Source organism: Tamandua tetradactyla, chromosome 9, assembly GCF_023851605.1.
Source record: "Tamandua tetradactyla isolate mTamTet1 chromosome 9, mTamTet1.pri, whole genome shotgun sequence".
NCBI lineage: Eukaryota > Metazoa > Chordata > Mammalia > Pilosa > Myrmecophagidae > Tamandua > Tamandua tetradactyla.
Window position 1 is genome coordinate 392,309 of NC_135335.1, and position 53,913 is coordinate 446,221.

Consider the following 53,913-nt stretch of genomic DNA (forward strand, 5'->3'; position numbering starts at 1 on the left):
CCTGAGGTCACACACTGTCCCTCTGGGGTCAGTAGCCCGGCCCCCAGCACCATGCCGGGAAGCCCCAGGGCTGTTCTCAGGGCCAGAGCAGGAGCCCCTGCCAGCGGCCCCCCCACACACACACTGGTCAGACCTCATTCCGGGTTCAGTCCCCTTTCCCTTAACCCTTTCCCTTCCGCAGAGCCCAAGAGCTCCTCAGGAAGCCATGACCCTAGCAGGCTGGCATTCAGCGTTTGAGAGGAACCCCAGAGAACGGGCTGCACCCCCACCCTGCCTGCATGCGGGGGGGGGGGGGGGGGGGGACCTGCTCAGGCACCAACTTCCCAAGACGGTGCAGTGCCCAGAGGCTTCACCGGAGCCCCTGCAGTTCCCAAAGACCAAGCAGGTGCCGGAAGCCACTGTGCCCACCACCCCCCCCACACACACACCTGGGGCTCCTGCAACCCCCTGCCACTTGCCCCAACCACCCCTGCCGGCTGGCACCGCCCTCACTGGGCACAGGACCCTGCGGGTGGAGGGGTACGATACAACACAAGGGACCCCCACAGGTCCACTCAGCACAGCGTGGCCCCTCCTTGGGCCCCAGGGAGCCTGAGAGCATCCAAGAGCTATCCTGTGCGAAGGATAGCCCAGACCCCTGGACACGGAGGGCGGACCCAACAGCCACAGGGGCCTGGGCGCTAAAGGGTGCTGGGGAGAGGGAGTGGGACCATGTCCCTGAGCCCGGACCTCTCGGCTGGAAACCCCAGGACACACCATGGAGGCTGAAGGGTTCCCTGAGGGCCCCTCCTGGGTGGGAAGGGTCTCAGCTTCCTCTGCTGGTTACAGGGCGACAAGCGCCCGTGACACCACCGCCCTTCTCACGACCCGAGGGCTCTACAGAAAGTGCCGGACATCCCGGGGTGTCCCAAGTCGCTGGACCCAGGCGCTGCCTGCCGGCCCGGCCTTCCCAGCTGCCCGCGGACCCAAGCAGGGCAGACACCAGGCAGCCCCCCAGAGCCAGACGCCAGGACCGAGACCTGCCAATAATTTACTGCAATTCAAGCTGCCCCCGCGGGGCCAGGAGGAGCCGGGGCGATGGGACAGTCCACGACAGTCCGTGCAAAGCGTCCATGAGGGCCTGGGTCACCTCTGTCCGCCATCCTTTGGCTGGCCAGGCTCCAGGGGCACGTCCTTCTTTCCGTCCATGTGCCCCGCGTCCTGCACCTCGAGGCCTGCGCGGGCGGAGGGGAGGCAGTGGGCAACCGCCCCCCCCAAGTCCCCTCCAGCCCCCTCCTCTGGGGCCGGCCGGGCCCGCAAGTGCCCGCCTCACCTGGCCGCGGGCCGTCAGGAGAGCGCGCACTTGCAGTCCAGGCAGCCGGGGCCGCTCTCGTCGGGGGGGTTCAGCTTGCGCAGCTTATGCCGTCGGATCTCCCGCACCAGCGTGTAGAACGCATCCTCCACGCCCTGCGGAGGTAGCGGCTCAGGGCAGCCCGCGCCCACCCCCAGGCGCCCACCCCTGGGAACCCTGGGCCGCGCGGGGCTCGGGGCAGGAGGAACATGGCTCTGGGGGCAGGAGGGGCGGGGCTCTGGGGCAGGAGGGGCGGGGCTCTCGGGGCAGGAGGGGCGGGGCTCTCGGGGCAGGAGGGGCGGGGCCCGGGCTCACCGCTCCGGCCTGGCTCAGGCTCTCCAGGGACCCCCGCCTCCCCCGCTGCCCCGTCGGCCCAGCCCGCGGCCCTCGCCCCCCTCTCTGCCCTGCCATCTGGGGGACTTACAGCGCGAGGGGCCGCTGGGGTCGCTGGGTCACACGGGTCCCGGGGGCCCCCGGGGGGTCCCGGAGCTGGAACCCGAGCCAGAGCGGCGGCCCTGCGTGGAGGGAACGGGTGTCAGCGCGGCCCGGGGCGGGGGCTCCCTGCGCGCCCGGCGGCGCCGCTCACCTGCCGGGTCTTGGCCGACGTCTCCACGCAGGGGATGCCGTAGCTGCGGGCCAGCTCCTGGGCTTGCCGCGCGTCCACCGAGCGGGCGGGCAGGTCGCACTTGTTCCCCACCAGCACCATGGGCACGTCGTCCGAGTCCTTCACCCGCTTGATCTGCTCCCTGCGGGGACGAGGGCATGAGTCGCAGGGGCAGCAGGCGCGGCTGGACGGGGGCGCGGGGCGGGGGGCACCTGTACTGGTGGATGTCCTCGAAGGACTTGGCGTTGTTGATGGCAAACACACACAAGAAGCCCTCCCCGGTGCGCATGTACTGGTCGCGCATGGCGCTGTACTCCTCCTGGCCTGCCGTGTCCAGGATGTCCAGCAAGCACGTCTCCCCGTCGATGACCACCTGCTTCCGGTACGAGTCCTGCAGGGGACACGGATCAGGGACCCGCACGCCGCCTCAGCCCCTCCCAGGCCCGGATGCTGGGACTTTCCCCCCCCCCCTCCCCGGGTGCTGGTGGCCGGGGCCCCTCACGTGGAGCTGCTGGAAGGCTGGAAGCGCAGGGCGCAGCTCACCTCGATGGTGGGGTCGTACTCGTCCACGAAGTGGTTCTGGATGAGCTGGATGGTCAGCGCGCTCTTCCCCACGCCCCCCGCGCCCACCACAACCAGCTTGTACTCCGTCATGGCGCCGCCGCCGGGCCCTGCCACAGGGCGGACCGCCTGGTCGCTCCTGCCAACGAGGACCGCGTCAGCTCAGAGCGCTCCGGACAGGGTGGTCCCGAGGGGAGACCCCGAGCTGCCAAGCAGGCCCCTGGTGGGGGCGAGGGGACATGGCCTGGCCTGGGCGGGGTGCTCTCAGTGGCACCCCTGCCCCAGGGGGCGGCCGAGGGACCCCTCTAACTGTACTCGTGACGCCGCGAGGCAGGGCTGCTAGCTGAGGCACCTCCCAACCACGCACCCAAATTAGAAGTTGCTGGGTAGGCAGAAAGCCGAACGTGGAGGCGCCCGAGTGCTGAGGTCACCCATCCCAGCAAGAACAGGTCTTGCCACGGCCATGGTTCTCGGCATGCCCAGGCAGGCCGGCGCCAGCGGGCGGCCACTCGGGTGCCTGCAGCTGGGCAAGCTCGTGCCCCGGACACGCATTCACAGAGCTACGGCGTGCGGGCACCATCCTGGCCACAGAAGTGAGAGATCCTTCCCTTGTGGGCTGTACTGCTACCGCAGCGTTAGAACGCAGGATCCCTGACTGTGCAGTACAATCTCTGGAGGAAAACAGATCTGAGGAGAGGACCAGGAGGGACACAGAACCGGGAAAGCCCCAAAAGAGGCAACGCAGGAGCAGAGAGAAGAAAAGCATCCTCGACAAAGAGGCCCCAACAAAAGCTTCAATAAGGAACATCCCATGAAGAAAATGGACAGCGACTTCCATCTTACACTCCAGGGCTGTGGGGTGGGGTCTGCAAGCTCCAGCAAGGAAAGTGACCTCATCTGGCACCACGTGCACAGGCCAGGAGCTCAGCTCAAGGAATACCCCCCATCCCAGGAGAGTACTTAAGAAACCCCTCAAGAGTAAGGGAACAGTCAGAACTGAGGCACTGCCTTGAACCCCACATATACCCCCAATGGCACACACGTGTCAGCCTGTACCATCACTTGAACCCTGAGGCTCCTTAGCACCCCCACTCAAACCCTGAGCCTCCTCTCCACCCCCACCCAAACCCCAAGGCTCCCCTGCACCCCTACCCGAACCCCGAGGCTCCCCTGCACCCCCACCCGAAACCCGAAGCTCACCTGTACCCCCACCAGAACGGAGAGGCTCACCTAATCCCCCCACCAAGACCCTGAGGCTCACCTGAACCCCTACCCGAACTTTGAGGCTCCCCTGCACCCCCACTCAACCCCCAACGCTCACCTGCACGTCCACCCGATGGCCAAGTCTCCCATGGACCCCCACCTGAACCCCGAGGCTCCCTTGCACCCCTATCTGACCCTGAGGTTCCCTTGTACCCCCACCTGAACTCTGAGGCTCCCCTGTACCCCACCCAAACCCGGAGGTTCACATGCACCCCCACCCAAACCCTGAGGCTCCTCTGCACCCCTACTTGAACGTGGAGGCTCCCTTGCACCCCAACCCAACGATCCCTTTCACCCCCAAGCGAACTCTGAGGCTGCCCTGCACCACCACCTGAAGCCTGAGCTTCAGTCACCTGAACACCCACCAGAACCCGGAGGCTCACCTAAACCCCCACCCGAATCCCAAGGCTCAACTGAACCCCTACCCGAACCCTGAGGCTCTGTTGCACCCCCACCCAAACCCTGAAGCTCCCCTGCACCCCACCCGAACCTCGAGGCTCACCTGTATCCCATCCAAACCCGGAGGCTCACCTGAACCCCATCCGAACCCCGAGGCTCCCCTGTACCTCCACCCAAACCCCGAGGTTCCCTTGTACCCCCACCTGAACCCCGAGACTCACCTGAACCCCACCCGAACTCCGACGCTCCCCTGTACCCCCATATGAACCCCGAGACTCACCTGAACCCCACCCAAACCCCGAGGCTCCCCTGTACCCCCACCCAAACCCCGAGGCTCCCTTCCACAGCCAAGCGAACCCCGAGGCTACCCTGCATCGCCACGTGAAGCCCGAGGCTCACCTGTACACCTAGTAGAACCCGGAGGCTCACCTAAACCCCCACCAGAATCCCGAGGATCACCTGAACCCCACCCGAACCCCAAGGCTCCCTTGCACCCCCACCCAAACCCCGACACTCACCTGCACCCCCACCCGAACTCGAGGCTCACTTGTATCCCTAACCGAACTCCGATTTCCCCTGCAACCCCCCAAATCCCGAGGCTCCCCTGCATCCCCTCTCGAACTACGAGGCTCCCCTGCAGCCCCCACTCGAACCCCAAGGCTCCCCCGCAGCCTTCACCCTAACCCCGAGGCACCCATCTACTCCCACTCGAATCCCGAGGTTCCCCTGCACCCCTTCCTGAACCCCGAGGCTCACCTGTACCCCCACCCACCGCCGCAGCCTCCCAGACCGAGAACTAGCAAGTTGGCCTCCCGCCCTCGGCGAGGTGGGGCGCGGCTCCCGCCGCACTCCCCGCCGCCCCCGCCCGCTGCTCGGGGGAAGCGCCTGCGCCTCGGAGGGGGAGGGGCGCCAGGCCCACGCCACCGCGCGCCGCGGCCCCCTGGCCCTCGCCTGCCACTCACCGCCCACTGACGCGTCTGCCCCCGGGGCCGGGGCGGAGGCTGGGGCCGGGGCGGGAACGCGACGCGCCCCGCGCATGGGATCCCTCCGCGGCGGGTGCGGCTCCGGCTGCGGGAGGCGCGGACGGCGTCGGCGTCGACTCGGCCGGGCACACGAACGCCCCGCCCTGCGTCCGTCCGTCATCCCGCAGCGGCCCACTACTGGCTCGCCCGGCAAGATCCCGCCCCGCGTCGGTCCGTCCACTAGACGCGGCCTACCATTGGTCCGCACGTCCCTGCCCCGCCCCAAGGCCGCCTCCGCCCTGACCGCGCTTCGGTTGGCTGAACGGCCCGTCGGTCAAACCGCGGCTGGGCGGGACTTCCTGGAGCGGCGCGGAGGGCGGGGCCGAGCTCCAGTGGTGTTCGTGGGCGTGGGCGTGGGCGTGGGCGTGGGTCGCACTCGTAGCGGGGTCTCGGGGTCGTGGAGGGTTAGGGAGCCGGACTCCGCGGGCGCGGGAGAGCGAGGGCGGCGGAAGGACGAGTCTCTGCGGTCCAGGCGGCCCCGCCCCGCAGCCGTGCCCGGGGTCGGGGGACGAGTCTCGGCGCGCGCTCTTGCCTACGCTGGCCCTTGCTTCGCACTTTCCTGTCTCCCGCTGCCCCCAGCCCCAGCCCGGCCCTGCCGACGCCTCCGCCCACGCAGCTCCCCGCACCCCCGGCTGCGCCTCTGCGGCCCGCGGGGCTCACGGCACACCCGATTCCGGCGCCTGGGCACGTCCAACCCGAACAGCTGCCCCGGGGGGCGAACGGACAAGATTCCCGCAAGCGCAAGCGCGCGTTCTTTTTTACGATTCAAATAGAAACTTTAAACGTATTCTAAAACGTTGGGGTCCTGCACGAATACACCCTACTTCTTTCAGCAAAAAAGGGGAAGGACTGCGGAGGGGCTTCCCGTCCCGCCGCCCTCCCAGCGCACAGGAGCCGCTGACGTCTCGGCCGAGGCCCCAGGGCGCACACCGCGGGCCACTCTCTCCACCCCGGCCTGGCCCCTCCCGCGCACGGCCGCGTCCCCCGCGTCGCGACCTTGGCCCTACCCACCCGCGCTGCGGGGCGTGGAGCCAGTTTCGGGGGAGCGCCGGTGTACGCGGGGGCGCATGGGCGCTCCGGGGTGCGGTCTGGGTTTCTCTCGGATAGGAGGGTCCTTTCCCCGCCGCGCCCCCTCTCGTCGCGTTGCTCGCACTGCGCGGCGGAAGGTAAATCCCGGGGGATCTCGGGCGACCTGCCCACCTGGGAGAGAGGGGCGCGCGAGCCTCCCGGTTCCCCTCCAACCGATGGCGACTCCCTTCCCACCCCGCTCCCCCGCGGGCGCGCGGGGCACAGAGCCTGGGGGAGGGCTCCCACGCGTGTACCGGGCCGCGCAGGGTCGCGACCACTGCCCCGGCCCGGCGGGCCCTAGCAACCGCTCCTGGGGGCGTGGCTCAGCCGCGGGCTCCGCGGCGGGGGATCCCCGCGGCTTAGGCTTGGTGGCGTGTGGCCCCGCCCCCGTTGCCATGGAGCCCGGGCCCGCAACCCCCGGGCGGAAGAACAGCCCGACTCCCCGAAAGCCCCGCGGTGGGGGCATCCCCAGGTGAGAGCCGAGGGCGCCCTCGGACCGGACCTCAGGCCTCGCCCCTGCGCGACGCCGAGGGGCGCGAGTAGGACGCAGTGTCCTGGTGGGGCCGGCATTAGTCCCTAGGGTCACGGTGGGGGGGGGCGGTCAGGTCTTCCCTGAGAGGGAGAGACAAAGGCTGGGGCCCAGATTCTGTTCTGGGGGTCTCCATGGGGGGCGCACATGAGAGAGACCAGGGCGGGACGGGGGCACATTGGGCGGCGCTCGGCCTCTTCCGGCCAGAGGCGCCCGCGGAAGCATAGCACCCTGGCCCGTGCCCTTCCCATCACCCTGGGCTGGCGTCGGGGTGGGGGGGCGGGTTAGGTGGGCAGCACCATCCCAAGGGGATGCCAGGGAGGGGGTCACACTGGGAGCCCGGGAGTAGTGAGAGATCTGGTCACTCTGCTTGCGGATCACCAGAATTGCCTCCAACCAAGGCGGCCAGCCGGGACTGCGCCGCGCCTCCGCCCTCCCGCCCTCCCAGCTGCGTGCTGGGCCAAGCCCGCCACGGAGGGTCCGCTGAGCGTGTGGGGTCTGGTCCCATTCTGCCGCCCTGCTGTTGGTCCCTCGCTGTGTGCACCTCCTGCCCGCTGCCCCCTGCTCCCGGACCCGGCCACCCACAGGAACTTCGGTGGCAGCGGCAGCTATGCACTGGCCCGCAGAGCAGAGCCAGGTTGCTGTTCTACCAGACCTCCCTGTTGCACCCCAAGTCCCAGCTCGTACACCTCACTCACGCTCTTTGTGCCGCCATGGCCCGGGCATCCGCGCTGACGAGAGGGGAGGAGGCCCAGGGCCTTGGGAGGCGGGGTCCTCAGCCGGTGGCTGGGTAAGGCCGTGGGAGCTCAGCGCTGGGGGAAGCACCACGCAGGAGGGGCCAGGCCGGGTGGGGACAGCGGCCCCGGGTCATCAGGAGAGGGCGGGAGGCGGGACGGGCGGTGAAGGGGCCCAGAGCGAATGGATAATGCAGGGGCTAAACCACGTGGATGCCCCCACCCACTCGCGGAGCCTGCACCCCCAAAACTGGCCCTGGCCACATGGTCTCTTGGACAGGGGCCTCGTGTGGGGACTGAGGGGCAATGAGGAGGTGCTGGAAGGGGGTCTGGGGTTGGCGCCCCGGGTGGGGTGGGAGGGTCGGGCGGGGTCTGCAGGGCCTTTGCGGGGGCGGGAAGCCCCCTGCTTTCCAGGGCGCAGTCACCGGCACCCAGACGTCGCCCTTTCAGCACACAGTTCAGCTCTTTGTACCTGACTTTCAGGAAATTTTTGAAGAAATCTCAGTTGCAAAGATGTAGTTATAAGATTTGTCTTTTGAGCGTTCGACGATGGCGAAATAGATGTATTTTGCAACACCCATCAAAAAGGGCAATTCGTTCCTTTATTTAGCAGATGTTTGTTGAGCACCTGCTGGGCGGGGGGGGGGGGGGGGGGGCGCTACAGAAACTTCCAGGCCGCCGGCGCCCCCTGCGCCCCGCCCCCCGACGCAGGGCCGCGGCCGGGGGTCTTGGCTGCTCAGCCCGCGTCCGGGGAGGGGCTGCCGGTGAGGACCACCCGGACCCCAGGCCCGAGGGCGCGGCCCCTTGCGTTCTCCCATTCACCGGCTGTTCACGCGCCCCCTCAGGCGCGCCTGCTTGATGCGGGGCCGCGCGTGGGTGCGGGGAGCAGGCCACACCCCACAGGCTGAGACCCGGGCGCAGGCCCCGAAGGGTGGGGAGGGCTCGGAGCGGGCAGACCCCAGGCCAGCGGGTCCCAGCAGGGTGTGGAGGAAAGGGGCTTGGGAGAGGGGTGGGGATTCACCTGGGGGCCCAGAGAGCCCGTGCAGCAGTGACTTGCTCCATGGGCCTGCCTGGCTCCTTCTCCTCTTAGCCCCAGCGGGGTGAGGAGGGCCACGGGTCGGCAGCGACCCTCACACCCGCGGGCAGGAGGCGGGGGCACCCCTTGGGCCTGGGTCGCAGCTTCTCTCTCCTGCAGGTGCTGCCTGAGGCCCCCCGGCTGGATGTCTGACTCATGCAGGAGAAGGCAGCTGCCCGCAGGTACAGATCTCCACTGCACAGGGCAGCGCTGGGGTGCCAAGGGGGATGGTGGCAGTGCCTGGGGCTCTGCTCCTGGGCCTAGGGTTCAGGACCATCGGGTGGAGCCTGTTTAGGTGCTCAATTGCTAGTCGTGGGCAGCCGTGGAACCCGCCCCCACAGGCTCACAGACCCCCAGAAGCAGCCCCCAGTCTCACAGCACCCCAAGGTCACAGCTCCCCAGAGTCACAGTCCCCCAGCCTCCCCCGCCCCCAAGATCACAGTTCTCTAGCCTCGCAGTACCCCAAGGTCACAGCCTCACAGCCCCCATCCTTGCAGCTCCCCAGGCTTAGATGGGGGAGAGAGCTGTGGAGCGAAGCCCCTTGCTTGGGCCGTGTGTGTGTGTGTGTGTGTGTGTGTGTGTGTGTGTGTGTGTGTGTGTGTGTGTGTGTGTGTGTGTGTGTGTGTGTGTGTGTGTGTGTGTGTGAGACCCCAGAGCCAGAGAGGCTGGAGCGTTCCGGGAGGCCGATCGCCTGGGGCAGCCTTGGCGGGGACAGGGTATGAGCTGGGTTGGCTGAGGCTGCAGTTGTTGCATCAGTCGGGTCCCCAGGGTGGGAGGGGACCCTGATGCTGCGTGTGCTGGGCGGCCGGTCCCACCATCGGGCACAGGGCTGGGGAACAGCCCAGGGGCCGGTGGGAGGTGGGCTGCGGACCCCGGCGTGCCCAGCTTGCGCTCTGCTCCTCCCGCCAGGTGGGATGTGAATGGAGCCCGCCTGGGACACAGCCGGGGGGCCTCGGCCCCGCACGCCCAGCATCCGCGTGTGGGAGCTGAGCTGGCCGGGCCCGCAGAACCCCTGCCCACCCAGCGAGGGCGCAGACGGCCGCAATGGGCCGTTGCTGGAGGAAGGCCTGTCCCCCACCCGGCTGGTGAGTGCCGGGGCCTGGGGCCGCAGGAGGGTGGAGCCTGGGGACCCTCTGCACAGCGCAGGGCACGGACGGCTGAAGCGGCCGCGGGCGGGGTGTCCAGCAGGGCTAGGGGTGGCTGAGCGCAGAGTGGGTGTCTCGGGAAGGAGCCCCTCCACTGCCTCACAGGCCCTGTGACGTGGGACAGGCAGGTGGGGCTCTGCTGGATGTGGGGTAGGGTGCTAGGGGCCCCAAGCGGCCTGGTGGGCAGGTGGAAACCTCAGACCCTGCAGCCCCCGGAGGCAGGGCGGACAGGGCCCCACCTGACCGATATGGGGCAGGGCCACAGGCCTTTCTCAGTGCCACCCCGCACTGCCCAGGACCGCCGAATGTGCACCCCCAGGCTGCCTTTCCCCTCACCTGCCAATCCCTGTCCCCCACAAGCCCGGCTGCCCCCCCATAGCTCCCAGGCCACCCCCTCACCCGCCCGCACCCCCAGCCACCCAGTGTCCCCACTGGGCCCTGTGGAGGTCCCGAGCTGGCAGGCAGTCCCCTCCCACCCAGCACCTGCCCCCGAGGGTCCTGCATGCAGGGGTGGTGGGGGCTCCAGGCCCTGGGGACCCTGTGCCTGCCCCAGGGACGTGCGAGCCTGATGGGGAGGTCCCAGCCCCAGGGAAGGGGTGCCTGGGGATAGGCCCAGCAGTGGGGGCGCTGTGAGTGGAGGGACCGGAATGGAGCTGGGGGGAGAGGAGCTAGGGAGGGGTCCATGCGGTGGGGCTGGTGGGTGGAGGTGACCCTGACCAGGATGGGCTACAGGTCTGAGTGGGGCCGGCGTGGGGCCTCATCCTCAGGGCTGTGTCGGGGCGCGTCCCCTTGGGCCCCGTCGGCCACCTGCTCCCAGCCGTCTCCAGGCGACTTGGAGCTGGTCAGCCGTGAGGCATCCTCCTGCCTGTCCTTGGCCTGTGGGTCTCTGACAGTTAGCCACAGACACAGACGGACGGACAGACAGACATTGCCAAGGCTCAGGGGTTCCGCATCCAGCGGGGTCACGTGACCCGGGCCAGGGGACCGTGGCTGCTACCACCGCCCGTGGGCCGGCTCCGCCACAGGATCTTGGCAGAGGGGCCGGGCACAGCTGGCGCTGCCCCAGGAGAGGAGGACACACAGGGGACGCGCTGCCCTGGCCACGCCGGCTTCCCTCTGCCCTGCTGCTGTACAGCGCTGTAGGAAATGATAGGTGCCCCAGAGCCCCACGTCCCCACCCCCCAGTTTGAGCACTTCGCCGCAGCACTCTCTCCATCTGCTTGTCTGTCTGTCCGTCAGCTCGGGTCCCGTACGTGCCCGTTGCAGCCATGCCACCCCGCCCCTGAGATTTGCTTATCTAACCGTGCGAATGTGTCACGAGGCAGGTCTTCCTGCCCCAGCCCGATGCGGCGGTCTCCACCGCCATCTTCACTGAAGCCCCCTCCCCACGAAGCCCCCCTCCCCACATCCATTCTGCACCAATTCCGCATACCCCCGCCCCCGTAATCTGGTCATCCATTTCTGCCTCTGTGAACCTAAACATTCTGCAGTACTCTCTCCATCATTACCGTGGGTTTACATCTACCACCGCAACCTACAGACCTTCTCTGCTTTGACACTAACTTTGTTTTGATACCAAACTAAGTTCCTGGACGGCTCCCCTCGCCTGCGTGTGACCCACCACCCTCTGGGGTGCCAGCAGCCATGCGTGCACCGCTTGGCTCCACTTGGAACTTGTACTTGGGTACCACACCCTACCGGGGACTGTCTGCGAGGGCCACACGCACACCGGACCTGCCTGGGACTCAAACTCCGAGTTCCTCTCCACTTCCGGGAGAGCCGAGGAATCATCTTGACTCTGGAGCCTGCACGTCCTGGGTCCTGGGCCCGCTCTGTCCCCAGCACTCACTCTGCCAATGTCTTGCCCTGTGTCCCAAGTTCCTCACGGGGTGTCCTGGCGTCCCAGACTGTGGCAGGAGACTGTTTTGCCACATTACACCACCACATTCCATGGTCATCCGTCACATCAGGTCCCACCAGGCTTCGGTTTCCTACTGTGCTGGCACCTGGAGCCACACCCAAGTCCCCACCTCTCTGTGTGCCTGCTTGTCTGTGTGCTCCCCGGGCCCTGCACCTGCGGGGCTGTGTGCTGTGCCCTGTGGGGACCAGCCACAGGTCCCCCAGCCTCTGCCCACGCACCCCACACCCCACCGAGGCCACGCGCAGCAGGGCGAGACAGCCCACCCCGCTGAGCCCACCCCATTGGGCCCACCCCGCTGAGCCCACCCTGCTGAGCCCACCCCGCTGAGCCCTGTTGTCCCCGTAGCAGGCACTGACACAGGCGGACGACCTGAGTGCGGTGAGCATGCTGGAGCTGTGCGTGGACACCCGCGAGTGCAGCCTAGGCAGCTTCGGTGAGCCACACCCACCCCCTGCCCACACTCCCAGCAGCCCCTGGTTCCCACCCCCACCTGCTCGGCAGAGCCCACCGCCTCTTTCGGTGCTGTTGAAACCACTGTGAAATGATTTCAAACCTCCAGAAAAGGTGGAAAAACCACAAAGAACCCTCCTTTGCCCTTTGCTGGCTCCCAGAATGGTGAAGTCCACACTTGCATTATCACTCCCTCTGCCTCTCATGTGTGTGCGCACATACAGATGCACACAAACGTGCAAACATGCCAGTCCGTGCACACGAGCACACATTTACATGCACACACACGCACACACTCGTTCACGCACAAGCCCATACATGCGCACACATGTACACGTGTGCACATGGATTGTTGCACTCACGCATTCACAGAGGTGCCTATACACTCACACGTGCACACTCACATTCTCTTGTGCATGCTCACACATGTGCTCACGTGCACACAGATATACACACAAGCACATGCATGCACCCATATGCACGTGCCCATTCACAGGGTGTGGTACCCAAGTACAAGGCTCAAAGTCAGGAAACTACCCATGCACCCCTACACAGTCTGCACATCGGGCTCCCATTTCACCAGCTGTCCAGTGAGGCCCTCGAGGGTGGGAGCCTCGCCCTGTGCTGCGACCGCTTGCTCAGGCAGGGCTGCGGGAGCAGGGAGGGTGCCCCGTGGCGGGGCCCTGGGCTTGGGTGGCTGGTGGGCAGGGCCGCCCCCTGCGGGGGAGAGGGATGGCTGTGGGCCGTGGCAGGGTGGGGACGGCCTCTGGAGGAGGCCCAGGCCCTGCACAGCCTGCCCCCATCCCACAGGGCTGCACCTGCCCGGCCTGAGCCAGCTGAAGCTGAATGGGAGCCGCCTGGCCTCCATAAGGTGAGGGGTCCGGCAGGGGTAGGGTATGGGAGGGGAGGTGCGCTGGGGGGAGGTCTTGTGACCCCGGGAACGCCTGGGCACAGAGGGGAGTCTGGGATGCGCACTGGGATGGGGTCTCTCCGGCTGGGTTCCCACTGAGGGTCCTGGTGCCCCCAGCTCGTGCCGGGATGTCCCAGGGGGCTCTGGTGCCCTGATCAACCCTGCCCCCGACCCCGTCACTTTTGGTGGATTTTCCGAGTTTGATCCAGGCACCTGCACCATTGTAGGCAATACGCATTGATCCCAAGGCCAGAGGTCAGGGTTGGGGCTGGTTTGCAAACTTTCACAGATGCAGGTGAATGAAAACGTGTCAGAGGAAGCTGATTAAATGTGACAGCCCAATAAATGGTTTTCCACCTTAGCTGATCACGGATATTAAATGCATTAACTTCCCAGCGTCATGAGGGCCTGAAGCCAGCTTCAGTGTGCACAGCAGCGGCCGGGAGGTGGGGCGCTGACGTGAGCGCAGGAGTTCTCCGTCCACGGGAGAGCGGGAGGCATGCGGGACCCTGTCTCTGGGCGTGCCGGCGTTTACTTGGCACTAATGTGAAAATGTTGCACTAATGATTTCCGACTCTAACTGGAAATGATGGGAGTAGTTTGCTGCACAAAATTCAGTTCAACTTCATCACCTGAACGTCTGTCGCCACCAGGGACGTCAGCCTCTCGTCGCGGAACTGCTGGCTGGCTGTACGGCGCCTCTGCCCTCTTCTTGCTGATCTCTGCGAGCCCCTTGGGCATCCTGGGGCAGTGCAGACTTTGCGGGCTCCTCACCCACCCTCTTCTTTGCCTCGTCTGTTGTGTCCTCCACCAAATAGCAAGCCTTCATTTTGACTGGGTCAAATCCATCAATTCGTGTTTACGCGTTTGGGTTTTATTTAAGAAGTTCGCCCACACCCCCAAGGTCACAGAGATCTACTTTTCCTTCTTTTTCATTTGTGATCTCACTTTCCACGCTCGGGTCTTTAACCCAGCCATCTTCAGTATCGCCTCTGATTGTGTCCTGAGGTTGGGACCCGGCTTTATTTCTCAACATCTGGCGGGGCCGTCTTCCCACCACATGGGCGGCAGCTGTCTCCCGTGTGTCAGGTCGCAGGCGGAGCTGCCACCTTGGCGAGCACCGGTGCAGCTGCAGCCCTGTGTCGGCTCTGTGATCGCACTACTCTCCAAAAATACAGTAGCCCCACATTTGCTTTTCTTAGGATTGACCTACTGATACATGAGCATTTGCATCTGAACTTCACAGTTTGTTGAGTTTCACTCACAAACCTATTTGGAATTTTTATTGGAATTTCAAAAGACTGACATGCTGCTTTCTGGGTTTGTTAGGTGACACTTGTCCGTGGACAGGGTGTGTCCCTCCACCCTCCTTTCATGTATCCCTTTATATCTTCTCGTTAAGTTTTAAAATCCCCTCTGTAAAGTTTGTATCTGTTAGAATGCTTTCAGCTGCAAGTAACAGAAACCCAACTGAACGACAGGAAATTATTTATTCCTTCATTATCCACTAAACCAAACCGATTGCAAGACCGAGGCCGTAGCAGAGAGGTGATGGGACAGGAATTCTTCCAGGAAGGGCTGTCAGCAGCACAGCCTCACAGCGAGGGCCCCTCTGTCCCTGTGGTGGGTGCCTCACGGGGCCCGAGGGCTTCCGCAGCCTTAGACACCCCAGCAAGGCACGGTGGGATGGGGTGCACCCTGCCCCTGCCCTCAGGAGGAGGCAGCACCCCCGCTTCTTCCCACTTCCTGCACCGACGCAGCCGGGGCCTTCCCCGCACACCACACTGCCATGGGGGCCGCGTCGTACACCTGGGAGAGAGTCGCACACCTGGGGGAGAGTCGCACACCTGGGACACGCTCACACACTTGGGACAGGCTCGCACACCTGGGGGAGAGTTGCACACCTGGGACATGCTCACACACTTGGGACAGGCTCACACACCTGGGGGAGAGTCGCACACCTGGGACATGCTCACACACTTGGGACAGGCTCGCACACCTGGGAGAGAGTCGCACACCTGGGACACGCTCACACACTTGGAACAGGCTCGCACACCTGGGGGAGAGTCGCACACCTGGGACACGCTCACACACTTGGGACAGGCTCGCACACCTAGGAGAGAGTCGCACACCTGGGGGAGAGTCGCACACCTGGGACACGCTCACACACTTGGGACAGGCTCGCACACCTAGGAGAGAGTCGCACACCTGGGGGAGAGTCGCACACCTGGGACATGCTCACACACTTGGGACAGGCTCGCACACCTGGGGGAGAGTCGCACACCTGGAAAAGGGCTGCACACCTGGGACACAGTCTACACCTGGCACAGACCCTGTATAGTATTCTTGCAATCGTGGCTGAGGTCTTGTTTCCGTGGTGTTATTTGGTCAATTATTGCTAATATGGAGAAGCACTATTGATTTTAAGCAATTGGTCCGTTGTATCTGGCAATAGTGCATCTGTGTGTTATATTTAGTAATGCTGCAACACTCTCATGTTGTTTACCTTTGGGTTTCTGTATGGATCCCGTCATCAGAGTCCGGTGTGGCCTATGTCTTTTCCTTGTCTCAGGTGCTATGCTAAACAGAGCAGCGGCAGCAGCAGGCATCCTGGTTGGTTAGTCCTAACGGGGAGGTGGGGTGGCTGAGCCGTGCACCCTGAAACCCTGATCACCCTGACCCTCCTGTGCGTGGGAGTGCTCCTGCCCCGGACCTCTGGGTGTGGCTCCTCGGTGGAGGCAGGGCTGACCCTGGACGGTCCTCGGTCCTGTCACCAAAGGCCCTGCAGGGAGGGCCGGAGGGGGGTGGGGAGCTGCCAGGGCTGGACATCAGCAGGAGAGAAGGGGGAGGCAGGGGGAGGGGGGAGAGGTGGGGGAGGGAAGGGGGAGGGGAGGGGGAGGCCAGGAGAAAGGGGAAGAGGTGGGGGGAGGCGGGGGGACGCCGGGGGAGATGGGGGGAGAGGTGGGTGGAGGGGAGGGGGAGGGGGAGAGGGAGGGAGGCTGGGGGAGGCCAGGAGAGTCGGGGGGAGGAGGGGAGAGGTAGGGGGGGCCGGGGGAGATGGGGGGAGGTCCCGCATGCAAGAAAGGCCAGGACCGAGGGTCCCGGCACTGGCGCAGAGCCCCTGTCTTCAGGGAGAGCAGCGCCCAGGCAGTGCCCGCTGCCGGACTTCTCCTGGCCTAAAGACGGTGGCCCAGACCTTCCCCTGTGAGGAAGCCCACCCACTGCCTGGACGCGACTCGGCAGCCAGGAGACAGAAGCTGCGTGTCCAGGATTCTGCCCCCCGGGATGTCTGCTGCAGACCTGCCCCACTTGAACTCATCACAATGTGAAATTCCCCTTTTAGTCTGCTATTGTAGTGAACTCTATTGGTGGATTTTATTATGGCTATTCATCCTTGTAGTCCTGCAGTATTTTCTACTTGGTCATGACGCATCCTGCTGAAATCACTGCGATATTAAAACAGCATTTACTCAGCAGTGTTCACACCTGTTCCCATCGCTTCCTACTACTGTCCTTATCTGGTTTTGGAGTCAAACACTGACTCGTTAGATGTCTCTGCTTTTTTTATTTTCAATTTCTCTATTTTTTTAAACTTCTTGTACATTCGGAACAATATTGTAGAAGATAGAAATGATCTATTCCAGGATAATTAGAAGTCGCTCGTAAAACTGGCCCAGATGTGAGCTTCTTAAAATTCCTCTAATGGCAATTAGTCTCACCTCATTTTTATTTCTTTTGGTGCCAACTTTGTCTAAGTTTTCAAAGGTGCTGGTGTTCAGTGCGTACCTAATGGTCTTATTATTTTTAATTGCTACTGGATTGCTTTCTCTTGTTAAATTCTGTATATGTATTTGCACTGCTCCCTTTACCTGTATTCACTTTTGCCAGACGATGATCTGCCAGTGTGTAAAGAACTCACCCCAGGCTCTCCAACCCTTTGGTTTTCCCAGTTGCCCCATCTTATTATGTCCTTCCCTCTGTTCCCTTTACTTGTCATTGCTATACTTCTAGCTTCTTGAACTGAAGGCTTAGCCCACTTGTTCTAATACTGCTAGGTTTTTTACAACTATATTTAAATACCTAAATTTCATTTTGTGTACCCCTTTATGCGGGTTTCAGGACCTCATCTAACTACTGCATGACGTTCCGTCGTATGTATATACCACATTTTGTTGATCCACTCACCTGTGGATGGGCACCTGGGTTGTTCCCATCTCTTGGCGATTGTGAATAGTGCCGCCATGAACATCGGTGTGCAAATGTCTGTTTGCATCGCTGCCCTCAACTCTTCTGGGTTTGTACCGAGTATTGGTATTGCCAGGTTGTAGGGCAACTCGATATTTGGTTTTCTGAGGAATCGCCAAACTGATTTTCGCAGCAGCTTCGCCACTATGCCTTCCCACCAGTGGTGAGTGAGTGTCCCAGGGTCTCCAGGTCTTCTCTAATATTTGCAGTTTCCTGTGTGTTTAATAGCAGCCATTCTTATAGGTGTGAGGTGGTATCTCACGGTCGTCTTGATCTGCATTTCCCTTATAGCCGATGACGATGAGCAGCTCGTCACGTGCTTTTTAGCCATCTGTGTTTGTGCTTCAGAAAAGTGCCTATTCATTTCCTCTGCCCATTTTATAATTGGGTTGTTTGTTCCTTTATTGGTGAGCTGTATAATTTCTTTGTGTACACAGGATATCGAGCCTTTATCCAATATATGGTTTCCAAATATTCTCTCCCGTTGAGCTGCTGCCTCTTCGCCTTTTTGACAAAGTCCTTTGAGGCACAGAAGCTTTTGATTTTAATGAGCTCTCATTTATCTGTTTTTTCTTTCATTGCTTGTGCTTTGGGTGTAAATTTTAAGACACTACCTGCTATTACTAGATCTTAAGGATGTTTTCCTACGTTTTTTTCTAGAAGTTTAATGGTGCTGCTGGCTCTTACATTTAGGCCTTTAAATCCATTTTGAATTAATTTTTGTGTAGTGTGTAAGGCAGGGGTCCTTGTTCATTCCTTTGGCTGTTGATATCCAATTCTCTCGTGCCCATTTATTGAAAAGGCTATTTTGTCCCAATTCAGTGGATCTGGGGGCCTTATCAAAGATCGGTTGTCCGTGGATTTGGTGGTCTACCTCTGCACTCTCAATTTGATGCCATTGGTCAGTCCATCTGTCTTTGTGCCAGTCCCATGCTGTCTGACCACTGTGGCTTTATAGTAAACTTTAAAGTCAGAAAGTGTTAGTCTTCCTACTTTGCTCTTCTTTTTTGGGGATATCTCTAGCTATTTGAGGTTTCTCTCCCTTCCAAATAAATTTGGTAACCAGCTTTTCCAAGTCTTCAAAGTAGGTGCTAGAATTTTTATTGGTACTGCATTGAATCTGTAGACCAGTCTGGGTAGGATTGACATCTTAGCAATATTGAAACTTCCTGTCCATGAGCATGGAATGTCTTTCCATCTACTTAGGTCACTTTTTATTTCTTTTAGCAATCTTCTGTAGTTTCCTAGGTACAAGTCCTTGACACCCCTGGTGTTCTAGTTTGCTAGCTGCCAGAATGAACTATACCAGAAACAAAATGGCTTTTAAAAAGGGGAATTTAATGAGCTGCTAGTTTAGAGTTCTAAGGCCGAGAAAATGTCCCAATTAAAACAAGTCTATAGAAGTGTCCAATTTTAGGCATCCAGGGAAAGATACCTTGGTTCAAGAAGGCCAACGATGTTCAACATTTCTCTCTCACCTGGAAGGGCACATGGCGAACATGGTGGCATCTGCTGGCTTTCACGTGGCTCTACCAAAAAAAGAGACTCTCTCCAAAATGTTTCCTCTTTTAAAGGATTCCAGCAAGCAACTCCACCTTCAGTGGGTGGAGACACACCTCCATGGAAATCATCTAATCAAAAGTTACCACCCATAACTGGGTGGGTCACATCTTTATGGAAACAATCAAAATGCTCCCACCCGGCAATATTGAATGAGGATCAAAGGGCATAGCTTTTCTGGGGTCCACCACAGGTTTAGACCAGCACACCTGGTTAAGCTTATTCCTAGATATTTGATTCTTTTGGCTGCTATTTTGAATGGAAAATTTTTCTTTACTCATTTCCTCAACTAGGTCATTACCTGTGCCTAGAAACATTACCGATTTTTGTGCATTAATCGTGTATCCCACAACTTTGCTGAATTTGTTTATTAGCTCAAGTAGCTTTGTCGTAGGTTCTTCAGGGTTTTCCAGATATAGGATCATTTCTGCAAATGAAGGTTTTACTTCTTCCTTTCCTATTTGGATGCCTTTTATTTCTTTCTCCTGTCTCACTGCTCCAGCCAGGACTTCTAGTGCAATGCTGAACAAGAGTGGGGACAGTGGAAAGACTTGTGTGGTTCCTGATCATAGGAGGGATGTTTCAGTCTCTCACCATTGCGTCTGATGCTGGCTATGGGTTTTTCATTTATGCCCTTTATGATATTGAGGAAGTTTCCTTCGATTCCTAACTTCTGAAGTGTTTTTATCGGGAAAGAATGTTGAATTTTGTCAAATGCTTTTTCAGCATCAGTTGATATAATCATGCAATTTTTCCCTTTTGATTTGTTCATGTGCTGTATTATGTTGATTGATTTTCTTGTGCTGAACCACCCTTGCATTCTTGATATAAACCCCAGTTGGTTGTGGTGTATAATTCTTTTAATATGTTGTTAGATTCAATTTGCTAGGATTTTGTTGAGAATTTTTGCATCTATGTTCATTAGGGAGATTGGCCTGTTGTTTTCCTTTCTGTAGCGTCTTTATCCGGTTTTGGTATTAAAGTGATGTTAGCTTCATAAAATGAGTTAGGTAGAGTTCCTTCTTCCTCAAATTTCTGGAAGAGTTTTGGCAGGATTGGTGTTTGTTCTTTTTGGAATGTTTGATAAAATTCCCCTGTGAAGCCATCTGAACCTGAGCTTTTCTTTGTAGGAAGATTTTCGATGCCTAGTTGAATCTCTTTACTTGTGATTGGTTTGTTGAGATCTTCTATTTCTTCTGAGTCGGAGTAGCTTGTATGTTTCTGAGAAATTGCCCATTTCATCTAAGTTGTCTAGTTTATTGGCATATAGTTGCTCATAGAATCCTCTTATGATTTTTAAAATTCCTTCAGGATCCAGGGTAATGACCCCTCTCTCATTTCTGATTGTATTTGCATCCTGTCTCGGTTTTTCTTTGTCAGCCTATCTAGGGGTCCATCGATTTTATTGATTTTCTCAAAGTACCACTTTTGGTTTTGTTGATTCTATTTTTTTTTATTGTCCAGTTTCTTTATTTCCGTTTTAATCTTTGTTCTTTCTCTTGTCTTTGCTTTGGGGTTAGATTGCTTGTCTTTCTTTAATTTCTCCAGGTGAGCAGCTGAGTCTTAGAGTTTTGCTGCTGCTTCCCCCCTCCCCCTCCCCCTCCTCCTCACCCCTCCCCCTCCTCCTCCCTTCTTTTTGTGTGTGTGGGGAGGCACAGGGTCCGGGATTGAAGGCAGGTATTCTAACCACTCTTCTTTTTTAATTTAGGCACTTAGGGCAATATATTTTCCTCTCAGCACTGCCTTTGCCACATCCCAAGAGTTCTGATAGGTTTTATTCTCATTTTCATTTCGTCTCCAGATATTTACTGATTTCTTTAGCAGTTTTGTTTTTGACCCACTGGTTATTTAAGAGTTGTTTTAATCTCCATATATTGGTGAAAGTTATGATTCTTTGGTGATTATTAATTTCCACCTTCATTCTATTATGGTCAGAGAAAGTGCTTTGGATAATTTCAATCTTATTAAATTTATAAACACCTATTTTGTGTCCCAGCATACGCTCTATCTATCCTGGAGAACATTCCATGAGCACCAGAGATTGTATATCCTGGTGTTTGGGGGTATAATGATCTCTCTCTGCATATATCTATTAGGTCTGATTCATTTATCCCGTTGTTGAGGTTCTCTGTTTCCTTGTTGACCTTCTGTCTGGTGGTTCTGGTATAGAGGAGAGTGGTGTATTGAAGTCTCCACTGTTACTTCTGATATGTCTACAGCTCCCTTCAGTTTCGCTAATGTTTGCCTCATGTATTTTGGATCTTCTTGATTGGGAAAATAAACATTTATGATTATTTCCTCTTGGTAAATTGTCCCTTTTATTAATATGTAGTATCCTTCTTTGTCTCTTATGATGTCTTTACATTTAAAGTCTGTTTTGTCTGATATTAGTATAGCTACCTCTTCTTTCTTTTGATTACAGCTTGCATAGAACAATTGTTTCCATCCTTTCACTTTCAGTCTACTTGTGTCCTTGGGTCTACGACACGTATCTAGTAAACAGCATATAGGCGGATCCATATTTTATAATCCATTCTGCCAACCTGCATCTTTTCATTGGTGAGTTTAGTCCATTAATGTTCAAAGTTATTACTGTAAAAGCAATCCTTGAATATACCCTCTTATCCTTTGGTTTTTATTTATCAGATCTATATATTATTTACCCTTTCTCTCTCTGTATCCTCTAAGTTACCGTTACTGGTACTCTTCACTCTGTGCTCTCTGCCCTCTCCTTTCTCTTTTTTCTTTCCAGCGGACAGGGCTCCCTTTAGTATTTCTTATAGGGCGGGGCTCTTTTCTTTGTTTGTCCTTGAAGATTTTAATCTCCTCAATTTTGAAGGATACCTTGGCTGGGTAAAGAATTATTGGCTGAGGGTGGGCCACGGTGGCTCAGCAGGCAAGAATGCTTGCCTGCCACACCAGAGGACCCAGGTTCAATTCCCGGTCCCTACCCATGTAAAAAAAAAAATTATTGACTGAAAGCCCTTCTCCATCTGGGTCTTAAATATGTCATTCCACTGCCTTCCTGCCTCAGTTGGCCTCACCGAAACTAAATGTGACATCTTTAGGGCGGGCCACGGTGGTGCAGTGGCAGAGTTCTCGCCTGCCACGCCGGAGACCTGGGTTCCATTCCCGGTGCCTGTCCATGGGGAAAAGAAAAAGACATCTTTAAAAGGTCCTATTTAGAATGCGTTCACACCGACAGGAAGGGTTAAAGCCAAGAGCGGGTTTTCTGGGTGCACATCCAGCCTCCCACAGAGGTGGCCGGAGATGCCCACCTGCAGCCCGAGAGGGCCTGTGGCCTGGGGAGACGGACTTACTGACCCTGAAGCATGTACTAAGAAAACCAGCAGACTTCAAGATAAGGATAAAATTTTGAAACAGGCAGGAAATGAGGTCATCACCTTTTTTTTTACAAAAGGAAAATTTTGCATACATTTCCCCGCATTTTAATCATTTTAAGTAGACAATTTGCTAGCGTTAAGTATATTGTCAATTCTGTGTAGCTTTCAGTACTACTTCCAAACTATTTCAACGCCCTAAACCAGAACTCACTCTCACCTAGCAGTCACTCCTCTCCCCACCTGCCACTGCTGGCAGCACTGCTCTGCTTTCTGCCTCTAGGAATTTGCTTCTTCTAAGTGTCTCCTACAGGAGGAATCACACAATATTTGTCTGTTCTAGTTTGCTAGCTGACAGAATGCAACACACCAGAGATGGATTGGCTTTTTTTTGGGGGGTGCATTCCAAATTTTACTCATTCATATGACTTTTTTTTTATTAATTAAAAAAAATTAACTAACACAACATTTAGAAGTCATTCCATTCTACATATGCAATCAGTAATTCTTAATATCATCACATAGATGTATGATCATCATTTCTTAGTACATTCGCATCGATTTAGAAAAAGAAATAGCAAGACAACAGAAAAAGAAATAAAATGATAATATAGAGAAAAAATAAAAATAAAAAATACAAAAAATATATATAAAAACAAACAAAAAAAAACTATAGCTCAGATGCAGCTTCATTCAGTGTTTTAACATGATTACTTTACAATTAGGTAGTATTGTGCTGTCCATTTCTGAGTTTTTGTATCTAGTCCTGTTGCACAGTCTGTGTCCCTTCAGCTCCAATTACCCATTATCTTACCCTGTTTCTAACTCCTGCTGGTCTCTGTTACCAATGACATATTCCAAGTTTATTCTCGAATGTCGGTTCACATCAGTGGGACCATACAGTATTTGTCCTTTAGTTTTTGGCTAGACTCACTCAGCATAATGTTCTCTAGGTCCATCCATGTTATTACATGCTTCATAAGTTTATTCTGTCTTAAAGCTGCATAGTATTCCATCGTATGTATATACCACAGTTTGTTTAGCCACTCGTCTGTTGATGGACATTTTGGCTGTTTCCATCTCTTTGCAATTGTAGATAACGCTGCTATAAACATTGGTGTGCAAATGTCCGTTTGTGTCTTTGCCCTTAAGTCCTTTGAATAGATACCTAGCAATGGTATTGCTGGGTCATATGGCAATTCTATATTCAGTTTTTTGAGGAACCGCCAAACTGCCTTCCACAGTGGTTGCACCATTTGACATTCCCACCAACAGTGGATAAGTGTGCCTCTTTCTCCACATCCTCTCCAGCACTTGTCATTTTCTGTTTTGTTGATAATGGTCATTCTGGGGGGTGTGAGATGATATCTCATTGTGGTTTTGATTTGCATTTCTCTAATGGCCAGGGACATTGAGCATCTCTTCATGTGCCTTTTGGCCATTTGTATTTCCTCTTCTGAGAGGTGTCTATTCAAGTCTTTTTCCCATTTTGTAATTGGGTTGGCTGTCTTTTTGTTGTTGAGTTGAACAATCTCTTTATAAATTCTGGATACTAGACCTTTATCTGGTATGTCGTTTCCAAATATTGTCTCCCATTGTGTAGGCTGTCTTTCTACTTTCTTGATGAAGTTCTTTGATGCACAAAAGTGTTTAATTTTGAGGAGCTCCCATTTATTTATTTCTTTCTTCAGTGCTCTTGCTTTAGATTTAAGGTCCATAAAACCGCCTCCAATTGTAAGTTTCATAAGATATCTCCCTACATTTTCCTCTAACTGTTTTATGGTCTTAGACCTAATGTTTAGATCTTTGATCCATTTTGAGTTAACTTTTGTATAGGGTGTGAGATACAGGTCCTCTTTCATTCTTTTGCATATGGATATCCAGTTCTCTCAGCACCATTTATTGAAGAGACTGTTCTGTCCCAGGTGAGTTGGCTTGACTGCCTTATCAAAGATCAAATGTCCATAGATGAGAGGGTCTATATCTGAGCACTCTGTTCGATTCCATCGGTCAATATATCTGTCTTTATGCCAATACCATGCTGTTTTGACCACTGTGGCTTCATAATATGCCTTAAAGTCCGGCAGCGTGAGACCTCCAGCTTCGTTTTTTTTCCTCAAGATACTTTTAGCAATTCGGGGCACCCTGCCCTTCCAGATAAATTTGCTTATTGGTTTTTCTATTTCCGAAAAATAAGTTGTTTGGATTTTGATTGGTATTGCATTGAATCTGTAAATCAATTTAGGTAGGATTGACATCTTAACTATATTTAGTCTTCCAATCCATGAACACGGTATGCCCTTCCATCTATTTAGGTCTTCTGTGATTTCTTTTAACAGTTTTTTGTAGTTTTCTTTATATAGGTTTTTTGTCTCTTTAGTTAAATTTATTCCTAGGTATTTTATTCTTTTAGTTGCAATTGTAAATGGGATTCGTTTCTTGATTTCCCCCTCAGCTTGTTCATTACTAGTGTATAGAAATGCTATAGATTTTTGAATGTTGATCTTGTAACCTGCTACTTTGCTGTACTCACTTATTAGCTCTAAGTAGTTTTGTTGTGGATTTTTCCGGGTTTTCGACGTATAGTATCATATCGTCTGCAAACAGTGATAGTTTTACTTCTTCCTTTCCAATTTTGATGCCTTGTATTTCTTTTTCTTGTCTAATTGCTCTGGCTAGAACTTCCAACACAATGTTGAATAATAGTGGTGATGGTGGACATCCTTGTCTTGTTCCTGATCTTAGGGGGAAAGTTTTCAATTTTTCCCCATTGAGGATGATATTAGCTGTGGGTTTTTCATATATTCCCTCTATCATTTTAAGGAAGTTCCCTTGTATTCCTATCCTTTGAAGTGTTTTCAACAGGAAAGGATGTTGAATCTTGTCAAATACCTTCTCTGCAGATGGATTGGCTTTTAATAAAAGGGGATTTATTTTGTTGGTTCTTCAGAGGAAAGGCTAACTTTCCACTGAGGTTCTTTCTTACATGGAAGGCACAGAATGGTCTCTGCTGGTCTTCTCTCCAGGCCCCTGGGTTCCAACAACTTTCCCCGGGGTGACTTCTTTCTGCAACTCCAAAGGCCTGGGCTGAGCTGCAAGTGCTGAGATGAGGAATGCTGAGCTGCTAGGCTGTGCTACATTGCGTTCTCTCATTTAAGCACCAGCCAGTTAAGTCAAACGTCACTCATTGCAGCAGACAGGCCAGCGCTTGCCCAATCAGATAAACAGGTACCACAACCTGGCCAAGTTGACATGTGTCCCTAACCATGATAGTCCACCCCTTGTCAACTTGGCACCTATATATATATATATATATATTGCCTTAAACCATACTTAATTTCCAAATGAAAACAAATAAGCACACATTTTTTCTTTTACCTGACAATACTCAACTGTCCTGCATATAACTGGAAATACATTACATCTCTCCAGAATAGGGTGCAAATCCTTGGGCAACATTCATTCTTAAACTTGATATCTTACAACTTAAATAGTGTAACATGAACAAAACAGCATTACAGTCCTCGTTTCTGTAACTGATCACGTGGTCGAAGTTCATATTTATCACTACCTTCTTCCACTACCCATTCCATGTTTCCTTTACCCTCAGCAAGCACTTCAGTTGGCCATGGTTCTTTGCCTGGTGGGGTGACCCAAACCTTTATTCCTGAAGTCTCAGAGTCATTAGTACTCCTGCCTGGATTGTGTTGTTGCAGTTTTCCATTGATTTTCATCACAGGACATGGTAGAACTAGTAAACGCCCTAGGGGATCTCCTATATTCCAAGAAAACTCTTCTTTACCTCCATTGTGTAGTTGCAGTCCTACTTCCTTCTGATAGTCAGGGTCAATTACCCCAGACAATAATGTAATCCCCTTCTTGGTGTGTTGATCCAGAGGCATAAGTAGCCCAAAGTGGCCAGGTGGCAATCGTAACTTCCAGTTCAGTGGTATCACTGTTGTTTCTCCTGGAGGAAGCCCACCCCGTTTTGGAACTAAAACCTGTAGACCAGCAGAACTCAGGGTAGCAGGGACAGGGGGCAAAAATTTTCCTAGTGGATCACTAGGGGTAATAGTGAGCGGCACCACACCCATTTCCACCCCTTGGTTCCTGGACCCATGGATCCTGCTATGGGAGAAAGAGCACCATACAGCGGATGCTGATTCAGAGCATACACAGCTTCCTGGAGAACATTACCCCAGCCTTTCAAGTTTTTGCCACCTAGTTGGCACCGTAATTGAGTTTTCAAAAGGCCAGTCCACCGTTCTATCAATCCAGCTGCTTCTGGATGATGGGGAACATGGTAAGACCGGAGAATTCCATGAGCATGTGCCCATTCCCGTACTTCATTTGCTGTGAAGTGTGTTCCTTGATCCGAAGCAATGCTATGTGGAATACCATGACGATGGATAAGGCATTCTGTAAGCCCACAGACGGCAGTTTGGGCAGAAGCATTGCGTGCAGGGAAAGGAAACCCATATCCAGAGTATGTGTCTATTCCAGTTAGAACAAATCGCTGCCCCTTCCATGAAGGGAGTGGTCCAGTGTAATCAACCTGCCACCATGTAGCTGGCTGGTCACCTCGGGGAATGGTGCCATATCGGAGGCTGAGTGTGGGTCTCTGTTGCTGGCAGATTGGACACTCAGCAGTGGCTGTAGCCAGGTCAGCCTTGGTGAGTGGAAGTCCATGCTGCTGAGCTCATGCATAACCTCCATCCCTACCACCATGACCACTTTGTTCATGAGCCCATTGGGCAATAACAGGAGTTGCTGGGGAAAGAGGCTGACTTGTATCCACAGAATGGGTCATCTTATCCACTTGATTATTAAAACCTTCCTCTGCTGAAGTCACCCTCTGGTGTGCATTCACATGGGACACAAATATCTTCATGTTTTTAGCCCACTCAGAAAGGTCTATCCACATACTTCTTCCCCAGACCTCTAGGAATTTGCTTCTTCTAAGTGTCTCCTACAGGAGGAATCACACAATATTTGTCCTTCTGCATCTGGCTTCTTTCCCTTGACATGCTATCCTCAAGGCCCTGTGAGCCCTGCTCATAGCTGGCAACACTTCATTGAATGGAGAGAGCATGTTTCGTTCTACAGGTGGGCCTCGAAGGGCTTCCCTCTTTTGGCCACCGGGAATAAGGCTGCAGGGCACATTGGCTTGCAGAGAGCCATCCAAATCCCTGCTTCCAGGTCTCTGCGACAGGCACCTCGGGCTGGAATTCCCAGGTCATATAGTGACTGTGTTAGTTCTCAGAAGAATAGCCAAACTGTTCTCCACTGCAGCTGTACTATTTTACATTCCGCCGACAACGAACATGGGTTCCCATTTCTCTGAACCCTCACCAACACCTCATATGGTCCGTTTAAACAAATAATAGCCATTTTAGTGGCTGAGAAGTGATATCTCATTGTAGTTTCAATTTGCATTTCTCTAGTGGTTGAGGTGTTGAGCCCCTTTTCATATACTTATTGGGCATTTGAATATGTTCTTTGGAGAATTGTCTATCCAAATCCATGGCCCATTTTTTAATTGGGTTGTTTGGCTTTTGTTGTTGAGTTGTAGGAGTTCTTAATATATTCGAGATATCAAACTTTTATCAGCTATATTCCGAATATTTTCTTTTATTTTGCAGGTTTTCTTTTCATTTTCTTGTTAATGTCCTTTGATGCACAAAAGCTTTTCATTTTAAAGAAGTCCTATTTATCTATTTTTTCTCTTTTTTTGCTTCTGCTTTTAGTTGTGAAATAAAAAATTCCATTGCCTATTACAATGGTCTTGAAATATTTCCCTATGTTTTCTTGCAAGAGTTTTCGGTCATTGATCCATTTTTTATTAGTTTTTGCATGTGAGGAGGGGTAGGGGTTTGCAGCCACCTTTTGCATGTGGATTTCTGCTGGTCCCAGCACCTTTGTGTGAGCTGGTTTTTCCCCCACTGAATGGACCTGGGCACCCTTGTGAAATTAACTGGCCATAGATGTGTCTCTGGAGTCTCAATTCTGTTCTCTGTGTCTATGTATCTACCCTTATGCCAGCACCACACTGTTTTAATTATTATAGCTTTGTAGTAAGTTTTCAAATCAGGAAGCATGGCTCCTCAAACTTTGTTCTTATTTTTCAAGATTTTTTTTTGGCTATTTGGGGCCCCCTTGCAATTCCATATGAATTTGAGTACAAGCTTTTCATTTCTGCCCAAAAAGGGGCTGGTCGATTGGATAGGGATTATATTAAATTTATAGATCACTTTAGGCAGTGCTGTCATCTTAACAATTTAAGTCTTCCAGTTCATGAACGCGGAGTCTCTTTTCTGCCATTAGGTTAATTCCTTCCAGCAATGCTCTGTAGTTTTTAGGGTACAAATCTTTCATTTCCTTGGTTAAGTTCATTCCTAGGTATTTCATTCTTTTTGATGCTATCGTAAATTGAATTGGGTTTTTTTGGTTTCCTTTTCAGATTGGTCATTACTGGTGTTTGGGAATCCAACAGACTCTTTTTTATTGTAGAAATAACACATATATACAAAAAAAAGCACTACATTTCAAAGTACACCACAACAATTAGTTATAGCACAAATTTTCAGAGTTTGATATGGGTTACAGTTCCAAAATTTTAGTTTTTTTTTCTTTCTAGCTGCTCCAAGAAACTGGAGACTAAAAGAAATCTCAATATAATTATTCAGCCATCATACTCATTTGTTAAGTCCATTTTCTCTGCTATAACTCTTCCCTCTCTTTTTATCTTTCTCCCAGTCTTTAGGGGTGTTTGGGCTCTACCCATTCTAACTTTTTCTAACTTTTTTTTGGAAAGGGCTGTCGATAATATGGGATAGGGGGTGGAACTAGTTGATGTTCTGGAGAGGCTGGGCTAGCTTTCAGCACTTCTCTGGCCCAGGGACCCATCTGGAGGTTGTAGGTTTCTGGAAAGTTACTCTCGTGCCTGGAACCTTTGTATGGTCTCAGATAGAGCCCCGGGTGTTACTTAGGGTTGGCAGGAACGGTTTTGGTGGGATTTGGTAAACCATGTAAAAAGTAATTCTCAGTTGAAACTTCTGTAAGAGCAGCCTCCAGAGCAGCCTTGTGACCCCATTGGAACTCTCTCAGCCTGGATTGCTTTGAAGAAACTGTTGGTAGAAATATGGATGCTAAATGTTTTTCCAGTGAGGCTTTAGACAGAAATAACAAATGTGTCATTGTAAACTGGACAGAAGGTGACTCTTGTTTTAAAGTGGCAGAGAATTTGGCAAAATTGGCCAGTGCATTTGGGTGTAAGGGAGAACTTGCAGGTGATGATTTGGGTACTTAGCTGAGGAAACTTCCAAACTGAATGTGAAAATTGCAGAGCTGGCGGCTCCTTGAAGCTTATAGTAAAAATGTGAGAGGAAAGACATAGGTTGAGAATTGAACTCTTGCATTCAAAGAAAACAGATACTGATTGTCTGGAAAATTCTGGGCTTTCAGAAAGTGAGACTGCAGCGAACAGGGCCCCGGGTGAGGATTTAACTATACATGGAACCAGTCAGCTGTTTCAGGAAAAGCCAGGATTGGAGACGGAGGTATCCAGAAAGGATCTGTGGAAGGTCCTACTGTCTGATGGTTATGATCCCTACATACTCCCTAGAGAACCAACAAGAGTGTTGCAAGATCTTTATAAACAGAACCACTGCCGGTCTGGACTAAAAGGGACAGAAAAGGGACAAACTGGAGGAAAAATGACCTGAGAGCAGAACCATAGAAGCTAAGTTCTGGAGCCAAGAAACCATGGTCCAGGGGAGCAGACACACCCACACATGTGGTGGTGAGTTTGCCCCAGAAGCAGAGGGCAGGCCTTCCACTTCATTGCTCAGGGAGAGTTTTCCACCACAGGCCTTGGAGAGGGTGGAGCCCATAAAATAGGGATTAGGGGGAGCATGGTTGCCACCCCATTGTTCTACAGGGGTTGAGCTCATGCCCCAGAGATGGCAGAGAGCCCAAGCACTGCCCTGAAGCTTGGAGAGGGTCAAGTCGAGAGGACTGTGGTCTCCCCAATGCATCCCAATGTTGCAATGTTTCTTGGACAGACAGCAAGGCCACTGCATAGGCCCTTGGAAAGGGTGGGACTGCTGCTTTCTAAATTCCCAAGGGAAAACGAGTCTCACAATGGAGTGTGCACTGCAGATTTTCTAAACTGTTTGGGTTCAGTGACCCCTGTTTTCCTTTCGGTTTCTCCCTCAGGCAATGGAAACATGTATCCTATGATTGTTGCTCCTTTGTATATTAGAAAACAGATCATTTTTTCTGAGTTTCACAGGTCAACAGCCAGAGAATTTTTGCCTTAGGACAGACATGCCTGTAACTGACTTTGATGAGATTTTGTACTGTTTTTTACTCGGCATTGTATTTGTATTGTAACTGAAATATTTTGGGGATATTGCTAGGGAGTGAATGCATTTTGTAACTACTAAGAACATGTCTTTTGGGAGTCCAGAGGATGGTGGGATATGCTAGCCTGAAATTGTGATGCACCCCATAAGCCGTGCTCCTGGGGCAGTGTTGTTGGGTGGAACCTCTTGACTAGATTGTTTCCATGGAGATGTGACACGTCTAATTGTGGGGCTGACCTTTTGATTAGATAGACACATGACTCTGTCCATTCAAGGTGGGTTTTTTACTGGAGTCCCTTAAAAGGAGAAACATTTTGGAATAAGCTCAGAGTCAACATGGATGCAGACATCTGGAGATGCAGAGCCCAGCAGATGTTGCCACGAGCCTCCCCATGAGATGCTAAGCAAACCAGAACCCAGGGTTGTGTCCCAGAGGATCTCAGTGAAGGACCCCAGGTGCCTGGAGAGGAAAGCACTGGAATCAGAAGCTGGAAGCAATGAACCCGGAGCAAGACCCCACATGCCAGCCACATGCCTTCCCAGCTGACAGAGAAATCCAGGATTCATTCGGCCTTTCTTCACAGTCAAGGTATCGTTCTCTGTCTGGATGCCTTAGTTTGGACATTTTTATGGCCTTAGAACTGTCAACTTGTAATTTAATAAAACCCCTTTATAAAGGCTGCTCCTTTTCTGTTATATTGCATTCTGGCAGTTTTAGCAACCTAAAACATACCCCCAGTTTCATCCCTGGTTTTAATATTTATGTTCTCTCTTTTCTTTGTCAGTATGGCACATTGTTAGTGATTCAGGTTACATCTTTATACACTGTCTGCCCATTAATATAGATTTATAATTTTTTTTTACACATTTGCTGTTAAGTTATATAGGGGACAAAAGCAGGAACAAACCAAAAATACAACAGTACAGGATTTTTATTAACTATATAGATACCTTTTTGGCATTCTTTATTTCCTCACGGCTTTGAGTTGCTGTTTGGTCCTTTTATTTCAGCCTGAACGACTCCCTTTATCATTTCTTGTAGGGCAGGTCGTCTGGCAATGAATTCTTTCCACTTTTGTTTATCTGTAAATGTCTTAATTTCTCCTTCATTTTTGGAGGATAGTTTAGGCAGATATTCTTGCGTGACAGGTTTTTATCTAAGGACTTTAAATGTGTCTGTTCTAGTTTGCTAGCTGCCAGAATGCAACACACCAGAGACGGATTGGCTTTCGATAAAAGAGGATTTATTTAATTAACATATAGTTCTTCAGAGGAAAGGCAGCTAACTTTCAGCTGAGGTTCTTTCTCATGTGGGAAGACACAGGGTGATCTCTGCTGGCCTTCTCTCCAGGCCTCTGGGTTCCAACAACTTTCCCCGGGGTGATTCCTTTCTGCATCTCCAAAGGCCTGGACTGAGCTGCGAGTGCTGAGATGAGGTATGCTGAGCTGCTTGGGCTGTGCCACATTGAGTCTCTCATTTAAGCTTCCAGCCAATTAAATCAAACATCATTCATTGCAGCAGGCACGCCTCCTAGCCGACTGCAGATGTCATGAGCAACAGATGAGGTTCACATGCCTTTGGCTCATGTCCACAGCAACAAAGCTAGGCATCTTCACCTGGCCAAGTTGACACCTGAACCTGAATACCACAGTGTCATCGCACTGTGTTCTGCCTCCATAGTCGTGAGAAACCCACTGCTAATCTCATTGGGGTCCCCTGTGTGGGACAAGTCACGTCTCTCCCACTGCTTTCAAAATCCTCTCTTTGGAGCTTGTCAGTTTTGCTATACTGTGCCCTGGTGTAGATCTCTCTGAGTCTCTCCTGCTTGGAGTTCTCTGGGCTTCCTGGATGGGTATATTCCTGTTTTCCATCAGACTCGGGAGGTTTCTGGCTATATTCCTTCAAATCCCTTTTCTGCCCCTTTCTCTCTCGTGTCCTGCACTCCAGTGGTGCAGATGTTGTTGGCGCCCTTGGTGGGTCCCCAGGTGCCTCGGGCTCTGCTCGTTTCCTCTCTGCACCTCACGCTGGATAATCTCTGTGGTCGGGTCCTTTCTTCTGCCTCTTCACATCTGCTGGCTCCACCTGATGAGCTTTTCATTCCAGTTACTGAGCTTCCCAGTCCAAAATTGTTTCCTTTTTGTAATTTCCATCTCTTTATTTTGTTCTGGCATGTCTGTAATTTCCTTTAGTTCTTTGTAAATGATTCCTTTAGCGCTCTGAACTATTTAAGACAATTGATGTGAAGCTTTGACTGGCGGTTCCAGGATATGAGCTTCCTCGGGGAGGTTTCTGGCAAATACATTCTTTCCTGTGGACGGGCAATATTTTCCTGGTTCTTTTTGCATTTCACCATTTTTTGTTGGGAACTGGACATTCTGAATATTAAGCCGTGACTCTGGACGTCTGGTTTCCACTCCTCTGGGATCGGCAGGGTTTTGTTGTCATTGTTGAGGCTGAAGTTGTTCATCTGTGACTTCCAAACTGTTGTTGCTCCTAAATGGGGAAAGGAAGCAGAAAAGACAGAAGAAATGGTGCTGCCTCCTTAGGTATTCTCGGCCGCTCTTCCCTGAGGGTCTCTGGAATAGTGGCCGCCCTGAGACCCGGCCCCCCAGCGACCTGAAGAGGCTGATCGAAAGCAGTGACCAGCAGTCAGACCACACGCACCACAGGTTCTGGACGGAGGCCTGGGTCCTTCCAGCCACCCTGCCCCGAGAGCCGCCCCAGGAGCCAGGCTGCAGCCCCCAGGGCCGCCCGCCCCATGGCTGGGGACGGGGGTGGACGAGGTCCATGGTGTTGACTGCAGCTCACCAGCCCCTTCCTCCCATCCCTCCCTGACCACTGCTCCATGGTCCACTGGGCCCCAGAGTCCAGCAGTGGACACACAGTTCCTGCCAGCTCAGTGGTTTGGGTGGAGGGACGGATTCCTGGGGCTTCCTACTCTGCCATCTTCCCTCCGTCCTCCTCCCAGTCACCTTTTCAGGAGGGAAGAAGTGAGGCTCCCCTTAGACTTCTCCACAGAGCAAAGCCAGAAGGCTGAAGCGGAGCCTCAGAGCCCAGGGGAAAGGTGTGGGCCAAGGACTATACCCCAGCCAAATGCTGGTGCGGACCGGCACACATTTCAACGTGTCTAGAGATCAAGGAAAATGGTTTCCATTTAGTTGACTCAAATTTCCACATATGAAGATATGATTGGAAAAGCCACTGGAGACAGTGGACTGAAGGACAAAGATTAAAGCAAGCCTGGAGATTAAAATGGCAGAATAAAGCTTAGAACTCAATAGGCAGGTTATACAGTAGGCGAGATATAACCAAAGGAAGAATCTGTGAACTGGAAAATAGGGCCCAACGTGCAGAAATCTGAGTTAGTCGAGGAAAGTTGAAAAGGAAAGGGGATGGGTGCAGGAGTGGCTCGGTGGTGGAACGGTCACTGCTATGTGGAAGACCCGGGTTCAATTCTTGGCCCATGTACCACCCCAAAAAATAGATAAGGGGTGAAGTGAGAAAACAAGCCTTTCACCGTCAGAAGAAAGAACAGTCCGAGCAGGAGGAAGGTCCTGGGGCGTGAAATGCACGTGTCCTTCGGGAATGCAGGGAGGCCCGTATGGCTGGAGTGCTTTGTGCAGTGCAGGTGCAGTGGGACGGTGTGTCACACGGGGAAATGCCGGACCCTCACGGCCCCAGCGACCCATCCCCACCAAAGCAGCTGGTTCACCCCCCTGCTCACCTGGGACACCCTCCGTCTGGGCATCCAGGCAGCATTTTGGAGCCTCATTTCAAAATCTGAATGCCCCTGAAGCTACTGACAAGATGCATCTATGTGATGATATTAAGAATTACTGATTGTGTATGTAGAATGGAATGATTTCTAAATGTTGTGTTAGTTAAGTTTTTTAATTAATAAAAAAAATTAAAAAACAAGATGAAATATTACGAGACCCTTAGCATGCAGGGAAAAGGTGAAAACACACCAAAAGGATCCCAGAGGACAGAGGAGCTATGCAGGAAGGAGGGGACTTCCCCAAAGCGTCACTTACTATTCCCGGAGATATGGAAGAAGGCATGGTTTCTTTGCATCTACAAAAGAAAATAGGATGCTATGAAAAAGGATGAGGGAGCCATGAAGAATTCTTGCAAATTAAAAATAAGATCGCCAATATAGAAACATTAAGAACAGGTTGAGAAGATAAAGGAAGCAGAAGAAAGGTGGGGACATGGAAATGGGAGAGAAGGTGGGAGAATGAGGGCCTGTCAGAGCACCAATGCCTGGGCAGCGGGAGCTCCAGAACGTGAGAGCAGAAAGGGCATGGGGAGGAAAATGCGGGAGAAATGGCATACAAGAACATCCCTGAAGCAAAGACCACTGTTGGGCAGATCGACGTACATGGGGTGGGGGTGGGGGGGCCCTGCTCCTGTCAGCAGGCCTGGGACCACCCCCCCACTGAGAGGGTCCTGAGTCCCCAGAGCGGCAGGCCCAGAGGGGCTCAGGGCTCAGTTGTTCCAGGGTGGGGAGGGGTCCAGGGCGGAGGCAGGGATTGGCCGCTGCACAGGAGGAGGGGTCAGGCAGTGGCAGCTGGGCTGGTGCTTGCTGGCCGTGGTTTTCTCTGTGGAAGGGTGTCAGCCCCCCACAAGAGACCACAGGGTGGGGGGGGAGGGAGGGGAAGGGGGAGGGAAGGGAGAGGGAGGGGGAGGGGGAGGGAACACAGGCCCAGCGTCCTGAGCAAACCCCCCGGGATGGGCCTGCTCGCCCATCTCCACTGCTCTGGGGGCAGCAGCCGGGGCTGGATGGGGCAGCCCAGCGGGAGGGCAGTGTGTCGCGGCCAGGCCCTTGGGGTCCGCAAAGGGGGCAGGCGTGCTACTGCTTGGGTGTGAGGAGCTGCCCGTGCCTGGGGAAAGAAGGAGCCCCTCCCACCTGGAACCCCCGCGGCCCTTGTCCCTCTGCTCCTGGAGGGGTGGGGGCCGCAGGCACAGCCCGGAGCCCAGGGCCGCACTGACCCAGCCCTGCTGTTCGTAGGGACCTGGGCACCTCGCTGGGCTGCCTGCGGGTGCTGTGGCTGGCTCGCTGCGGCCTGGCTGACCTGGACGGCGTGGGATCCTTCCCGGCCCTGAAGGTGGGTCGGCGGGCCCCTGGGAGGTTGGGCACAAGGCCGGGCCCTGGCTGAAGCCCCCTGGCTGCCCCAGGAGCTCTATGTCTCCTACAACCACGTCTCGGACCTGAGCCCGCTGTGCCTGCTGGAGCAGCTGGAGGTGCTGGACCTGGAGGGCAACTGTGTGGGGGAGCTGGAGCAGGTGCGCTACCTGCAGCTGTGCCCACGGCTGGCCACGCTCACCCTGGAGGGCAACCTGGTGTGCCTGTGCCCCGGCCCCGGCGGCCCCCGCGAGGTGCGTGGGTGGGTGTCGCGCCCCGGGACCTGCCCTGGGCTCTTCCTGCCTCCCAGGCACAGCCCCTTCTTTGTCCTCAGAGCCCAGCAGCCCAGATGCCCATGGGCCCCTGTGCACACGACCTCTTGGCCGTCCGCCCCACGGGAACTGTGTGCACACACACACGCACATGCACACACATGCATGCACACACAAGCACACACACGCACGCACGCACACACGCACCCTCAGGGCTCCCACTTCCACCAGTTGCCTGCTGCTCGGTGGCCGCAGGCTGGGGCACTGTCCAGTGTCCAGCAGCACAGCCCCACAGGCCACAGGGCACCCCCGCCCCCCACCATCCTTGGCCCTGAGCCCCGAGAGGGAGCTCACACATCCTGTGTGGGTGAGGGACCAGCGCATCTGAGAGGGACCCAGCCAACGCCCCAAAGGGTGGGGGAGGAGCCACAGGTCAGCATCTGCCTGTGTGGCCCGCTGGACCCAGGCCCCCCAACCCCCACACCCCCGCAGGCGCCCCAGGCCTACGACTACCGGGCGGAGGTGCAGAAGCTCGTCCCACAGCTGCAGGTCCTGGACGACGTGCCCACCTCCTGCACGCACCCGCCGGCCGCCGGGAAGCTGACCCAGGACGGGCTCCTGGTGACGCGGGCCATCAGGGACAGCAGTGCACTGGGCGGCCTGGTCGCGGGGCCGGGTAATGGAGCACCCCTGGCCCGGAGCCTCTCTTGTGGGTCAAGCAACTCTTTCCTAGAAAAGCCCTCCAGGTCCCCCGGGAGAGGGCTCCAGGCCCCTGGGGAGAGGGCTCCAGGCCCCCCCGGAGAGGGCTCCAGGCCCCCCCGGAGAGGGCTCCAGGCCCCTGGGGAGAGGGCTCCAGGCCCCCCCGGGAGAGGGCTCCAGGCCCCTGGGGAGAGGGCTCCAGGCCCCCCCGGGAGAGGGCTCCAGTCCCCTGGGGAGAGGGCTCCAGGCCCCCCGGGGAGAGGGCTCCAGGCCCCCCGGGAGAGGGCTCCAGGCCCCTGGGGAGAGGGCTCCAGGCCCCCAGGGAGAAGGTTGCTCCTGCCCCGGTTGCGGTCTCTCAGCAGAGGGGACAAGTCTGAAGCGGGGGGCCTTTCTGGAAGCAGACGAGTCCAGATGCCACCAGGTGTCATGGCCTTGGACACAGCTGCAGGCCTGGATGACCAGCTCTGTCTTCAGCAGGTTGTCCCCACGGAGCACCCCAGCGGCAGCACCACGTGGTGCTGTCCCCACCCGAGGCCCAGCCACTCTCCCCGGGGGGGCTGCTCCCCAAGGACTGGGCGCCCAAGGACGACGGCAGCAGCCTCACCCATGGTGAGTGGCCCTCCTCGGCCGGCCGCGACCCTGCAGCCCCCAGCCCCACACTGCCAGCCGCTCCCTTCCACAGGCGTGGGCCGCGTTCTTTGCGGGAACCCCACCAGAGGCCTCCGGGAGCGCAGGGACCCAGGCCAGGTACAGCCGCCCATGACACCCGCGTCCAGCCGCAGGCCTGGTCCAGCCCTTGGGCCGTGGCCTGCAGCCCCAAGTCTCCCGCACTCGCTGCTGCTGAGTGAGCTCTTCCCTCCCAGGCCTTGGAGCCCCCGCGGCCGCTGCCCCTCCACGGGCCTGAAGACTGTGCCGCCCGTGCCCCCAGACCAGGGCCGGACCCTGCCGACAACTGCAGCCTCCGGGTCTTGTCCGAACCTTGGGCCTGGCGGGACCTGCGCCTGCAGTGGGTCCCGCTCCCCGGCCCGGCCCCGTGAGGCGGGGGAGGGCAGAGGTCTTGTAGCCAAGGGGACACTGGTCCCAGCGTGGCCTTCGAGGAGCCCGAGGGGACCCCCGGAGCCTCACATTTGCTTGGATGGTAGCGGGGGAGGGGGGTGGTGCAGGGCTCCTCCCTCCCACCCACTGCAGCCCCTCCCCTGCAGGCCGCTGGTGTCCTGGCCAGCGGGGGCTGCAGCCCTACAGAGCCCACAGAGGGGCCCTGGAAACCCAGAGGGCAAGAGCGAGCCTGAGACCCGCCTCCTCCGCCTGGCCCCAGGTAGAGCCCACCCCAGCCCCAGTGCCCTGAGTGCCCCCAACACCCCAACCTGGGGGGACCAGCACGCGTCAGCTCAGCCCCGTGGGGCAGGGAGGTCAGGTCTGGGGCTGGGGGCGTCGCCACTGAGGGAGGGTGCAGCGAGGCCCCAGCAATCACAAAGCCCCCTCCCCTGCCCGTCCTGTCCCCCTGGCGGGAGGAGAGTAAAGGTGGCCTGAGCGGGGTCGGGTCTGTGGCAAAGGGGGGGATGTTGGCAAGGGTGCCCGGAACCATCCATGGGGAGACCCGGGGCACCAGGTGGGCTGGGGGCTGGCGCCCAGGAGGCCACACCCCTCGCCCCTCACAGATGGCCTTGAGTGGGCTCAGGGTGCACACTCAAGCCTGGAGGGCCCTGTGGGTGGGGCCTTTGGAGGGACCCAGGCCAGCGGCTGCTGCCTGGGGACCTGGCTGACCATGAATTGGGGGGCGGGGGGCAGGGGGGTGGGTTGGAGCAGGGAGCTGGATGGGCTGAGCCCTGCGGCAAGGCCGCCTGCAACCCACTCGAGACCCAGCAGGTGCAGCAGGGTGGGGGTGGGACCCGTGGCCGGAGCAGGGCACCCTGACCCAGTCTCCTTGTTTTGCAGCACCCGCGGGGGGCTCAGGCTCTACCCTGGTCCCCTCACCCCCCAGAGGCCCCATGCCACCTGCTGCCCGCACCAGCTCCTGGGGGCCTGCAAACCTGCCGCTGGGGGGCCGGCGGCTAAGGGCCCTGCGCGGCCTGGGGCCTGGCTCCCCAGGCGCTTCCTGGGCTCAGGGGCCGGCTCCCCCATTGAGAACGCTAGCTGTGGCCGCAGGCCCGAGCCCACACACCCAAGGATATACCGCCCCAAATTCAACTCCAGAGCCCCCAGCGGGACCCCTGCGGGGCGCTCAGCACCTGAATCCCATCACCGCAGCCCACTCCCACCCTTAGTGGGGTGATCCCACATTGCTGAGCAAGGAGCGCCCCAGGGTTTTCAAGGTGGCCTGGTGGACTCCGTCCTGGAGGTGGGGGAGGTGGGCATGCCTCCTGCACTGTCCTGTCAGTGGGGCGCAGGGGAGTTGGGGGAAAAGGAGACAGGAAAGGTGACAGCCGAACTTGGGGTTGTCAAAGGCTGACTCATCCTGTAGGGACGACCCGGCGCCCGACAGCTGTCCAGGCACCTGCCTCTTCCCAGGGGCCTGGCCTTCCGCGGACGATGGTCAGCCGGACAGACCGGGCAGGGGCTGGGCCCACGAATGGTGAGTCCGGGCCGAGGTGGCCCTGACCAAGTTGCCCGTCCTGGGGCCTCGGGCTCTCCGGCGTCCGCGAGCGGCTTTCCCGCGCAGCACCGGGTGTTGGACGTCGCGGACGCCGAGTAAAGGATTCTTGGGTGCACAGAAGCGCGGTTTATTTGAAGGCGATGTTGGTTCAATAAATGCCGCACTGCTCCTGCCCGCCTCCGGGGCCTGCTCTCCGCGGCGCCCGGCCGCCGGCACCGCCGCCACCTCGGGGACGCGCGCTTGGAGCGAGCGCGCGCTCACCCGGCCGGTCTGTCGGGCGCTGGGTCCCGGACGGCGGCGCTCACAGGCGCGCGCACGGCCCCGCGGTGATGGGCGCGCAGCTGAGGAAGCGGAAGCCGAACCTGCTCTCGGCGGTGCTCTGCACCGACAGCGCCACCATCGGGCAGCCCCGGTCCACGCCGCGGCGGCACACCTAGGCGTACGGGGCGGCTAAAGGCCGGGCCCGGGGCGCGCGGTGGGGCGGGGCCGCCCGGACACCCACGCCCGCGCTCACCTGCACCGCGTGCTCCTTCCTGGCCTGGCGGCCGTCGAGGCCCGGCCCGACCTCTGCGTGAAGGGAGCGGGGTAGAAAGGTCAGGTCGGCCGCGCGCGCCCAACCCCGCCCCGGCCCCCTCGTGCGCGCTGACCCGGGATGGCGGGCAGGGGCTCGAGGTTCTCGGTCTCGGCACCGTCGGGTCGTGCCCAGGCCTCCCGCGGCTGGAGGAGCTTGTTGGCGCTCAGCAGTGGCAAGAAGGTCCGGGTTCTGGTGGGGCGAGGGCGTCGTGAAGATCAGAGCCCGACCCGGTCAGAGGCGATGCTGGGCAGGGCAGGCCAGCGGGGACGGGGAGGCACAGGCAGGCCTAGGCGTGCGGGGCCCTGAGGCCGGGGCGGGGGGGTGCCCAAGGGTCGGCCCAGGCTGAGGGCCGAGGGAGGCGGGGGGCCGCGCAGGGCGGGGCAGGGGCGGAGGACCGGGAGGTCCTCACCTCGGCCTCGCCCTCTCCGGCCGGGCCGCCCGCGCCTTTCTCTTGCGCGAGGGTCGAGGCCCGTTTCGCTGCTCGTCGACGCGCGGCCCGGCCTCAGAGAGCGGAAAGCGGTCGATGGACAAGTCGGTGTTCTCCGCGGAGATGCTCCACACGGGCGTCGCGCACTGCGGGGCCTGGTACTCGCTGAGGACCTGCGAGGGCGGGGGCTTCGGCGGTCACCGCCCCGCCCAGCCACTACCCCCAGCCCGGGCCCGCACTGACCTCGCCCTCGGAGTTCAGAAGCAGCGTCACACAGCGCGAGCTGAAGCAGACGGATTCGCGGCGCAGGGGAGAGCGGTGTTTCCTGGTGCTACCGGTGCCCTCACCCCACACCTGCGGGTCGCAGGTGCAGGTGAGGCAGCGCCGGGCGGGGCGGGGCCGGTGTGGTACAGCGCGAGGCGGAGCGGGGCGGGGCGGGGTCGGGCGGGGGTGGGGGGGCCCGGGCGACACCGCCGGGACCGGTGCGAGGCCAGGCAGGGCCGGCGCCCACCGTGACGTGGTGCCGCGGCGGCAGCAGCGTGCCGGGCGGGAAGCGGTACCGGCGCACAGGGAAGTCGCGCTCAAGCTGCTGTAGCACCGAGCCGCCCAGGTCGGCCGTCTCCTCCAGCGACTGGTTGAGGACGCGCACGAGCTTTTCGCGGCTGCTCACGGCCACGATCTTCAGGTAGGAACCGGCCGGGCTGGCGCGGGGTGGCGTGGGGCACAAGGTGTCCAGAGACCCGCTGTGCCTGCGCCCTGGCCACTGGGTCGCACCCCACCTCTCGTCGCGTCCGTATGGCCTGGGCACCACCGAGATCTTGCAGGGCGCCCCAAGGGGATTACAGCGATCCTGGTAGAGGAGGCCTGTCCGGGAGGGGACCCCTTGGAGCACCCACAGAGGATGCCCCCTGAGGGCCAGACAGCCCTGAAGCCCCCTGGGGGTCCGCGGGGACAAGGAATGAGCTAGGGACCAGGAGGGAGGGTGAGGCCCTGGGGCCTGGTAATGCTGGTTCTGACTGCGAGGCCTCCTCACCTGGGCCAGGGCCCCTGGGTCCACCTGCTGACCCCTAGAAAGGTCTCAGGCCTTCCTGGGGCAGCTGTGCCGGGCCTGGGGGTGGGGGTACGGGGAGAGCTGCCTACTCCACCTTCCAGCCCGGTAGTGGTGTCTCCGCTGAAGGTCTGGGTCTGGGCATCGACCTGCTCCTGGGAGGATCCTTCTGGCCCCTGGGGCGGGTGTCCTGTCACCTGACGCACGAGGGAGGGCTGGGCCAGCGGGCAGCCCCCAGCGTCCGAGCTGGAGCCTGCAGAGCTGCTGCTGCGCGCCCCTGGCAGGGAGCTCCACTCCACGCTCTTCTGTTGCCTCCCCGCACGCTTGCGGGGCGCCTCCGAGTTCCAGCTGCCCTGCCCTGACTGCCTGTGGGGCCACGCACTGCTCACCAGGTGCAGCCAGCTCCCTGATGCCCAGCCCAGGCCGCAGCACCCATCCTGGTGTGTGGTCCCTGTAACTGGGGTGCTCACCCCAGGAGAGGGCATGCCAGCTGGGACCTGTCTTTTACCTTCACCCCAGGGGCACCCCCTAACCCCCTTCACAGATAGAGAACTGAGGTTCAGGGGCACAAAGAGGGCCAGGCTCGGGTTCTGGTCCACAGGTGGCAAGGCCAGCCCCCCTTCTCTGGCCCCTGGGGTGGGGTGGGGGCTGCGCAGTTACTTGTGCTCCGAATCGACCCTGGTGAGCAGGTTGGGGTATCGCTGGGCAATGCTGTTCCAGTCTACGTCCTCCAGCCGGAAGGCCTGACGGGAAGCAGTAGGCACTCGGCCACCCCCGCCCACCCGTCCTCCGACCCTGGAGGGCTCCAAGCCCTGAGCCCACGCGGGGGGCCTCACTCACCTCCTGCGCGGTGGGCAGCAGCTCATTCTCAGAAGAGTCACTGGGAATCACCAATGTGTCTGCTGTCACCACCTGCAAGAGGAGGTGGGGAGCAGCCAGTTGGGGCTGGGGAAAGGGCCTCCCCTCCCCCTCGACCTCAGCAGCACCCAAGGGTGTGATGTGCCGAGGTCATGTGGGTTGGACTGCAGGAAAACGCTCCCTCCCTCCTGGAAGCTTTAGTCCCAGAGAGCCTGAGAGTTCGGCCCCCCAGGCAGGCCCGTGTACCCCTGCAGCGGCAGAGGTCAGCGGGGAACATGTCATCCAAGGAGGCTGGGGAAGGGGACGCGGCAGGCAGGAGGGCGGGCGAAGCTGAGTGGAGCAGGTGGGGAGGCGTGCTCACCTCCACGCTGCCGGTCTGAGACCGCAGCACACGGCCGACCCAGGAGGAGTGGGCCAGCTGCAGGAGGCAGGACTTCTGGAAGGTCTGCAGCTCAGCCTCCAACTGCTGCAGCGTGTTGGTGGCCTGCAGGAGCCTCTTCTCCCAGCGCTCCTTCTCCTGCTCGGGGAGGGAGCACCTGTGGTTCCCCCCTCTCAGGCCCTGGCAGCCCAAACCTTGCCCGGTCCTGACCTCACCCCAGCCTGGCTCCCCTATGCCGGCCCCTGACCCCTCACCAACTGGGCTCGTTCCTTCTCCTCCTTCAGCTCCAGAGTCAGCTTGTGGACTTGGTTCTGCAGGAGCTTTTCCCGATCCCAACCGTGGGAGCTCCTGGGAGGAGGGCATGGGCTCAGCAGCCCCCACCTCTGGGTCAGAGGAGGGGAGAAAGAAGGGGCTCCTTTGCTCCTAGGTACCTGGCTCTGACAGGTCAAGTCTGGGCAGGGGTCCAGATTTTGGCCGGACTCTACCTAGTGCCGCGCTGTGTTCACCCCTGTTGACTCGCTCAGGGTTAGGGTAGGGGTCAAGGTCAGGCAGGCAGTAGGCCTAGGGGCCAAGGTCAGATTTAGGGCCAGGGCTGGGATTAGGGTTGGAGTCCAAGCTTGAGGTCAGCGGTTGGGGCTGAGTTAGAGTGAGGACGGGGTCCTGGTTTGGGCCGGAGGAGGGGTGGTGCCGGGTCCTTTGCTGCTGACCTCTCGGGTGGGCGCCCGGCCACCTCCTGCAGAATGTAGCTGTGCCGACCATCTCGGTTGCCCTGCACTGCCCACCGCAGGGCCTGGAGCTCCAGCTCTCGCTGCCCCCACAGCAGCCTCAGGGTGCGGGGGTCCAGGAACTCAGGGGCCAACCTGTAATGCCAGTGCCCCTGCCGCTTGACCAGGCCCTGGCCTGTGTCTGGCCCGGCCGGGGCACTGACCCCCCTCCCACCCCCCTCTCCTTACTGCTGGTTGGCGAAGATGAGGGCCGGCGTGGCCTGGGGCTTGGTGTCCTGTGGGACTGTGGGAACCCCGAGATCTGCTCCAGCTGGAGGACCCAGGTCGCCACTGACCTGCTCGCAGTCCACCTGGGAGGAGTGAGCCTCTTCCTTGGTCCCTGCAGTGTCCTGGTAGGGCTTGACCATTCTGGATGTTGTTGGGGTGGTGGGGCCAAAGCTGCCCCATGACCAATGGGTGGGTATCCCTGCCGGGCCCTCCAAGCCCCCTGCAGTGCCACCCTCCCACGGTTCACGGGGCATCTCTCTGTGAAGAGGCCTGTGTGTGTCCCACCAGGCCAGGGCAGCAGGTCATGTCCCCAAACAGCATGTCACCTGCTGGCTTGTGTGTTCCCAGTGACCCTTGCCGTCCGGTACCTGAGGTCCTGACTTTCAGCCTAGAACAAGGGGGTCCCCTCTATGCCCCAGACCCAGGTCCTGAGGTCTGAGCCAAGCAGGCGGGGCAGGGAGGGGCTCTATGTCATTGCCATGGACACCGGCACCCTAAGAGGGAGGGGCTGTTTGTTACCAGGAGCCTCCTGAGAGACCCTAAGCCTGGACACTGAATTAGCTCGGGGGGGGGGGGGGGGCGGCTGGAGGCTCAGGGGACCATGGAGTGACCAGCAGGGCCTGCCACGGCCACCCACTGATCCTCTGACACCCCAACCCTGGCAGAGGCTCCCCAGCCCTGCCTTGGGCGCTGTGGCATGGGGCAGGTTGCTGGCCTGTGTGTGTGAGCATGTGTGGGTGTGGCCCCTGCCTCCTGGCACAGCTCTGCCCAGAGGGGGAACCTAGGGGAGCAGCGTGCTGAGCCTCCTCCTGGCCCCTCCCGCGGTCTCTGTCTCCCACCCATCTAACACGCAGGCCTGCCACCTCCCTCTGCCCATCACCTCCCCGCAGCCAGGGTCCCCAAGGCCACTGCGCCGGCCGCCCACAGCACAGACGTGGGACCTTAGACCTGACCTCCATCCCGCCTCCTTCATTATCAGGACTTCAACTCCTGCTCCCTGACGCCTGGCTACGGGTGCGCAGACGGCCACGCGCCGCGGGCCCCTGGCCGCCCATAGGGCGGCCACCACGACCTGGAGCCCCGCACTGCGTCCCCGACTCGGGGATCGAGTGGCAGCTGGGCCCGGGGCAGGGCGAGGGGACGGGACTCAGAACCCGGGGCCTGGGCCCAGGCGTCCCTCCCCAGCGCCGGGACGCAGTCAGGTTGGGCGCTGCGTGGAATCGGCGGCCCGCGGGGACCGACACCTGCGCCGCCCGCGCTTCCGTGTGGCTCGGGGGCTTTAAGCGCGCGTGCACTGGGCCGGCCCGCCCCTCGGCCCAGCCCCACCCACACCTGAGCTCCGCGGGGCGGGGCGCGGGCGGCGGGCCAATGGGCGGGGCCGGGCGGAGGGGCGGTGGCCACTGGGCGCGCGGCGGGGGCGGGCGGTCCGCGAGAGGAGCCAATGGGGGCGCGGTGGGCGGGGCGCGCGGGCGGCGGGCCAATGGGGTCGGGGCCGCCCGCGGCGCCGGGGGCGGCAGGTTGCGGCGGCGCTGGGGGCTCCAGGAAGGCCGGGGCGAGGCGGGTCCGGGGTCCGCGCGCCCAGGTGAGCAGAGCTGGGCTGCTGAACCTCCTGAGTCCCCGCGCGGGCCCGGGCCGGCGGGGTGGCCGCCTGCGACCGAGGAAAGTTGACCGCGGGCGCCGGGGCGGGGGAGGAGGGGATCGGGACGCCCGTGGGGGCGGCGGGAGCACCTGCCCCTCCGCAGCGGCGAGGCCGCGGGGGCCCGCCCAGGTGCGGGGCTGGGCTGGGGACGGGCGCCGATCGGGCAGAGGGGCTTCGGGCGCTGGCCGGAGGGTCAAGGTCAGGGTCGTGATTCCCGAGTGGTCCCGGGGCCTGAGAAGGGCCCTTCCAGGTTGGGGGTACGTTTCCATGGCCGTGAAAGCGTTGTGCTTGCGTCCTGGCGCCCTGGGTGCTTGGGGACTGTGGCGCTGGGTACCGCCCCCAGGAGCGGGCAGTGCCTCTGCGCCAGGTGCGGGAGGGGCAGGAAATCCTGCATCTGGTTAATAATTTGCCTTGTTCCTGGAGTGGGGGGGACAAGGGGCGGCTGCTGAGGTCTGGAGAGCCCAAAGTGCCTGTCAGGAAGGGTTGGCTGAGTTCCTTTCCTGGGGGTCTAGTCTTAACTCCCCCCACCCCAGGAATGTGCGGCCTGGGGTGCGGCTGGGCACGGGAGGGCGGGGCGAAAGGAGAGGCTGGAAGCCCTGAGACCAGCTGGGGGCCCAGGGGCAGGGGAGAGCAGCCGACCTGCCCCTCTACCCCAGGCCCAGGCATGCCGTTGGGGCTGGCCGCCATGGAGCTCAAGGTGTGGGTGGACGGCGTCCAGCGCGTGGTCTGCGGGGTCTCGGAGCAGACCACCTGCCAGGAAGTGGTCATCGCACTGGCCCAGGCCATAGGTGAGTCGGTGTCAGGTGCAGGGACCAGGTGGCCCACCTCATCGGTCTTGCCCACCCTCACCTGTCAAGCCAAGTGAACAGAAGTCGGGGTGATGGGTTGCTCCCTCTGACTCGCCACCATAGGCATACAGGACAGAAGTGGGGGGGCACGGACTGACTGTGCTTCCCCCACCAGGCCAGACTGGCCGCTTTGTGCTTGTGCAGCGTCTGAGGGAGAAAGAGCGGCAGCTGCTGCCCCAGGAGTGTCCAGTGGGTGCCCAGGCCACTTGTGGCCAGTTTGCCAGCGATGTCCAGTTTGTCCTGAGGCGGACAGGGCCCAGCCTGGCCGGGCGGCCCTCCTCGGACAGCTGCCCACCCCCTGAGCGCTGCCCAATTCGTGCCAGCCTCCCCCCAAAGCCACGGCCAACACCAGGCTGCGAGCACCACAAAGCAGTGACCTTTTGTTGCGCAACTTCTGAGCCTGCGGCCTCCGTGGCCCCCACGACAGCCTGCTGCACAGACCTGCAAGGCCTGGAGAGAGCCGTGCAGAGGGCAGCGGCTGAGCTGGGCCAGGAGGCCTTCTGGGAGCAGGAGCTGCGGCGGGAGCAGACCCGGGAGCGTGAGGGTCAGGCACGGCTGCGGGCGCTGAGCGCGGCCACTGCTGAGCACGCTGCCCGGCTGCGGGCCCTGGACGCCCAGGCTCGCGCCCTGGAGGCCGAAATGCGCCTGGCCACAGAGGCCCCTGGGCCGCCCTCCCCTGTAGCATCCGCTGCCGAGCGCCTGCGCCACGACCTGGCCGCACAGGAGAGGCAGAGTGCAGAGGTGCAGGGCAGCCTGGCCCTGGTGAGCCGTGCCCTGGAGGCTGCGGAGTGTGCCCTGCAGGTGAGCCCGTGGGACCCCAGCCCCTCCCGGGCGTGGGGTGCTTAGGGTCAGGTGGGGAGAGCGCTTGTGGGAGGCAGCCCCCTGAGGGCTCCACGTGCCCCCAGGCCCAGGCTCAGGAGCTGGAGGAACTGAACCGGGAGCTCCGCCAGTGCAACCTGCAGCAGTTCATCCAGCAGGCGGGGGCTGCCTTGTCCCCATGCCCCCGGCCGGACAGGGGCCCCCCTAGATCCCAGGTGAGAGGAGACCCCAGGGAGGCTGGGCACAGGGTGGGGGTTGGTGCCCAGCCCAGCAGAACTGCCTCCCCTGCCCCCCACAGGACCTCCTGCCTCCAGCTGGAGAAGAGCCCCTCCCAGGAGTCTCTCGGAGCCCCATCCCAGGGTCCCGCCTGAACCCTGAGGGTATGTCTGTCTTTTCCTGTCCAGACAAGAGGGGTACTCCTGTGACTCTCTCAGCCCCTCACCCTGTGTCCTTTGTCCAGTTACTCCTGTGAGGCAGAACTCCTGGACGTAGCAGCTCCTGCCCCACGGTGGATGCCCGTGCTAGCCTCGCCAAGACCGGCCCTGCTTAGGTGACAGAAGGCGATCCAGTGGCCACAGCACTGTCCCCCACGTGGCCCTCGGGTCTGGGACTGGAATGGAGAATGCCACAGGCCTTGGAGTCTCTGCTCTGTGGGGCTGGCGGCTGGCCCTGGGCCAGGTCTGCCAAGTACCCCCAAGAAGGTGGACACTGAGAGTCACAATTTTTTGCTGGGGACAGGGGAGGCACAGAGGAGGGTGTAGCCTGGGGGTGCCGGCTTGCGGCCGGGAGGTGGCCTTCGTTGCGTCTGCAAGTGGCATGTATACGTGACAAGAGCACAGGAGTGCTACCTCACCGCTGAAGCCAAAACCCCAATAAATTGCCCACAGCAGCCTGCAAAGGGCTGAGGTTGGGATTTGGAGTGTGATGCCCCCAGTGTTCCTGGAGAGCACCCTAGCGTTCTGGGGCTGGCTGGGGCTGGAGCTCTTGTGGCCCGGTAGGGCACAAGACTGGGACCCCCACATTCAGGGCGCTGGCGCCTGCAGCCTGGGCCTTGGCCTCTCCACCTCTGAGCTGGACAGTGGGAAGTGGCGGGCGGGCCTGAGGCACCAAGACAGCAGCATGGTCCTGGCCTCTGTCCTGCTGCTGTCTGGCCCCTCAGCTGCTGGGCTCCCCTCTTCTCCAGCAGCCTGCACCCCAGTAGCCGCAGGACCGACCCCCCCCACCTCAGGGTGGCTCCAGCAATGAGGACGCTGTGGCCAGACCTGCCCGGCAGGTTCACTGAGTCTTCCTGGGCATGTGTGGGGGTGCGGCCTGAGCACCCAGGCCCTGGCGGGTGGGCCCCCGCAGCGCAGAAGTCAGGGTGGAGCCCAGGGCCGCCTCGACCACGGAGTCCTTGTCTCCGGGCTGGGCAGATGCTCCCTGCGCCAAGGCCTGTGGCTCAGATCGGAGAAAGAGCTTCATGGTGTCCAGAGCCTGTCCCCACCCTAGGTGGCACTGTGTGTGGTTGGCTAGGAGGGCCTTTGCTGGACTTGAAGGAGGCAAGTTGGGACTGGGCTCGGCCCTCTCTTTGGCTGGTCCCTGAGCCAGGCCTGGCACTGTCTGCGTCCTTCAGGCAATAGGGCTCCTGAGCGTCCCTCCCTGCCACCACCCCCCCCCCGCCCCGGGAAGACTGGGAGGGCTTCAAGCAAGTCCTGGGTGTGTCCCACCAGTGTGGCTTCTTGGGGAGTAACCAGGGGCTGAGGATCTCCTTATGTAGCAGGGAGAGGCAGTGGCCAGCTGGGCCGGGCAGTGGGCAGAGGCCTCCAAGTGTGGGCTCCTCAGGCCAGAAGACAGCCTTTTACCCCCCAAGGCCAGACCCAGCTCCCATTTGCACAGCCGCCTGTGTCTGCTGCTCCCGCACACACAGCCTGTTCTGGAGAGACATGGTGGGGAACCCGGTCACATGGGGTACAGCCTGGGGTGCAGGAGCCAGTTGGGGCATGGACCCTAAGTCCTTCCGGGGGACCTGTTCCCCACCTCCAGCCCCCACCTTCAAGCTGAGCTCCAGTGTGGTCCGTTGTGGCCGGGGACCCCACGCAGCCTGGCCCTGGTTCGGAGCATGCTAACCACCAGAGGGCAGCTGGCCTGGACCCGGTGGAGGCCACACGCCTGCAGTCACCTGCGTCCTTGTGTGTCCGTTTTCATCAAACACATGTTCCTTCGGAGGCCACTGCTAAGGGCGCGTGCCTGGCACAGGCTTCCCACCCGGCAGAAAGCACAATCCTTCACGGGGCAGAGGCCACCGCCCACGAGAAGCCCTCCTGGGGCTGCTCCAGTGGATAAAATCCCAAGAAAAATCCCCAGAAACTTCAGTTTATTCAGCAAAACTTTGAGTTGCTGAAAAGTTTACTTTTGAGTTTTAAATTGTACAATGATGTGAGTTCTGAGGAAGGGCTCACCTCTGTGTCCAGTCCCAGGCCAGGAAATTGGAGACCAGGCAGACCCCTCCGCACCGAGGGGGAGGGACGGGGCTGAGGAAGGGACCTGCCCGTGTCCCCTGGGGGCAGTGGCCCTTGCTGTGCTCCAGCTGGATGGACCAGGGGACAGGGCTGGGCTGGCTTAGGGCAACGCTGGAGGGCCGTGGTGGGTCACCCACAGCAAGCCCCCTCCCCCTGGTTCCCCCCAAGAAGTGGCCACCGGCGACCCTTCTGGTGCTGCCCAGGACGACAGGGCCCTCCTTCCGAGGCCAGCGCTGAGCAGACCCAGCTCAGGCCACGCCACTGCCTGGGGGCCGTGCCTGTCCTCTAGCAGGTGGCCTGGCTCTGCCCCCCCCCCCCAAGTGCCCAGGTTTTCCCGGTGCGAACTGAGACAGGCCAGGGGCGTCACCAGTGCCACCTCCGGGAGCGGCAGGGCCCGGGCCCGCGGGTGCTTCAGCAGGGTCTCTCGGCAGTGACAGCGGCCCGGGGAAGAGCCAGTGTGCTTCATTCCTTCCTGCAGGAGGCGCCGGGGCCCAGGAGGCGCCGGTCCCGCGGGCGCGGGTGTGAGCCCGGCACTCCCAGCACAGGACGTCCCTCCGGGGGCTATGGCTCCAGCCGAGCGCGGGCGTGGGGAGCCCCCACGCGCCGTCCCGCGCGCCCCGCTGAGCGCGGACAGGCAGGTCCCGTCCAGGGGGCGCCCCGAGAGGCCGCCCGCCCGCGCGCCGCACCCGGGCCACCGAGGGGCCGGGCGGTCGCGCTGCCCAGGGACAGGTCAGCCGCTGTCACACGCACAGTGGGTCCGGAGCAGCGCAGTGTGCGGTGGGCAGGGGCTGCCCTGCGCCTGGAGGAGGGCGCGCGGGCGCGCGGAGGGTCGCCCCCTCCCTCCCGGGTCCCAACGACTTGGACGTCCGAGCCACGCGCGCCTGCCCGGCCCGGCCCTGCCGCGCTCCGGGAAGGGCGGCCTCGGGATGCGCCCCGCCCGCGGCCCGGGACCCTCGGCGCGTCACCTGCGACCCCAGCTCTCAGCGCAACTTCGGCGGCGGCCGCGACATCCTCCCGCCCCCGGCCCGCGGCGGCCCGGCGCTCAGCCCTGTATGCAAATACGGGGGTCCCGCAGCCAATGGGCGGCCGCGCCGGGCCCGCCCTGCCGCGCTGCAGCCAATGGGCGCGAGGGGGCGGCACCCGGCCCGACCGCGCGTTCCTTTCCGCACGTCGGCCTCGGGGCGGGGCCGCCACCTGCTGGGAGGGGCCGGGGCGCCGGGCGCCCGGCGCCCGGCCTGGGCTGCTGGGCTGTGGTGCCGGGGGGTGAGGAGGCGCCGGTCCGGGGGGGTGGGGCCTGGGGTGCGGGACCGGGGGGCGAGGGGGCGCCAGGCCAGAGGGCGAGGGGACTGGGGTGCGGGACCGGGGGGCGAGGGGGCGCGGAGGCTAGTCTGCCCCCGGGACGCGGTGCTGCCTGAGCGCCCGGCCCGCTGCCCCAGTCCGCTGTCCCAGTCCGCTGCCCCGGCCCCCTCCCCGGCCCCCTCCCCGGCCCCCTCCGCGCCTCCAGGGCCCCGCCTCCGGAACCCTCTCGGCCGCGGCGCACGTAGCCCGAGCCTGGCCAGGAGGAGCGTGATCCGGCTCGGACACGGCGCCCTCGGGGCGCACGTATACCCGGCCCGACCCGCACTGAACCCCCGGAGGGCGAGCCTCTCCGGCCCCAGAGACATCCTGGGCGGTCTGGCAGGCGGGAAAGGGCGCAATGAACGATCACGCATGGAAGCCCCAGCTTCGAGGGGCTCTGAGTCGGTGTGTCCCCCGTGGACTCCCGCGCGCGCCTTTCTATCTCGACTGCTCCTCCACGGCCTGAACCAGGAGCCCCTGCCTGCCGCCGGCTTTGCCGGGTGACTCCTGCGGCCTGTGCTCTTCTTTTGCCGGTATTTAAAAGAAATAAATCAAGGGGGCGGGTTGATGTTCCACCATCCCAGAGACCACCAAGGCTTCCCAGGCCTGCTCCTGCGAGTCCCAGCCCAGGTGGCAGCCACCCGCCTCCAGGGCCCAGGGGATCCTCGAATTCTGGCATCGCCTCCCCTCATTGGGCAGGAAGGTGCCTGCTCCTTTTCTGTCCTGAGAAGGGGCTTCCCGTAGACTCCTTTATTCTGCCTCCTCCAGAAAGCAGGACCCCACTCCACCCTTGTCCCACCCACCCTCAGTCACCGCAGTCATCCTGCCTGCCTCACAGCCTGGTTCTCCCTGCTCTCTGGACTCCACGCAGCTCCATGGGCCCTGCACAGCCTTCCCAGTCAGTGCCCCCTCCCCACCGTCGCCAGGGAACTGGATCCCGTATAGCCTGGGGGAGCTCAGCAACTGCCCCAAGGCTGGTCCAGCACCCTTGCCCTGCACTCACTGGAGAGCTTCCATCTTCATCCAGAGCCCTCGCCTGGGTGCATGGTGCCTGGGCGCTCGAATGCACCCCACCCTGCTGGGACCTTGGGGGCTCGGAGGGGGACAGGCAGGGCCACGTGGGGACCCCCAGCTCAGAAGTCAAGGGGTCAGAGAAGCTGGACATTGCAGGCCCCAAAGGAGCCCCCAGGAACTGCGGGTTTTGTTTGCTTGGCTTCTTGCCATAGGCTTAGAAGTAACAACAGAAAAAAACGTGGAGGGAAAAAAACTTTATTTTAAAATTGTGTTCAATGCTTGATGTAAAATGAAATGAGAAAACACAAGTATAAGGAAAGAATTTCACTGAGAGAAAAATCATTTCTGAAGTTTAGTGTGTATCTTCCAGTCCTTTTTTTCCTCTGTATGTATATATACAAATTGCAGAAATGTTATCATTCTGCATTGTTTTATGGTCTGCCTTTTTCATTCCACTGTATATTGTAGGAACCTCTGTAGGTCACTTAGAATAGAGCATAGCTTCAGGGTGGGCTGCCGTGACCTCGGCAGGAAGAGCCAGAGGACAGGTGACCACTTCCCAGCTGGAGGCCCTGTCTGCACGACCCCCACTGAGCCCCAGCCCCTCCCCATCTGAGAACACAGAACTGCCTGTGCTCTCCCATGGCTCTGGGCTTTCAGCCTCCCTCATTTCACACTGCCCACCCCTGCACCTGCCCTGCCCTTGCTCCCTTGGGCGTCTGGCTGTGGGGGCTCTTGTTGCCAGGGACGGAGCAGGGAGTGCCTGGCCGTGTGTGCAGGCGTGGAGCAGGGGCGGGTCTGTGTGGCTGGTGTCCGTGCAGGTGGCCTGTCGATGTGCCTAGGAAGTACCTGAGTATGTGCATATGGGGATGGGGGGTGGGCACGGGAGACATCTGTACCTGACCGTGTGCAGGACTCCGAGGGCAGGTGTGTGGGTGCTAATACATGCCTACACCGGCTCCCACCAGCCTGCCTCTGGGCAGCTATCTGAGGACACCTGACACCTGAGTGCCGGTCATCCTAGCTGAACAGGCTGTGCAGTTCCTCCAGGATGGCCACTGCGGAGGAGCTGCCCCATCTCACGGGGGGCAAGTGTGTTTATCACGACAGGCTTCTATCAGCCGCAGGAAGCAGCTGCGTTGAAGTTGGAGGGGCCGCCCCTCTCCAGGCCAGCCACAGGCCTCTGCCCACCTCCCTTGCAGGAGCCTCAGCGGGTACCCTATCTTCCAAGGGGACCACTGCTCTGCACAGACCCTATGCCTAGTGATGTTCAGCTGGCATGGCTGAGGGAGGCAAGTCATGTGTGCAAGAGGACCGGCAGGTGCAAAGACCCAAGGGGGTGGGAGGCTGTGACGGTCACAGTGTCTGGTTGTTTAACAAGCAGGCCGGACCGGTACTGCGATGGCATTGCAAAGATGAATCAGCAGAGTAGACTGTCCTCAGCAAGGAGGGGTATCTCATCCAATTAGTTAGAGGTCTGAAAACCAGAACTGAGGATTTTAGAAATCAGAAAGAAAACATTCTGTCTCTATTTCAACTAGCCAGCTTCTTCTTAGAATTCAACTTCATCGTCATTGGAGGCCACAGCATTGCCCATCTCTCTGGCACCTTCCATTCTTCCTTCCTGCAGGGTCCAGGCTGAACAAATAAACAGAACAACCCTCTAACCCACTTCTTCCTCCAGCTTCCAATTTCTTCCTCCCCTTTGCAGCAAAAGGACTTTCCTTCTCCCCACTCTCTAACCTCCAGTTGGGCTCTGGTCCCTCCAGGCCCCTGCCCAGTGCTGCTGTCCTCACTCACCAGCAGCCCCAAGCCAGGCCCCTCTGTAATGGGCTTCCCTCCATGGCCTCCAGGGTGTGGTGCTTTGAAGCTGTGTGCCCCCCAGAAAACACATTCTGAAGCCTAATCCATTCCTGTGAGTGTGAACCCACTGTAAGTAGGAACTCAGCTGAGGCTACTTCAAGTTAGGCCTGTGTGACCACCTCGATCAGGGTATGACTATGACTGGAGGCCTTGATATGTGGAGTGATGGTCAGGAAGAGAGAAAGCCACTGGAAGTGGAAGCAGAAGGTCACCGGACCCTAGAAAATAAGGGAGAGCCCTGGCAAGGCTGCCTCGGGCACTGCTAGGCATGGCCGGGGACCCAGTCTTGGAACAGCAGTCTTTGGCATGGCCTTGAACTGAACGTTTTCCCAAACTCAAAGCCATGAGCCAACAGACGCCCGTGTTTAAGCCCGCTGCATGGCATTTGCCTGAGCAGTGGGAG

At 58.6% G+C, this 53,913-nt stretch overlaps 4 protein-coding genes across 24 annotated transcripts; 2 read left to right on the forward strand and 2 right to left on the reverse strand.

Moving 5' to 3' along the window:
• Window positions 1-1,016: 1,016 nt before the first annotated feature.
• Window positions 1,017-6,459, reverse strand: HRAS (HRas proto-oncogene, GTPase). 5 transcript variants are annotated; one of them, XM_077115262.1, is made up of 6 exons: window positions 6,380-6,459; window positions 2,478-2,634; window positions 2,147-2,325; window positions 1,917-2,076; window positions 1,313-1,446; window positions 1,017-1,214 (listed from the first exon to the last, which is right to left on the reverse strand). In XM_077115262.1, exons 2-5 carry the CDS (start codon window positions 2,586-2,588, stop codon window positions 1,327-1,329), a joined length of 570 nt encoding a protein of 189 aa, XP_076971377.1. In that variant the 5' UTR covers window positions 2,589-2,634; window positions 6,380-6,459; the 3' UTR covers window positions 1,017-1,214; window positions 1,313-1,326. The 5 variants fall into 5 exon arrangements, with proteins under 5 accessions (XP_076971377.1, XP_076971374.1, XP_076971375.1 ...); XM_077115259.1 differs by lacking the exon at window positions 6,380-6,459 and adding an exon at window positions 5,120-5,216; XM_077115260.1 differs by lacking the exon at window positions 6,380-6,459 and adding an exon at window positions 4,914-4,985.
• On the forward strand, window positions 6,428-39,334 carry LRRC56 (leucine rich repeat containing 56). 9 transcript variants are annotated; one of them, XM_077115251.1, is made up of 13 exons: window positions 6,429-6,719; window positions 8,706-8,767; window positions 9,495-9,670; window positions 11,997-12,084; window positions 12,912-12,972; window positions 35,536-35,632; window positions 35,703-35,903; window positions 36,414-36,597; window positions 37,095-37,229; window positions 37,303-37,367; window positions 37,484-37,626; window positions 37,823-37,935; window positions 39,082-39,334. In XM_077115251.1, exons 3-13 carry the CDS (start codon window positions 9,506-9,508, stop codon window positions 39,216-39,218), a joined length of 1,389 nt encoding a protein of 462 aa, XP_076971366.1. In that variant the 5' UTR covers window positions 6,429-6,719; window positions 8,706-8,767; window positions 9,495-9,505; the 3' UTR covers window positions 39,219-39,334. The 9 variants fall into 9 exon arrangements, with proteins under 9 accessions (XP_076971370.1, XP_076971366.1, XP_076971364.1 ...); XM_077115249.1 differs by having other exon boundaries at window positions 12,000-12,084; window positions 38,556-39,193; XM_077115250.1 differs by having other exon boundaries at window positions 6,430-6,719; window positions 35,763-35,903; window positions 38,556-39,193.
• Window positions 39,335-39,487: 153 nt separating this feature from the next.
• LMNTD2 (lamin tail domain containing 2) lies at window positions 39,488-44,759 on the reverse strand. 9 transcript variants are annotated; one of them, XM_077115246.1, is made up of 15 exons: window positions 44,445-44,759; window positions 43,860-43,926; window positions 43,453-43,632; window positions 43,207-43,359; window positions 42,754-42,847; window positions 42,482-42,637; window positions 42,103-42,174; window positions 41,923-42,005; window positions 41,360-41,628; window positions 40,726-41,078; window positions 40,458-40,568; window positions 40,197-40,387; window positions 39,861-39,976; window positions 39,728-39,780; window positions 39,488-39,646 (listed from the first exon to the last, which is right to left on the reverse strand). In XM_077115246.1, exons 3-15 carry the CDS (start codon window positions 43,629-43,631, stop codon window positions 39,515-39,517), a joined length of 1,962 nt encoding a protein of 653 aa, XP_076971361.1. In that variant the 5' UTR covers window position 43,632; window positions 43,860-43,926; window positions 44,445-44,759; the 3' UTR covers window positions 39,488-39,514. The 9 variants fall into 9 exon arrangements, with proteins under 9 accessions (XP_076971361.1, XP_076971353.1, XP_076971360.1 ...); XM_077115238.1 differs by having other exon boundaries at window positions 43,453-43,926; XM_077115245.1 differs by lacking the exon at window positions 44,445-44,759 and having other exon boundaries at window positions 43,860-44,016.
• A 234-nt stretch (window positions 44,760-44,993) lies between these two features.
• RASSF7 (Ras association domain family member 7) lies at window positions 44,994-47,722 on the forward strand. Its single transcript, XM_077115257.1, has 6 exons — window positions 44,994-45,073; window positions 45,787-45,918; window positions 46,094-46,779; window positions 46,884-47,012; window positions 47,096-47,177; window positions 47,258-47,722. The coding sequence occupies exons 2-6, from the start codon at window positions 45,795-45,797 to the stop codon at window positions 47,287-47,289; spliced, it is 1,053 nt and encodes a 350-aa protein (XP_076971372.1). The 5' UTR covers window positions 44,994-45,073; window positions 45,787-45,794; the 3' UTR covers window positions 47,290-47,722.
• The last annotated feature ends 6,191 nt before the right edge of the window (window positions 47,723-53,913 follow it).

Coding starts and splice junctions, on each gene's coding strand:
- LRRC56 (XM_077115247.1), top strand. CDS start 9,506: ATGGAGCCCGCCTGGGACACAGCCGGGGGGCCTCGGCCCCGCACGCCC. Junction 35,904..36,413: donor GCCCCGGCGGCCCCCGCGAG/GTGCGTGGGTGG, acceptor ACACCCCCGCAG/GCGCCCCAGGCCTACGACTA. Junction 37,936..38,555: donor CCTCCTCCGCCTGGCCCCAG/GTAGAGCCCACC, acceptor CTTGTTTTGCAG/CACCCGCGGGGGGCTCAGGC.
- RASSF7 (XM_077115257.1), top strand. CDS start 45,795: ATGCCGTTGGGGCTGGCCGCCATGGAGCTCAAGGTGTGGGTGGACGGC. Junction 46,780..46,883: donor CTGCGGAGTGTGCCCTGCAG/GTGAGCCCGTGG, acceptor ACGTGCCCCCAG/GCCCAGGCTCAGGAGCTGGA. Junction 47,178..47,257: donor GTCCCGCCTGAACCCTGAGG/GTATGTCTGTCT, acceptor TCCTTTGTCCAG/TTACTCCTGTGAGGCAGAAC.
- HRAS (XM_077115262.1), bottom strand. CDS start 2,588: ATGACGGAGTACAAGCTGGTTGTGGTGGGCGCGGGGGGCGTGGGGAAG. Junction 2,326..2,477: donor AGTACGACCCCACCATCGAG/GTGAGCTGCGCC, acceptor TGTCCCCTGCAG/GACTCGTACCGGAAGCAGGT. Junction 1,447..1,916: donor CGTCGGCCAAGACCCGGCAG/GTGAGCGGCGCC, acceptor CTACCTCCGCAG/GGCGTGGAGGATGCGTTCTA.
- LMNTD2 (XM_077115238.1), bottom strand. CDS start 43,745: ATGCCCCGTGAACCGTGGGAGGGTGGCACTGCAGGGGGCTTGGAGGGC. Junction 43,360..43,452: donor CTCATCTTCGCCAACCAGCA/GTAAGGAGAGGG, acceptor CTGGCATTACAG/GTTGGCCCCTGAGTTCCTGG. Junction 42,848..43,206: donor GCCGGGCGCCCACCCGAGAG/GTCAGCAGCAAA, acceptor CCCTCCTCCCAG/GAGCTCCCACGGTTGGGATC.